General features: G+C 43.2%; 3 protein-coding genes across 3 annotated transcripts; all 3 read right to left on the reverse strand.

The window, feature by feature from the left end:
* Positions 1 to 2,405: 2,405 nt before the first annotated feature.
* Positions 2,406 to 13,598, reverse strand: LOC308143324 (calmodulin-1). The gene is made up of 6 exons (XM_080514064.1): positions 13,465 to 13,598; positions 8,996 to 9,026; positions 8,116 to 8,259; positions 4,924 to 5,030; positions 4,536 to 4,671; positions 2,406 to 3,887 (listed from the first exon to the last, which is right to left on the reverse strand). Exons 1-6 carry the CDS (start codon positions 13,465 to 13,467, stop codon positions 3,859 to 3,861), a joined length of 450 nt encoding a protein of 149 aa, XP_080370190.1. The 5' UTR covers positions 13,468 to 13,598; the 3' UTR covers positions 2,406 to 3,858.
* A 5,470-nt stretch (positions 13,599 to 19,068) lies between these two features.
* Positions 19,069 to 27,296, reverse strand: LOC308143637 (26S proteasome regulatory subunit 4). The gene is made up of 11 exons (XM_080514514.1): positions 27,275 to 27,296; positions 26,760 to 26,813; positions 26,141 to 26,237; positions 25,644 to 25,768; positions 25,359 to 25,544; positions 25,118 to 25,246; positions 24,922 to 25,018; positions 22,209 to 22,398; positions 20,787 to 20,938; positions 20,396 to 20,550; positions 19,069 to 19,433 (listed from the first exon to the last, which is right to left on the reverse strand). Exons 1-11 carry the CDS (start codon positions 27,275 to 27,277, stop codon positions 19,299 to 19,301), a joined length of 1,323 nt encoding a protein of 440 aa, XP_080370640.1. The 5' UTR covers positions 27,278 to 27,296; the 3' UTR covers positions 19,069 to 19,298.
* A 4,309-nt stretch (positions 27,297 to 31,605) lies between these two features.
* Positions 31,606 to 41,753, reverse strand: kcnk13b (potassium channel, subfamily K, member 13b; the record flags this gene model as incomplete). Its single annotated transcript, XM_080514515.1, has 3 exons — positions 31,606 to 31,761; positions 34,883 to 35,661; positions 41,414 to 41,753. 3 exons carry the CDS (start codon positions 41,751 to 41,753, stop codon positions 31,606 to 31,608), a joined length of 1,275 nt encoding a protein of 424 aa, XP_080370641.1.
* Between the last annotated feature and the right edge of the window lie 30,336 nt (positions 41,754 to 72,089).

Below are 72,089 nucleotides of genomic sequence, written 5' to 3' on the forward strand. Positions count from 1 at the left end.
TAAGGAAGTGGTGGAGCTCCGTGACAACATCAATATGGGGGGAACGCATGGTGACACTTTGGACTAAACACACACACACACACACACACACACACACACACACACACACACTCCTGCTGTAATGTCATGGGCCCGTCTCATGAATGTGCCTGTTCTTTCCAGGGGTGCAGATACGTGATACCCCGGCCCGGTCAATCCTTCTCGCATTACTGCCTCCGCAGTGTGCTGCTTCATTTACACGTGAAATATTGATGTTCTTAATTTAACCCCCAGGGTGCTCAGGTGTCTCCCCCCCCCCCCCCCACCCACACACACACACTCTTTTCCACAGCCCCGCCCCTGTGGCCACACCCTTCCCGCCCTCCGATTGGCCGACAGGACTTGTTTACTTGGTCGGCTTTTACGTGGGGCTTCAGCCCAAACACGCGGTGGTGCCCCCAGTCTGTCCGGTGTTTCTGAAGCCCCCCCCCCCGCTCCACATGCGATGTGTGCATGTGCGGTAGGATAGGAGTACGAGTTGAGCGTTGCAGCAAATATAGACTCGCTAACGGGCGGCGGCGCAGCGGAATGAGCGACGTCGAAAATGTAAATAAACCAAAAAGCTGTGAGTTTTTTCCCCCACGTTCTGTAAATAAAGTAAGTTTCAGAACACAATTTGGAACTTGTTCATTTATGAATGACATTTTATCTGTTCATTCGTTTCGTTTTATTTCGAACATAGTAAATAAAATGTAAATATTGAGTACAATGTCTGAAAAGAGTTTGGATTGCAAACGGGGCCGATGTCACAAACACTATTTTAGTTTACTTTCAAGATTTTCTTTAATAGAAAAACATGTTAAGTTCGTCTTTGTCAAAGTAACACTTACTACTGGAGGGCCGGGATTAATTTACATGTAAAAAGACGAACAACAACATCTGTTTATTACAAAAATGAATGTGTATGAATGAATGTTGGCATCATAATTAAGGATTACAAATAATATTACTTTTATTTTAGAAAACCACAAAAGTTAAACAGGTTTTTAAAGCTGTATTGTTTTGCTTCGCGCATACAGAAAAGCGTTTACCTGATAAAAATAGTGAAATAATAACCTTTAAATTTAAATTTGGAGCAGAGTCTATGTTTACTACCAAAAATGACTACAATCTCAATATAAAACCAATTTTAATGAAACTTTCTGATGCAATATACAGTGACATATCAAAAAAACATGCAGTTATTATACTATAACTGTTGCATTATGCATGTTTTTACAAAGTTACCCTGACAGCATGGCTTTGAGGTCCCCTGACATAAACTACCAGCTTTCATAATAAAGCATTTTACAAGAGGAATTTAAAATAAATAAAAGTATAATTCTTGTGGATCCGAGGTTCAAACCTTTATGGTTAATAAAAAAAGTGATCGACAAATAGAAATGAAAACGCTTCTAATATATATAAAAGCTTTATATATAACGAACACGAGTCTCATAAAACAGACTCACTTAAAAGATTCTTGGTCGTCAGTTGGGTTTTTACACCAGTCACCATGTAGAAGCTCCACCAAGACCTCCAGGATTTATTTTTTTAATTTTAATTTTAAGCTGACAAACGTAGCATCGGAGCTCCAAGTCCTCGCCGTCAACCACCTTTGTACGCCTGCCGCCATTGGCTGCCGTGGAGCTGCAGGGAGGAAGGAGGAAGGCTTTTTTTTTTTTTTTCTTCTTCTCCCTCCTCTCACAAATAAAACACCATAATTACAGGACGGCTGACAGACTTCCTGGTAGCGGGGCAACAACGTGGGGCAGCGTTCCTCATTCCTCCCCCCCCCACCGCCGCCGCCACACCCTTAAAACCCGTTTATCTGATTAAATGTGGGCAAGGCCGGGCCTATAAGCCGAACGCCGTCTAATTTACAGCAGCTGTGCAGAGATAATGGGTGAGAGGAAGCCAGATTGTTGTTTTTTTTCGCCCCCATGAAAGCGATAAAACGCAAAACACTGCGAGGGTCTGAGGTGTCTTTTAGTTAAGCGTTGGGATTCGTGCTGGAGCTTGCCTGCCGTGTGTGTGTGTGTGTGTGTGTGTGTGTGTGTGTGTAGGACGTGGTCAAATTACACACCAAATATAGTAAAAACGGTGCTCTGACTCGACTTTTCACACGTTTCGGTGGCGGAGGCCTTACTAGGACAAACCAGGGCTGAAACAGGAGGGTTTATTCCAACTCCCACTTTGCCTTCAAAAAAAAAAAATAAATGAGAGAAAATCCAACATCCCAGTTACAGCATGCTCCTGTTGCCTAGCAACCGGCCAGGCCTTGAGAGAGAGAGAGGAGAGGCATCATGTATGTACATCATGAGTGCAAACCTGCCCCCCCCCCCCCTCCAACCCCCCCCCCACCCAAAGACACACCGGAGAGGAGGATGATTGTAATCATTTATTGTTGACACATTTGTCTAGTCGGTAAACAACATACAGACTTTGTTATGCTGTCTTTCCATAGATCATTTTCACAATCAAGCATAAGAAAAATGACATAAGACATGATAAAGTTCATGGTCTTTTTTTATTTGAAAAAAAAAAAAAAAAAAAAAAAAAAAATTAAAGACTAGCATGTACAACTTGGAATGAATGTAAACTGAACTCGAGACGGACGGACGGCGAGGGGCCGCCGGCGCCGCCGCCTTGAGCCGAGAAACAGAAGAAGAAGAAGAAGAAGAAGAAGAAGAAGAAGAAGAAAGAGAAAAGTGAAGGCCAGTGATTCTCTCTTGCACGAAAAGAGGACGGACACTCCATCTCAGCGAAAAAGAAAAAAAAAAAAAACAGAAAGCTCACCGTAAGACTCTTTTTTTTTTTTTTTTTGTTTCGTTTTTTTTTTAAAGTCCCCCCCCCTTTTCCTTTTAAGAAAAAAGAAAAGGGGCGGGACGCACAACTACCAAGATGGCCGTCCAAATAACATAACAAAAATAAAACAAAAAAACAAAAAGAACATGCCAAACATTTGAAAATGTAGTTTGTTTGTTTGTTTGTTTTTTTAATATATATATATATTTTTTCCCCCTCTCGTTTTATCTAGCATACAATTAAATCCCATTCCACTTTTTTTTTTTTGAGTTAGAACCTGGTAATATTCTCTCATCTTAACAGTACAGGGATCCTCTCCAAATACAAAAAAAAAAAAAAAAAAGAAAAAGAAATAAACATAACTGTACCAAACCAACAAGAGGACAGCTTATTTAGTGGAATCAGCACGCTCTGGTAGCCCGGAGGAAGGATGGGTGTGAGGAAGAGGAGGAGGAGGAGGTGGTGGGAGAGAGTTAGTGCTCCGGTCTCAAGCTGCATGCATGAAGAAAAGGAAAGAAAAGAAAAGAAAAGAAAAACAATAGAGAGAGAGAGAGAGAAGAGATGGCCAGCCCGGACAGTTACCACTAGCAAATGGACCTGGAGGGATTTCCGCCAGACGCTGGAGTCTGAAGGTAGCAGTTACAAGGGTTCGTTGGTTATTTTAAGTTTTACTCGTTAAGTACTGATGCTAAACTGATCTCCGGGGGGGGGGGGGGGGGAGGGGGGAAGGGGAAGGGGGAGGGGGGGACAGGATCACTAACCATCGTTTTTCATGCAGATATTTTTTTTTTGTATATTTTTCCCGTGTGGACAGAAGGATATTTTATTTCAACATTCAATTATTTTCTATACAGAAACAGTATGAATAAATGAACTTTTTTTTTTTTTTTTTTTTTTTTTTTTCTTTTTCCCAAGAGGTAAGTAAAACATTTTTTTTTTTTTTTTTTTGGAACGTTTTTTTTTCTTTTTTCTTTTCTTCTAAGAGGGTGGGGGGGGGGTGGTGGTGGGGGGGCAGGACGGGGCGGGCAAGCTTCACTTTGCAGTCATCATCTGTACAAACTCTGCAGAGAGAGAGAGAGAGAGAGAGAGAGAGAGAGAGACAATAAGGACTCAGCCTGTTGCCGCTGAGAGCAGTCACCTGCTAAATTGTTAAATGCTTTATTAATTTTTTAATCAACTCGAGCGGGATCGCAACACACGTCCTAATTAGTGTCCCCCTTTTTTTTCCCCGAACGGCTTCCGCGTTCGTCTCATTAAGCCCCGTTTTGATTAAAACGCCCTCGCCGTGCGCTTACAGTTACGACGCCGGCAGGAATTAAGAGCTGAACGGAGAAAACAAACAACAAAAAAAGGAGCCTCTTGTTGTCTGTTTGGTAGCGAAGAGAGGAAGTCGGCCTCTTTTCAGCCAAAGACTTACTGACGCTAGGGTAGGAAGGAGGCGAGAGCCCCCCCCCCCACCCACCCCCGACACTGACGCTAATTCAGAAGGATGGCTTCTTCTCCCCTCTGTGTTTCAGCGGCTCCCGTCTAATGACTAATATAAAGTGTGTGCCTGTGTTGCAGTCACCCTCAGAGAAATACGTAGAAAATGAATCCCCCCCCCATTTAATAAAAGCTTCTCGCCGTGGCCTAGAAACCGAGGCTATTTGTGCACCGTGACGTCTTTTTTTCCCTTCCTTTTTCCCTTCTCTTTCCCAAATCCGCCTCACCTTCGTAGTTGACCTGTCCGTCCCCGTCGATGTCTGCTTCTCTGATCATCTCGTCCACCTCCTCGTCCGTTAGCTTCTCCCCCAGGTTCGTCATGACGTGGCGGAGCTCCGCGGCGCTGATGTAGCCGTTTCCGTCCTGCGGAGGGGGGGAAATAAATAAATAAATAAAAACGAGGAAGCTGAACAAACGACGGGGGATTAAAAAAAACACGATCGATTAAAGAGCGGCCGGGTGGTAAAGGAAGCAGGAAGTCGGGAGGATTGATGATGACCTTCGTTTACGGCTCGACAAATCTCACCTGTGACTCGTCAGGCCTTATTTGAATTTTTTTTTTTTAATCTAACGTTTGGGCAGGAAGAAGCCCTGCTGGTAAGAAGCTCCACTCGCCTTGTCGAATACCCGGAAGGCCTCGCGGATCTCCTCCTCGCTGTCTGTGTCCTTCATTTTTCTGGCCATCATGGTCAGGAACTCCGGGAAGTCGATGGTTCCATTACCTGGAATGAGTGATGATCAATGAGGCACATTTAATCAGCTGGGGAAAATTTTTTTTTTTTAAATCATCGCAATCACTTGAAAAGCAAACTGGGGATAATAGAGGCCCACATTTAGCTGATGAGAATCGGTCAACTGAAAACGTCTATCTCGTGGCTCAGTCCTCTTTCAGGTCCTCCTTTGACAGTGGAGAGAAGCTCTCAGATCACTTTACAGTAAATCTGCCTTCTTATGGCCTGAGAGCAGAGGGACGGTACGTATGTATGTGTGTGTGTGTGTGTGTGTGCTTCCCTTTCTTCCTCAGGGAAGCCCCGAGAAAACGTCGTGTACGCTATGGGAGGGGGAGGGGGGGGGGGGGGGGGGACGACCCGTGGCCGGTCATCCATAATGCAGACATTCAGCTCGGCCTTCCAAGAAGCCGGCGTGAATCAAAGGGCTCCCGTCTCCCGGGGGCCTCGGCAGGAAGGACAAGAAAGGGATCTTCAGCTTCTTCCCTTTTACCCGAAATCCACTCCTCCTGCGTCCTGCAGCCTCTCGCCTCGTTTCGGGGGGTGGGGCTGGGGGGGGTTGAGGTGTTTCCACTGCCGCAGCGACGCACGTCTGTCGGCCTGCACGTGTGCGGCAGGATCAATATCCATGTAGATGGTGTCAAGATGGGATTAGCGCTGGATCAGACCCTCCGCAGAGGGAAGGGATCTATGAAGGGCTCAGCAGCTCGCCCGCTGCACCACCGCAGGAGGGTGGATGAGAGAGAGAGAGAGAGAGAGAGAGAGAGAGAGAGAGAGAGAAGCGGTGGCCGAGCGCTTCCCTCTGAAACGAACATCTGGAAGCGCGTTTTTCGCGTCAACAACGGGCAAAAAGTAAACACACATTTTTTTGAGTGGCGGATTGAAAGCGAAGGTCAGAGACAACCAAGGGCAAAGTACCCATGGGGATTGGGATTAGCCCCCCCGGGGGTGGGGGTAGGTGGGCGGGCGCTGGAGTGTGTACAGATTAACCAATGGCAGGGAGCGTGTGTGTGTGTGTGTGTGTGTGTGTGTGTGCACACACAACAAAAAGGGATGCAGTAATATGATGGGGCAGATGGTGATCTCATAGCCCAGGGTAACAATCTAAGGACCTGTTATCTAACAAACAGAGACAGCCAGCAGCGCCATGGGAACACATGCTGCCACTGGGGGGGGGGGGTTGGGAGGGAGATGTAGAAGGGGGGGGGCAGAAGGTGAAGCGTGAGCCTCGTAGAACCGCGCGGTTAGCCACTACTTCAAGACAACGGGTGCTACCTGCTCAGCTGCAGGCCATGTGGTGGCCGCAGAACGAGGAGGAGGAGGAAGGAGGAGGAAGGGTGGAGGCAAGGAGAGATGAAGATCGGGTGGAAGGCAGATGGGAAGACAGACAGAGAGAGAGAGAGAGAGAGAGAAAATGGTGGGAGGGAGAAAAGAGAGAGAGAAACCACGGAGAGGGAGGGAGCGAGTGGGCGGCGGAGAGGGAGATGGAGATGGAGATGAGGGAGATGTGAAGAGGAGAGAATATAAGGAGTGAACCGAGTGGGAGATGGTGCGATTACACATAAGAGGCGCTGACGCAAACTATAGAAGGCCGAGGCATCTCGGCGCACTTGTGTGTGTGGTCATCCTGTGTGGTTTTTTTTCTTCTTTCTTTTGTCTTTTTTCTTTTCTGCATCATAAAGCCAAATCCCATCCCTTTGAAGTGAAGAAACAAGGGCAGGGTTGTGTAATGCCGATGAGCAATGTGCAGCGGCTGCAGCTCACCCTGTTATTTAATCCACAATTTAACATTTTTACTTCCTCACACAATGCAATTTTTTTTCTTTTTTCTTTTCTTGTTTTATCTGAAGCCGTCAGAGGCTGTCGGCGGGTTCACAGAAGCCGCTGCGTCATTCCGAGCAGGTGTAGTGCCGCTTTCTCTTCTCGTCAAATCCGACAACTGTAGCCCACGCCGCTCATGAATTTGCAGCGAAGCCTTTTACAATGGAGCGGCCAGAAGACTTGTGTTTCTCTCACTTCTGCAGCCTCCCCATTCATTGTAATTCTTTGCCACGGCCTCCTTGTTTTTGGTAAATAAAGCTGATTTTCAATGGGCCGGCTGACATCCCATGGCTGCTGATGTGGGTACTGGATGTGCAGAGCAGCAGAGAGGCCTTATGTAACCACTTTTATTTTCCATTACTAGCTTCATTGCTGTCTGACCTAGATTGCATCAGCCAAGGGAGGCAGAGGCAGAACAAGGGGATGTTAGTGATGGTTGGTGTGTGTGTGTGTGTGTGCGGATGTAACACGGTGGGGGGAGGGGTAGGGAAGGTACGCCGAGGATGGTGGGAGGACGTTTCAATAAAGGCGCTGCCGCCAAAGCCGCGGCGCAATCGATTCCTCCCGATCGATGTGGTCCCATTGGACAAATCCTATAAGCTGACAGAGCGCCACTGGGGTAACGCCCCCCCCCCCCATCCCCCCTTCTCCCGATTCCCCGCCCGTCTTTGCTTGCGTTCTTCCGAACCTGATCGGAGACGATGCAGCTGGCAAATTAAATCGGCCATTGACGGGTCACTAAAAAACTCTACGTACCCCCACGTATGATGGCGCTGCACACACGATAACCGAACTGCTGACCCAGAGGGGGAGACGTCATGTGAAAAAAAAAAAAGCTGGCTGGACGGTTGGCAGCAAGGGGAGGGACGTGGGCAACGACGCCACCGAGTGTGTTTGGCGACTGGTCGGTAATGAACGCTCTCTGTAATCCCGCGGCCATTTGTAATGGAGGTTCCGTCACCAAAAGGCCAAATGTTTCTCGTGGAAACGGGTTTTCATCTCAAGGGACAGTCGTGTGGTTCGGCGTGACAGTCGCAGTTCATCCCGTTGATTAAAACGAGGGCATTAACAGGAAAGGACCACCATTAACCTAAATATTAAAAAGACCTTTCCACTCCGCTCGGGTGAATTTAATGATGTGGAAGCACATCAGCCAGAGGTTGGACACACTCGGCGTGTATCTCGGATCGGAATCGGGTTCCCGCACGCACGATGATTCCGACTCCCACCCCTTGGTGAAGCGCGAGCGACTACTGACCGTCAGCGTCCACCTCGTTGATCATGTCCTGCAGCTCGGCCTCCGTGGGGTTCTGGCCCAGCGACCTCATGACGGTGCCCAGCTCTTTGGTGGTGATGGTGCCGTCACCATCCTTGTCGAATAAGGAGAAAGCCTCCTTGAACTCTGCGGAGAAGAAAACGAGGTTAGTGTGTTGCTGCAGTCATGGAGATGGGGGGGGGGGGTTACAGAAGGAGCGTTTTGGAGTTGCGGGGCCTGGAGGTTAATAAGAGACTGCGGGAAGGAGTTTAAACGCAAAAAAAAAAAAAAGTTATGAGGCTGCTGAGCGCTGACACTTTTGTGTAAAACTAAAAAGAGAGAATGGGAACTTGAACGAAGGCCCAATGGCTGCATCACTTTTTCTGTTTCTGAAAAGCCGGCTTCTTAACTTACAGGGGCCATAAAAAACCCATCCGGGGAAGTGAATCCAGGCAATAGTGAGCGTTAGCCTTTGGGGGGGGGCCTTAGCACAAGCTAATTAGCCACAGAGGGGGTTCAATCGGGAAGGAGCTGTGCAGCTTCCAATTTTAGCACAAAGCCCACGTCGCTTATTTATTATGGATATCAAGGTGCCTCGGCGACCGAAACTACTCGTTAACTCGGCTGGAAAAGTGACGATTCACTGTGGCTGGCCTGACTCATAGCTACTGCGAAACTTCTTCCTCTTATGTCTCTGTTCATTTAAAAAGAGAGAGAAAGACACTAACTAGCTATCGAGGGAGGGCCTGTGGCTGTTCTGTATTTTTACTTCATGTTGCATAGAAGTGACGTAAAAAGCAGCGACTGTGACCGTTTGGAAATGTATTGGTGGGTAAACAATTGATTTAAAAAAAACAACTAATAAGAATAATCCAATGCCTACCTGCAATCTGTTCCTCTGTTAGTTGGTCGGCCTGTGGGTGTGGAGACAGAAACATGGGGGGAAAGTTACTCAACAAGGAAAAGTGTTTGGTCATTGCATTCCTCAGCGCCGTCCCCGCCCAACAAGTGCAACGACAGCTCAACAGTGGCCACTGTGTCGAGGGGTCAGCCGGGCTCAGCCCGTGACAATGTCCCCTTCAGTGCGCTTATCTAAACGCCATTTGTCTTTCTCAGCACAGTTCCGTGGGTTTGAGTTAACCCCCCCTCCAACCCCCCATACAACCCCCCCGTACACATAGGATCCAGTTCTAATGAAGGTTACATTTGTTAGACGACGATTTTGTGCCAGAAGCTCCAAGAAGGTGGCCCCACAAAGCTTCACCTCCACCTCGGGACGGAGGATTTTTTTTTAGGGTACATCAGCGTTTTTCATGCCTGCTTATCACGGTTCAGTTTCCTCCTGCTTTCCTTCCACGTTTAATGGCTGATAGTGACTCACGCGCTTCTAATCGCTTTGTTGAAGCGTCCACCATCAGGCCTTTTACGAAAAAACGACTGTTTGTGGGAAAGAAAATGTTTTAAAAAAAAACCTCTACTGATAGTCAAACATACTCAGTGGAAAAGCACGAATGTGCAGCTACTGGGTGCAAATGTTTTTTAACATCCCTGCTGTGTACTAAACAACTTTGTATTTTATGATTGTTATTGTTAACAGACGGCGCTGACATCACTGCGCCTGGCAACAACGCAGGAACACACAGAGAAAACATGAGCAGACACAGATGTGCAGGGGTAAAGCTCACGCTCCCATTAGCATTTCTTCCTCAACGCCCGATCTTTCCAACCCCGGTGTGTCTTGTGAATTAGTCAGAGTTGCCACTTGTGCTTCGACGCAAATTCCTCCACCCAGCGGTGTGTTTACGTGTTTGTGTGACCGATCCGAGTGTCGCCGCTGGACTCTGGGAGCCTGAACTCAAAAGACTGGGAGGTGAGAGGGTTCTTTGGTTTTTTGATGTACTTGGATGAGATGTAGCCGATCGCCACTTGACATGCAGCACGATGACCTTTTAACTTTTAACTAACAGAAAAAAATGACTTTTTTTCTGACGGCTTGAGCAGCACCAGCATGTTTTGGACCTATTGATCTGATCAGCGAGGGGGGGGGGGGGCTACAGCAGACTCTCATGGGATCACCTGAGCGGATTCGACAGCCTCCTCTACCCACTGCGACGTCGTTTGCTTATTCTTCTCCCACCCCACACCCTCTTCCTGCTACCATTTCCCTCTACGAGCAATGGAAATGTCAAGACACAAAAAACAGCCGGCCTGCTGCTCTTTGCGACCAATAAATTCACCTACAACGTTGTTTTTTTCTTCTTCTCCTTCCTCCTTCCTGTGTTACTTGGTCACTCTCTCGACTGATAAGTGACCTTTCCCCCCCCATCTTCTCTTGACTCACCCTCTTTGTCATGCTGTGTCGCTCTTGCTGCATCTTCATGTCCCCTGCTGTCTCCCTGAGTGTGGGCTTTGGTGACTCACTGCTATGGATCCTCCCCTGGCTCGGGCCCAAGCTGTTGGGGCCTTGTCGGGCACTGCAACAGCACCTCGTGGCCCACCTTGGTCCCTTTGCACTTAGACCATAGCCAACTCCTCCTCTTCCTCTGACCATTTCCCCTTTCTGCTTCTCACTCTAATATGTGACATAAGCTTCCGAGGAATAATCCCTGTGATTCAGCATCCCCACTGTCTTGTGTACAGGGTTGCCTGGTGCCACGATTCCAGTCTTAATAACAGCTTGTTAAAGGACCAGGAGTGTGTGTTAGTGCATTTGGGAAAGGGGGTGGGGGGGGTGGGTGGGGTGGGGGGTGGGGTGCTCTGCTGGCAACGGTTTACTGGCATGAGTGGGTCAGCCACTCCCACTGTTGTCCGGGCAGCCGGCCCTAGCGAAGCACTCCAAGCACGACAGTGGGAGGCAGGAATACCTTTCACACTCGCGTCGACGCTGTTTCACACCAACTTATTAATCTAACACGGGATGCAAAGTGTCGCAAGCAAATTATCTTCTTGCGTAACGTCCAGTTCACGAATGTTCAATGTGCTGTGATCTGCTTGCCGGGTGAGAAACCTTAGCGTAGCATCTCCGCGTCCAGCAAGTGCGCGGCGCAGGACCAGCTGTCGCTGTGACAGATGGGCGTGACACACACACATGTTTACATCCCACTAACACTGGTAGAAACACAAAGAGTCACTGTGACAAAGCCACACACACACACACGCTCCCTTTCAATAGAAGCACTGAGCTCCACAGAGCATTGAACGCCTCTTCTCTTTGGGGGCCGGACAAAAGACAGCGAGGCCTCCGGGCCAAGTTTGCGCCCGGAGGGGCGGGAGGGGAGGCTGGTGTGACCACCGCCTGCACCTCGGCCTCTCGTGACCGGCCTCCACCGTATGGCAGGTGCTCCTCCGTGGCACACAGGCAGGACTTCATCACTCCCAGACACCAGAAACGTGGGACACGGGTAGGTGTTGCCGCTGCCGGGGCCGTATGAATTATTCACGGCGGCGGATCGGATGTCCGTCGAAGTCACTGAACATGCATCGGCAAACAAGAGCGCGACAGGAACAGGATAGGGCCCGGCACGGTCCGACGACCTATTCGATACTTCCACCTCAATGGGGGGAGCCTGTTTCCGCCTCAGCAGGCCCATTGATGCCGACGCAGGGCCCACGGGCCCCCGGATTAAACTCCTCGGGGGCGCTGATACACGGCATGGCTGGCTCCACAAACAATTCCACTTTACACTCCAATTACTGCGTCGTTGCAACGTGAAACTGCATCGCAGCTCGATACCATATATAGGATATTTGATCACAGCAGAGTTGGGGGGGGAAGAGAGGGAGGGAGGGAGGTGCGTGGCTCCTTTACTCCCCGGGGCCATTAATGATCTATCAAGCTTGATAATCAATAGAATAGCTTGAAGCCCTCTTTTCCAGCATGTGGATTGTTTCCTTTCTGTAACGTCCTCTGATGTTGCAAAGCCCCCCCCCCCCCCCCACCCCCCACCCTAAGGTCATTACAGATGTCAGCGTGGCATCAACATCTGGAGAAATTGGTCAAGACTGCTCCACGACATCGTGCAAATCGCTCCAGCTTGGGCGAAACCACGTCCTCCGTGGCGCACCGGACGCCCAACGACAACCTATGCGATGCGCGCGTTTGCTCCAAAAACTCAAAAGTTGCGGGGGCCCCAAACTCAGCAGCTGCGGGGGCCGCTTGGCGAGGGGGAGCCGGCGCCAGGAGTCGCCGTCAGGTGTTTTGCATACAATAGAGAGATTTGCAAAGAGGCAACCAAATCAGCCGACACACACACACGGCGGGCGGCGGTTGGTGGCTTCAGAAAACAGGAGCCCCCGCCGTCTGGAGGCTGCGGGGAAGAAGGCGGAACTGCGCCTCGCAAACGGCCTCGCCAACGCTCCCCGCAAGGGCCGGGTGGGGGGGGGGGTGGGGGGTGCAACGGTCGCCTCGTAACCGTGCAAATTACACAAAATGGTCAGCTTCCGTTGCGGAACACTGACGGGATACAATAGTTGGCAGGAGTCTAAACCCTCCACCACCTCCTCCCCCCTTCCCTCCCACCCCCCCTCCCTTCACTTCCACCATCAAGCAAAGATGGTGCAACCCTTGGAAAAAACGAGGTGGGGGGGTGGGGTGGGGGGGTAGAAAGCAAACGTACCCCCCTCCCCTCTCCTCCCCCTCTTTTATTCAACCCCCCCACTCTCTCCTTCCCTTCCACCGATCCACTCCTCCACCCATACAGAGGAGCGCCATCGGTGGGCAAGGGGACATGACCACATCCCGGGAGGAAGAGGAGCAACCCCCCCACCACCACCACCACCACCCCCCCCCAACAACACGCCTGCGCTCCTGAAGGCGGATCGTAAAAATTGCACCTTTTAATACACGTACGGCTGCAGAATTATGCCGTAATAAACCCATAATAGCCTGGAATAGTCGAGAACAGTGTCAAATAATCTACAATCTACCCACACCAACAGATCTGGTGCTGGAATGGGGGCGGGGGGGGGGGGGGGGGGGGGGGGGGGGGTAGAGGGTGGGGGGGGGTGGTAGAAAAAAAAAAGCTACTGTATGAAATTGCGCAGTTATGAACGCATATGCAGTTTTTTTTTTTTTTTTTTAAAGTTTCCAGTGATAAATCCACGCACACGGCCGGTCCGCTCGCGCCTTCCTGCAACACGGGCGTTTTCTCTCCCGGCCGGAATCAATGAACCAAGCAGGAGACGAACCACATGAAAACACAAACGAGACAAGACGGCCGGTAACGACGCCGACCTGCCCGCACAAGTATAACTTAAATCACCCCCCTCCTCCTCCTCCTCCTCCTCCTCCTCCTCTAAACCCTCCCGGTACCCTTCGTCGTATTCTTGTATAGAATGAATGGCGATACGTACCATGTCGGAAGAGTTGTGTGCTTGCTGGTCCGGAGGCAGACTCGGAGTGTGGTCGTTCCTTAGATGGAGTTCCACTGGCGGGTTAGCGGCGTGTATATTGGCCGTGGCCAGAATGGGGATTGCCTCGTTGTATCCCTCCGCCACGCTAGCGCGGATCACTCACTTCCTTATTTCGATTCGGGGCCGCTGCAGCAGCAGCAGCAGCATGCAGCTCTTTTTCAAAGCCCCCCCTTGCAGCTCCTGCAGGCGTGCAACAGGTGCACGCGTGACCCGGCGAGCCCGCAGAGCATCCCCGCACTGCGATGCACGCGTGGTTTGTGTGCGTTCGCGCACATGTCTGCAGTGTTTTGGCAGAAATTGACAATAATGGTAGTATTTCGGTGTGCGTGGAGGTCAAATGCTTCAGATCACTTGCATCATATGTTGACAGGAAAACACACACACACACACACACACACACACACACACACACACACACACACACACACTTATGTACATGCACGAGAGGGAGAGAACATGCAAACCCTTACAGAAAGGCCCCTGACCTGCATTTGAACCCATGGCATGAGGTAATCATGATGTACAAGGAGCTCAAGGCTTTCATATCACTTTTATTTTCTCCCCATCTGCAGATTGCATGAGATAGAAACACGTGACATGAAGGAATTAATGTCCCTGCAGAAATGCATCCAAATACCACCTTTAATCACGAATGTTTAACTGTCATAAAGGGGTGATAAGCAGGTTTCACTTATATATATATATTCACACGACAACGAAGGCAGCTGACATGCAATGTGCTCAAGGACAGTTTGGGGGAGGGAGATGGGGAATCGTACCTGCAACCTACTGATTGACAGATGACCAGGAAGTATTTTGCAACCTTTGTACTAAGTTGCAGCAAATTCAAAGGAGGTCCAGTTATCAGGGAGTTATGACTTATATATGGACCATAATTAAGTTGGAACAAACTGTCCTGATTTCAGATCTGATCTCACCTAACTTGTTTTGTTGTTGTTTTCCTCTCTGAATGATGCTTTAAACTTGTAAAAACCTGATTTCTCAGTAAATTTCAACCAATTTCAAAACATTTGGTAATCATACTGATAATAAGTTAGATTTTTTTTATCCCGATCGATCAATAAAATACAGATTTTGTAATTTAACTAGTAATTTTAGCCATAACTTTAAACTGCACACAAAAATGTCGACTGTGCCTTTAAATGTGTTATCTATAATTAAAAAAAAGACAACTTCTTATGATGTTTCAAGCAATGGAACTTAAATAAAAACAAACTGTTGCAAGAAACGGGCCTTTACTAACACATATATATTAATTATTAATTATTTTTTTTACTCCAGGAGGAGAGGCGCGCTCTCCTGGCAGGGGACTAGTTTCCAGCAGCGGAAGGATACCTCCGACGTACGGGTCCCGGGTTGACACCGGAGAGTTTTGCCGTGCCGGCTTGTAACGCCGCCTCTGATTGGCTGACGCGGACCTGCAATATTACACCACATGCGTCGGCCTCATCGATTGGCTACACGGGACCTGCATTGCACCAGGCAGTGGCACTTGATGGAGACATAATATGAAGAAAATACGTGAATCTTAAAAAAAAAAAAAATAAATAAAAAAAAAAACCCCGACGCGTCTTTCGGCGCCGCTTTCTTCGCACTCGGCGAGTATTTACGACGCACTTTGACTCGCTCCCGGAAGATCCGTGAAAAACGGCGACACGTTGCGCAATCCACGCGGGCTTTGAATGAATATTTGATGGGCTCGGTTGTAGGGGAAGTGCGCCACATTCAGTCCGCTGGAAGCGGCGCCGCGTGGGGATTATTTCACAGAGTTTAATCCGGCTGAAATGGTGGATTATTTTACGCAACCGCAACCTGTGCAGGTAGAATGACGGTGCATTATTTTGGCGAGGTGGACAAGCAGCACCGCGCGGAGGTCCAGCGACTCGGCCGGTTCGAAGCGCCACCAAGCGGCCAGATAGGGGAAGTCATTGTTTACAACAGTATTTTTTTTTTTTTTTTTTTTTTAAAGACCCAAAATAACCCAATTCTGCCACCAAGGGCCAATTACTACGGTGGCCCTGAAGTGCAAACCACAACAACAAATCACTAAACACAACAACAAATTGAAAAACACAACTGCAAATTCAAAAACACAACAGCAAATGAAAAAACACAACTGCAAATTGAAAAACACAACACAAATTCAAAAACACAACTGCAAATTGAAAAACACAACACAAATGACAAAACACAACAACAAATTGAAAAACACAACACAAATGAAAAAACACAACTGCAAATTGAAAAACACAACACAAATGAAGAAACACAACACAAAAATCCAGATTAATCTGATTATAAGGGGCATTTTATTTCGGTTTGAAGTTAATTTCATGGAATATTTAATCGGATCCTCATGTTAAAGAATAAAAAACAACAACAACTGATGTGAATCAACCAAACAGGAGGTTTTCTGGCTCCAAACGGAAGCGGTGAGCGGAGCGGCTCTGAAACAGAGGGCAGCCGTTCAACTTAATAATTTAAATCATGATTTAATCATAAGGCCCATGAGGTAACGTCTTACATCTGCACAAACGTGAACCTATTAGGCCTCGTGTTTACATGAGAACTTCAAATGGACGCCACGTTGCTATTGTTGTTTTATTAAACGTCCTGATCACAGGTTATTTTTCTTTAAAAAGTACTTTTTGTGACGGCAGTTTTGTGGGATTCGTGAAGTACGACACGGCGGAATAGAAAAGTCTTCATGTCAGGTCGGGGGGGGGGGGGGAATCGGGGGGATCTGGGGGGGGCGACGACTCTTAACCGGAGTTGAGCTGTTTCGTTTGTTAATCTGCTGGAACTAATCGGGACTTTCTTGCTGAGTCTGTTCAGTGTTTTGCCCTGTTTAACCGGAGCCATGGCTCTTACATAAGCACGTGTACCCCCCCCCCCCTCACCCCCCCACACTTTTTCTCTTAATACCGAGTGTTAAGCACACAGACACACACACACACGCCAAACGGCCATAACATTATGACCACTGATGGGTGAAGGGGAACAAGTTTGCAGGTAGGACAGTTAGTTCTGAAAGAGAAATCTGATGATGGGGGGGGGGGCCTTTACGGCTCCTTAATGCCACCGATAGCGCCTCACTCTGGCCAAGTTGATGAGGTCGGTGAGGTTTTCATGGGGGGGAAAGAAGAAGAAAAAGAAAAAACAAGCGTGATCGGCCTGTTCATTGATAGTTTCCTCCGGTAGAGCAACAACAAAATAAATAAACAGAACTTTGACTCAACAATTGACTGAGTAGGTTCTTCATTCTTCCAACAATCATTCTTCCAACAATCATTCTTCCAACAATCACTGTTGCAAATAATCGATTGCCTCAGAAAAGCCTGGATCATTACGCATGTTGTGGCTTATCTCAGTGGGGGGATTTAAAAAAAAGTTTGGTAACTCAATTTTCACCTTGAAGCTGTGAAAAGATATATATTTATATATATATATATATATATTCCACCCAATTAAAAAGCACTGATAGTAAATGATCATAATGCTGTTTTTCTTGACTGTGTGTGTGCGTGTGTTTGCTCTCGCAGCGTGATCTTAAGTAAAGGAGGATGTGGATGTGACATTCCAGCGTGTTCAGTCCTGCAGCATCACTATGTGCTTTAGAAACACCCGACCCAGAGGTTTTATTTGTATTTTATTTTATTTAATGTGCCTCATTAGAGCACACACACACACATGACTTCTCTCTCGCTCTCTCTCTCTCTCGCTCTCTCCTCCCCAACATGCCACGCTTGATTTAAAATGTATTCCCCCCCCCCCCCCTGTATTTGCTGATGTACGAGCTGTGGTCGGGATGCGTGACTGATTGGATAGGTGTCGTGTGCCGCAGCACAAGAAGCTCTTGCTGCCACTCCAGCCGGTCGGACGCCCCCCCCCCCCCACCCCACTTTCTCTTCTTTCTCCCTTCCTTCCTTACGTCTTCTTTTCTTTCTGCTGAGCACCGAGTTCCACGCGGCTCCACATCAAGAGGAATTAAATCAACGCTTGCGCTGCGTGTCGGACTGCAGCAGGGCCCGCTTAGCTGGATTTACTTCACCTTACGGGGCTGATTTGAATAGAAGACAGGCGGAATGGAAAAGGGCTGCAAAAAAAAAAAACATGCATACATCCTTTTATTTATCTTTTTTTTTTTTATTCAACACTTAAAAGTGAAGCATGAGTTCACTGACATTCTGCAGCCGCTGCAGGCAACGGCCGAGTAAAAGGCCATTTTTATCTCATCCCGACCTCCAGATTCAATAAAGAGTGTGGGAGTCCGATTGGAATGAGGAACTTTGAGTCCGAGGAAGAAAACATGACTTTGCATATTAATGGTAGTGTTTGTGACGCGGCGGACAAACGACACGTAGAGCTGAATAAACCGTCTGTGAAGTCGAATTGTTATACGAGCGTGCGTGGTTTCATTACACAAGCAAACAGCACCCACTAGTGGCCTGGCATGCCGACTGCATCGTTTTCAAAAAAAACATTGCAGTGTAGACCAGTGTTTTTCAACCACTGCGCCGCGGCACACTGGTGTTTCCGCGAGATCTAGTCAGGTGTGCTGTGGGAAATGATCACATTTCACATTTTTTCCCTAAAAAACATTCGCCGACAGTGTGTTGCAGAGTAATCATGTATAAATACTCTTCGCCAGCACAGAACTTTGCCGGTGAAATGTAAAGTGACAGACGTCAGTGTGGTTAATCTCCACCTCCTGCTACCATCTTGTATCAAAGTACTGTGTCAGTGACAGTGATGGAGAAGTTTTTGAAAAGGAAGAATGTGAACCAGGATCTCAGCTCTTCATCCATCAGGTCCAGGTTTCACACTGAGGGAGTCACTATTAAAAAAAAAAGAAATTGGGAAACACTTTTTTTCTGTATTTATTTGATTCCTGTTGATAAAACTTTGATGAGAAAGACTTTATATTGTTAATAGAGGCTGCAGAGTTTCACATTTTAATATTTTCGGGTGGTGGTGGTGTGCCTCCAGATTTTTCCAAACAAAAAAGTGTCTTGGCTCAAAAAGGTTGAAACGAGTTCTGGGGGGGCCGGTAGAATAGTTTATTTGTTTACCGTTCAGAGACCAGGTATAGAAGACGTTAAATCTTAAAAAGATTCTTTGCACCAGATATTAAGCCGAGGCTCGTTCCCATCAATATCATCACACATATTACAAAAAACCCTCAAGTTCTCGTCATTTCTTGTGGCGCTTTAGGAAACCACCAGAATTCACTGCAATCCTAACATAAAAGTACATTTTAATTAAACTATCTGATGCAAAACACAAATGAAGTGGCAAAAGTTGCATTGTTTTTTTCTTTTTAAACTTTTAAAACTCACCCCGACAGCAATCGTAGTTTTCAGTCTTTCACGGCAGCGTCAGTCTCAGTCGCTCACTTCTTTAATAAGTTTGATTATAAGAACAGAAACACTCTGCGAGGTGTGTTTTGACACGAGGACCGTATGTTTGACGCCCCCGCTCCCGAGGAATCTTAACGTGGAGGGATGACTAACACGCCGTAGCCGTTATTTTAGTCTTTATTAATAGTTGGAACACATGACGGTAACAGAAAGGAGGGAGGAGAAGGAGGAGGGAGGAGGAGGAGGAGAAGCCAGACACGACGTGCACAAAATATATCAAAACTCTCTGGGGAGACGACGGCTGATTCGTCTCTTTCACACGTTCACTCAGCGATAGATTGAGAGGCGGCGGAGGGCGGGAAGGAGGGAGGGATGGTGGCTTTGAAGTGGAGGTTAGAGGTAAAGCCCCTCCGGCGTGCCCTCCTGCTTCTTGTACAGGACGTTCTCCTTGGACTTCTTGAAGTCCTCGTTGGTGACTTTCATGCGGCGCTCGCGCAGAGCCATGAGGCCGGCTTCTGTGCAGATGGCCTGGAGGACGAAGAAAAAAAAAAACCAGAGGCGTGAGAGTTTGTCACTAAAGAAACTCATAAATAAATAAATAAAAAATGCCATGGTGTTCTGTGGAGAGCAGAAACAATGCTGCTCTCTGTCACCCGGCCCGGCCTCTGTGTGTTTAGCCTCCCCCCCCCCCCGATTAGCCAGCGACTCGTGTGAAAACCCACAAACGACTGAAATGAGCAAACAAGCTTATCAGCGGGATTATCAAAAGTGGCAGGAGGCTGCAGGCCGCTGCTCTCGCCACCAGAGGGCAGCAGAGCCGAGCCGCAGCTCCCAGAGCACAGCTCACTGAATGGAAAAGCCACTGAGGGGTAATTAAGTGTTGACATGAATCACATTTAGAGAATCAGCCCCGGTGGGGGTTCTGTTTTGTTTTTTCTTCCTTTTTCTGTCAAACGGCTTCATCTTGGCTTTTTTCTTTTTCTTTTTCTTTCCTCCTCCTGCTGGAACCACAGTGCGAGCTGGCTCGGCGCCAGGCGATCGATAAGGAGCCGGAGTCACAGAGGCAGGCCGCGGCAAAATGAGGAAAACACCACCGGGGTTGTTTCATTCACTTTCAACCAGTGTAACCTGGAGTCCTGGGAGACTTTCATAAAGCCCCCCCCCCGTTTAATCGACTTTAAAATAGTCGACAACTCGCCCAGTCGCCGAAAAGTCCAAGAAAAGCGACGCGTCAGGAGAGAAAACTACAAGAAAAGCGTGGGAGCTGCACTTCACGCTAAGAAAAAGACACGCGTGTCCAATTGTGGCTCATTATTAAGCATTAATTCAGCTCACTGGGTTGTTAAGAGCTGCGACGGGAGTTCAAATAAAATGCATGTTAATAACTTACATGGGTAAACAAAGGCGGAAAAAAAAAAGACTTAATACTTAATAATGCACAGATTTCAGATTGAGATCAAATAAAAAAACAAAACAAAGCCGCCCCCTACCTTGATGTCGGCCCCCGACAGGTCGTCCTTCGCCAGGATGAGGTCGTCAAGGGTGACGTCGTCCGCCACCGTCATGCGGCTGGTGTGAATCTGGAAGATCCTGCGTTTGGTTTTCTCGTCTGGCAGCGGGAACTCGATCTTGCGGTCGATTCTCCCTGAGGAGGAGGAAGAGGAGGAAGAGGAGGAGGAGGAGGAAGAGGAGAGGTTTTATTAATAAATTTTTTGAAATCGTACTGTAACCGGAAGACACCACGAGACGCGGGCGGATCGATATCGATGGCGCCGGCGTCTGTGTGGCCGCTTCCTTCCTTCCTCGAGTCTTTAAAACATTCAAGAGCACAACGGATCTATTTTTTTTTCTCCCGGCCCGATCACGGACGCCTTTACTGACCGGGTCTGATGAGCGCCGGGTCCAGGGTCTCTATCCGGTTGGTGGCCATGATGACTTTGACGTCTCCCCGCGAGTCGAAGCCGTCCAGCTGGTTGAGCAGCTCCAACATGGTCCTCTGGATTTCACGCTCGCCGCCCGAGTTGGAGTCGTACCTGCGTTTGACACACGACGGGAGAACGTGACTGACGGACGGACGACGCCGTGGAGCTCAAACAGAAAAAAAACCCTTAACTGGACGGCGCCTCGTGTACAAACCAGGGCAGAGATCATGAAATAAAGAGTAAGGCTGCGTCTCAGTTCTCCCCCTCAGCCCTTCATCTTACCCCTACCCCTCTGAAATGTGCGTTCACGAGGGTCTGAGGGGCGCCATAGGACTCACATTTCACATATAGACGCTTCTAAAGTTCTATAAACCTGTTGTGTTTTATTCCAGTAAGAGCGGCATGTATTTGTTTCATAGAGACCGTGTTTATAACATTTTATTATGACACTGTAGAGTTCCAAAGTCTTCTAATAGGGGTGTTTTGAAAACCGGGACCAAACAAGGAAGCTCCTCCGCTTTCGCATGGTGAATGAGGAAATATGTATATATATGTATATATAATATAAGTAATCCACGTCTCCGTCTATTTCTTCACCTTGATGTGGGAAAGGTGGAAAACGAAACGAAGCAGCCAAGCGACTGCAACACGTTGAATTTGGGACGGCGTGACGATGCTCCTGCTGGGAAATCAACAAACATCCGTGGCTCTGCTGATGTAACGGCGCCGTATTATGATGTCATAACTGTGAGACGGAGGGAGAGGAGGCGGGGCCGAGCAGAGGGAGGGGGGGGGGGGGGGGGTGTCCCAAATCTAAGGGCTGAAATGTATCCCTTTGCCTTTGCCCTCGTTTTGGAGGGGAAGGCGGAGGCGGAGGGCTAAGGGGGAGGGCTAAGGGGAAGGCGGAGGGGTACAAAAGAGAATTGGGATTGGGCCTAAAACTCATATTTAAAATGAGCAGCTTTCAAGCATCAACTCTTGTTAAATCAAACTCCTCCACTCTTCTTCTTCTACTCCAAACAATAACGTCCCTTTACAGCCACACGTGCTTCACCGTAGCTTCGTATTTCAGTGTTTCGACTCGTCACCCGTCGTCCAATCACCGAAGCTTTTAAACACAGGGGTGAGACGTTCCTCTCTCCTTTCATCGGTAGCAAAATAATACTATTTATTAACATTTCTCGACAAAACTCCAGCGAGCTCCACCATCAGGCGGTAAAAAAAACTGGCGTTAGCAGGTCCTCCAGCACTCGATAAAAATAAACATGCGAGACACTCAGACAGTTCCGACACCTGGAACCTGCCGCCACCTCCTCCAACACCCCCCCCCCCCCCCCCTCCCCCGCCCTCTCAGGGTGTGAATTCAGAGCCCGGCGCCCACCTTTTAGTGCCGATGGCGTCGATCTCGTCGATGAAGACGATGGAGGGCGCGTGCTCCTCCGCCACCCTGAACAGCTCGCGCACCAGCTTGGGCCCGTCGCCCAGGTACTTCTGGATCAGCTCGGAGCCCACCACGCGCAGGAAGGTGGCCGACGTCTGATTGGCCACCGCCTTGGCCAGCAGCGTCTTGCCTGGCGGGCGACATGAGATGAGATGACATGAGATGAGATGAGGTCTTGATGACGGGGAGTTTAATCGCACTTTTTCCCCCAATAATAATCAACAATTCCGCCTCAGAGATATTTTTTTTCCAGTGAAAAGGTTAAAATTGTAAACATTTCTAACAAAACCTGTTTCTTTTTTAAACAAATTGAAGCTGTATTTTGCTTCAAGTTTCATTAAAAGTGGCTTTATGTTGAGATTGTAGTCGTTTCCAGTGGTTTTGTGGCCAAATGAAAGGTCAAACTTGTTCGGCAGAAACAGTAGAAGTCATCTCACATACCGTATTTTCTGCCCTATAAGGCGCACCGGGTTATAAGGCGCACCTACATTGATTGACATAATTTACAACTTCATTCATATATAAGGCACACCACTCTATAAGGCGCATGGAATACACCAGTGATCAACAACCTTTAAGCTCAAAGCCATTAGGTTACATTTTCCACTGATTCTAACACCCAGAGAGGTGCACACACTTTATTTTGATAGTCCTACCTGCAGCCTATGCCAGGAGGACACTACACACAAAACCTTCTTCACTACTGGTTGACAACTTACAACTACCGGTAATAATAATAATAATAATAAACTAAACTACATGAACTAAGCAACAAAAACACAACACAACACAATTATTACCGACACCACAAACCAAATATAACCCCCAATAATTGCATTTAAAACACCACAAACAGCTGCAATGAATTATGGGAGTTTCTATCGGCTGCACTGAGGAGCTCAGGTTGAATTTGTCGCTGCAAGGCATGATGTCCCATCATGCCTTGCAGCGACAAATTCATGTTTTGTGTTGTTGGAGGTTATTGTGGGTTGTTGTTGGGCTTGGTGTTGTGTTGATTGTGTTTATGTGTTTTTGTTCCCCAGTTTAGGGAGTCATTATTTCATCTAGTTTATTTTGGTTTGTTAGAATGTTGGTGTGCAACCATGAGTGATTAAGGTGTTGTGTGGAGTGTGGTCCGCTCTGAAGATCCGGTTGCGAAGTTAGAGTTGTCAAAATAAAAGCTTCTGGTTGTTCAGCTGTCAAATAGCAGTCTCGAGTAGAACAATCGTCCATATATAAGGCGCACCGGGCTATAAGGCGCACTGGCAGCTTTTCAGAAAATTTGAGGTATTTAGGTGCGCCTTATAGGGCGGAAAATACGGTAATTAACATCCAATCCGTAAAAAATAAATGTGAGTAATTACTTTTTTTTTAAGACTCTAATTAGTAGTAAAACTCTCCGTAAGTTCGCCATCTTGACTGTGAAGTTCTAATTGGATCCAAAAACAAACGGACAAAACATGTAAGTATTACCAACATTAAAAAAAAAAAATTTTTTTAGATTCTCGTTGCTTTCATGTGGGAATTAAACTTTATGCTTCTTTTAATGGCGACGGCCTGTAGCGCCCCATAAAAGCTCCATAAAAGCGGAGCGACGGCACTCGACTTTACGACGGAATCGGAGTGCAGCCGAATCGTCACGACTTCGTCTTGTTCACATTTTTATGTCGCGTTCATAAAGTCACATTTGCCCAAATGTTTCAACTCAGACAATTTCAACGGTCTGCGGATTTATTATTATTATTATTATGCTTTAATTAAAACTCTGCGGATCGCGTGTCTGTGCATCTCTCAGGTTATTGCCCTGACTCGGCACTTTTTCTCCTCGACCTGGACTTCCTCTGATGTTTTGGCTTCTTATTCAAGTGGATTGATCAAACCCTGCCTTTTTTCCCTCGACGTCTTTATAAAGACAGTTTTCAGAACTCCACGTCGTCATTTCGTTCGGCGGTGCTTCTCTGATGTTATTTGCCTGAATGATAAAGGAATGTGAATCTACGAGGAAAGCCCACTATAGCTATATAACTATATCACCTACCTGGACTAAATTACATTGATACTTATATTACATCATATATTTCATCTGGCATATTGCATGTACATATACATATAGTTATACATGTGCAAGTACACTATTACTATTGGTATTATTATTATTATTATTACTGATATATATTTATTGTTATATTATTGCTACCATTAGTAGTACTATACACAAGTATTATACACTATTTCACACTGTTATTATCTGTATTATTGTTGTTATTATTATTATATAATGCCTACTTCTAATGGCTCTGCCACTGGACCTTACTATTTATTTATCTTGCTTTTATCTCCTGCTTATTTCTAAGTGCCCATGTTCCGTTCTGTGCTTTACTTCTATCCATCTATCTATCCATCTATCCATCTATCTATCTATCTATCGAGCTGAATCGGACGATTTGGGTCATTATTTGTTTTTTAAATGAATAAAAAATTGTGTCACTAAGGCCAATTTTTTCATGTCGATGCACCTCATTGTCAGATAATTCTTTGAATGTCGCTTTTAAAAATAAAATTTTATACCAGAATTATTTCCTTCAAACAGGATGAAAACGTAAAGTCGCTCCTTCTTCACGGCAGGAAGAGTTTTACCGCTTCAGGACCTCACCTGTGCCGGGCGGTCCGTATAGAATGACGCCCTTGGGAGGCTTGATGCCCATCTCCTCGTAGTACTCTGGATGTGTGAGGGGCAGCTCCACCGACTCCTGTTAGAAGAAGAAGAAAAAGAAAACATCACAATTTGAGGCACTAGGCGTTTCCCACATTAACACCGGCTTCCAACAAGGTTCTTTGTCGAACTGTACCTTGATCTCCTGGATCTGATTGTCCAGTCCTCCGATGTCGGCGTACGTTTCTTGTGGCGCCTTTTCTACTTTCATCACCGTCACCAGAGGATCGGTGTCGTCCATCAACACCCCGATTACAGCGTGGACCTGTGGTGACGGACGTGTTTTTTGTTTTGTTTTGTTTTCCGTCAGTCAAAGCTCAGAATATCGACGACGACGTCCCGGGGCTCAGCGGAGAGACCGGAGCGGCGAGTCTCACCTTGTGGTTGAGCAGGACGGAGCAGCCCGGCTCCAGCAGGTCTTTGTCCACGAAGGACAAGATGCTGACGTAGTGCTCCGAGCCCACCGAGGTGGACACGATGGCGTGGTTGTCGTCTATGATCTCCTCCAGGGTGCCTACGGACATGGGGGTTCCCCGCAGGTCGTCCACCTTTGACCTCTCCTCCTGTTGCGATAAACCCAACACTATTAATGCAGGTCTTGGAGCTCACGCTCCGGGGGGGGGAGGGGAGGGGGGACTGAATGGATGGAGAGCATGGCTGACCTCCTGCTTCTCCTCCAGGGGCTTCATCTGCTCCTGGTTCCTGATGAACTCCTCCTCCATCAGGAGGTAATCTTTGATACGTTCCTGCTTCAGCAGCTTCAGGCGGCACTGAGTGTGAGGTGTGACTGAAACACAGAGAGTCGTTTACATTAAAAACATCTCGACGCCGTCAAAACTATTCAAAAATGCAGCGCACGACCGGACCATTTAATAAAAGCATTTTGTAATGTTCTTGGCATTCTGTAGGTAGAGGTGTTGAAGCGTGACCCCGGAGGGCCAGGCCTGTATGGTGAATTGTTCATTATGAAGACCAGCAGAAAGCCTAATAATGTCAGAACCAGGTGCTCCGGAGCAGCGAGAAGTCCAAAACATTCAGGACATCTGTGCCGGCAGGTGAGTTATTAACCATCCTGCTACAAGGTTTCTTCAATTAAACAAACACGAAGCCCTAATTACACATGTGAACCACAGGCAGTCGGCTGTGACGTGTCCATTACCCAGGGGTAGTTTGCTCGCAGCATCAGGTCCCTTGGTCTTCTTCTTTTTCTTGCCAACTCTGGTTGGAATTGGAGGTTCATACTTCTTTTTCTTATCCTTTAAAAAAAAAAATTGGCATGAGACACAATAATAGTGACAATCGATCCAGACAGTGGTTCCCGACACAGTCAAGTCTGCGCCAAAGATTCACGGGGGCATCGCAAACCCTTCTTGATTTTAAGGGATATAACATTTTCTATGGCTTAAAAATAGGCGAGTCAGCATTACATTTACATACGTCACTAGTGATGTTGAAGTGTGAGCAGCGGAAGGCTAAGAGAGCACCAATAGGGTTAAATATAATATGACTTCATTGAAACAATGGACAATATTTGAATTAAATGCGTCTTGTGGCAAAACAAATTGAGAATAAGACCTAAAGAGTTTATCCCCAAATGAAAGGAACTCTGACTAGGAATCACTGGTTTAAGAGATAGCAGGTATTTATTGTATTCATAACTCGTTTAAATGACCACATTCAACCACTATGTTTCAGTAAATTATAACAGTTGACGGTGGATGAGATGGCAAATCTGAAGTGTTTCTAGCATTAGCTGGAAGAAGCTGTGTCATCCGTACCTTGTCATCTTTTTTCCCCCCTCCTGGACCGTGTCCTCCACTCTGACTTTGACCCTACAACAACAACAACAACAACATGAAGCTTGTAAATGCAGTTTGAAGAGAATTGCTGGAAAACATCTCCTGTTGCAAACGAAGATACAGCTATTTAGCGAAAAGGTTTATGTTAACGTGACATGCGAGAAGGTCAAGTTCACGCTTGCATCAGACAAAGAAGCAAAGACAAAAGTACAGAGATTAGATGTGACCAATAAATACATTTGAAGAAAAGACAGTTAAGACCTTATGGATGACTTCGCTAACGGGAGCTAACTCATAATAGCTAACGTCATTAGCTTTCGGCTACAAGGTTCGTCACTACATTTAAATCCTGAACTAACACATGATCCACGCAGGAACAACATATAAACACAAACCAAACAGTATCAAACAGAGAAAACGGCGTCATTTTGGCGGATTATGGGCTTAAATTAAATGAAAGAACGAGCCGCGGAGAAAACTGCTTGCTCACTTACCATTGTTGCTCGTCGCTTGGTGGTGACGTCAAAGACTCTACGGCAAGTCTGTGGAGCCAAAACTGCCCCGCGCTGACTCCGCGTCCAGTGACATCATGGTGCGTTCGTGTAACTGGGAATCTTTTATGATATAAAAATAAGTTTACGAGTTTTCATTCATTTTAATCTATTGCTGAATTGTTTAAATTGCTTTTACTTGACAAGCTCGTTTGGAAGTTAATACCTACTTGAATTGCCCGAAGAAATCATGATTAGAGTGTAGTGCATCACGGCAAGGGGGATTTATTTGTATAGCACCCTTCAAACACAATGGTGAGATACAGTGCTTTACAAGAAATAGAAGAAATACAGTAAAACAACGTGATGAAACATCTTCATATGAAGCAGTTAATATTAGGTGATACAATAAAACAAAGTGATTCGGAAAGTATATTAAATTAAGCATTAAAATAAGTTAAATCTATTGTTTATTGGAAAGCTTGAGAAAATAATAGTGTTTTGAGGCCTGATTTAAAAGAAGTGAGTGTGTCAGCATTCCTCAGGCATTCAAGAAGAATATTCAAAACTTTATAGACTACATTTTGAAGTGGATCCTTTCTCACACAGGCTGCCTGTCTGTGTTGGTGACGACTATATATGTGCAGCAGCTGCAGAGACCTATATTACAAAGTTACAAAAATCCAGCCTATAAAAAAATAAATGCATGGAAAAGTTTCTCAGACTCTTGTTCAGTCAGACATCCATTAATTCTTGCAATACATTTCAGCTGGTCATGAGCTGATTTTGTTATTGTCTCAATGTGGTGGTTGGATTTCAGGTCAGAGGTCCATAATTGCACCCTTGAAATCTTTGAGTGTCATGCAGCCAAGACGAGCGCCGACCTTTAGCCTTTCCATGCCTCAGGTGATGAACACGGATCCTGGAAGGCTCATCTTGCATCTGAATGCGTTGAATGACGTGGCCCAACAAACCAAAAAACTAAAACTAAAACACATGTTGTATAGAAAATCAAAATACCTGAACAAGAAATAGCTCTATCTCTTCAGTGCTTACTCTACCGTTGATGGACAGGCAGAAAATGGGCAGATTTTCACAAGTGAATGCACAAGATTGAGATGCATTTGAATAGGTGAAGAGGACAGAATGATGCTGCAAAATCAATATGGCCTTGTTGTTCTTTAGCCCGTGAAGAGTGGAGTCTGCACACGGGCCCTGGATCTCACTGTGTCTCTCCACCACGCGCAGGGAAATATGGATAATTATGACAGTGTGTCTGCTCCAGCTTAATGACATTATCAACGTAATTAGCTAATTGTGAGCACTCATCAGTCCCCGTGTCGTGATGAGCATTACCGCCACCGACATACGATGTGAATAACTTGTTACGAGAGAGGCATGTCAAGAGGTGGCGCGTATTATTCATCCATTACCCATAATAATATAATCACCTGTCAGATATTGTAGCACTGTGGTTGATGTCGTTTCCTCATAGTGAAAAAATTATGCTTCACCCGTGTGCTGGGGTATTTCTGTGTTTAGGTACTTCACCTTCATACTACAATCTGTGCTGCAATCAGTAACCGGAGGTGTATCAGCGATGTGCAGTATACCACTGAAACAAATATCTTAAGAGTAACAGACACACAATAATACACAATAATCAGAGCCAGTAAAAAATTCAACTTTTTTCTTTTTTAAAAGGCTCCCAAGGTGTGACTATTTGAAAAATGCTTCAAGTTTGTCTCCATGGAAACGGGGATAAAACACAACTTTACGAAAAACACTTTTTGTCTCGGTGGAGATGACGTAAACGTTGCTACTGCACATTAGCCCTACAAAGATAGTAAAGATGTAATTCTTCTGGATATGTACGTGACTAATTCTAAGATTCTGATTAGATTAATAAAAAAAAAAATGTTATATTTAAATATATGTATGACGACTATCCACTTGGCTCAATGAATATGAAAAATGTTGAAATAGGGAAAAGATGTTGGATATAAAACAAACAATGTAAGAAAGCATAAATAGGTAAATAAAACTATAGTATATAAGAAGGTGTGTGAAGGGGAGAATATGTAGTTTGTGTGATATGCAAATGTACAATACTGCAGTATCCATGGGCACGTGTCTATTTATTGGTAGAAATGGTAGTTTTATAATTGACAGTTACCAGGAATTGGTCATTTGTCCATACAGATATCCATGTACTTCCATTATTCACGTTCATAGGTATTGTTTTCTGCGTCTGTGTGGCTTTATTACAGCGATAAACAACAGCGCCCACTAGTGGCCCAACATGAAAACTGTATTTCTGCTGTTGCATGTGAAAACGGACATCGTTTTCAAAAACGTTGCCGTGCAAACATGACGCTTCTCGGAAACATGAAACGGTCGCATTTTCATCTTGGAGTGTTGCTTTCAAATCACAGGCGATCGTTTGAGGTTACATTAATTCACATAAAAACAACATGTCGACGCTCGGCGGCTCTCACCCCGAGACTTTTCTCGCTCTCCGGTAACATGAAAGTGACCTCGGCCGCACAATGTGATCAGACATATTGTCGGACCCCACATGACTGATCCATTAGAACATCTTTCATCTCCTATCGAGTGCAAGTAATGGCACTGTCAGTAACTCTGTGAGACAAGAAAAAAAAAAAGAAAAGCTTTCACAAAGAGTCTTTGTGCATGTACATCAAATCAGAGTCTTGTTATCCACACAGCTTTCTTTGAGATATTCTCTATTATACTGCTGTGTGTATCAGTGTGTCAGACTGTGAGTGTTTGCCTGTGACACAGAGTTTAAAACCAGACGTGTTTGGCAGCTGGGTCATTTTCATTTTCCACCTGAAATTTTAATTTAATTTAGTTTGAAATTAAACTCATTGTATGCGAATCATTGTCTTTGTGTGCTTTAACGCTAAGAGGTACAGGAGTTGTTGCCTTTGGATCACCAAGCACGATCACCAAATCTTTTTCCTTCACCTTGTTAGGGAATAACTAATTTTATGTTTATTTTAGTATTGTATTGTAGAACAGAGCTCATTTACACTGAAGTATACCTATTTTTTTAAATGACAATATTCTACTGGGAGTCCGTCCATATGAGTGTCTGCAGTTGTGCGTCTTTTATCACAAAAACAAACAGCGCCCACCAGTGGCCATTTCATAAACTACGGTACATTATTTTCAGCGTTTATGCAATTTCCGACGTCGTTTTTAAAACGTCGTCGTGTATGCCGATGGCCAGCACACGCGAAACTGCATTTCTGGCACCGAGAACACGTTACGGCTGCCGGTGAGATACCTGTTAGATTTTCACGTCTGTATAATTGAGACGCCGCAAAAATACCGTTCACCCACGTCTGGGCACGAAGCCTCGCACACCGTTGAGTCTGTCTGTCGTTTCCCTCTCTGTGAAGACGACAGGAAACGAGACGGACTCCCGGTTCTCGTCCTCCGGAGATCTGACGCTCTTAATGCACACGTGACAAAGCCCAGATTCTCGCGTCAAAAGGACGGCGGAGTCTGGAGGATTCCTGTCGCCAAATTCAATGTCATCTTCTGCGTGCGGAATGAGAATAACGGCACCACGACCAAAGGAACGGGGAACAGGAAGTAGTTGTCTCGCCGAATTAGTGTCAGTCCAGAGCACCTGGACGTGTCCTCAAGCCTGCCGCCATCACGTGCAGTAGCATAGAGCGTAACCCCCCCCCACGCAAACATCCCCGTTCTGTTGGAGACGCTCATCATAATGAGCCTCTTTTGAACGGGAAGGTTTTTTTTTTCAATTTGGTCGGTAGTAATGGAGTGGAAGCGGCGGCGCCGAAGACGGAGGCCCTCCCGAGTGGCGCGGAAGACGTCCGGCTTCATCTTCGTTCGCTTTAATGACTTACAGACACAAAACCGGTGAAGCGGCCACTTTATTAAAAGATACTTTTCTCTCGTATACATCCATTACAGTGACAGATACAGCGGGTAGAGTCATGGTGAGTCTTATGATTTACTGTAGATGAGAGGAAGAAGTAGTGCATCAGGGTTTTTTGCTGAGACACAAAGCCTCCAGGCAGTTTTTTTTTTTCTTGATCACCATGGAAACTGGATTCCTCACAAGGGGGGGGGGGGGGGGTAGATTTCAGTACTATGATGTTCCATCCAGATGTGAGACTCCAGCAAAGTATCATGCATCTTTTACGCAGCCACGTTCTTGACGGAAGCTGTCAGGGATGAGCCTTCGTCCGCCATTCCTCATTGTTTGTTTGACTCCTTCCTGAGAGAGTCTACCCCCCGCCCCCCCCACCCCACCCCCACACCCCCCACACCCACCACTATCTGTCCACGCTGGTCTCTGCCAGTCGGTTATTCATGATGCCGAGGGCGCCCACCCCTCCCGAGAAGCCGTTCTGACGGGAGCTGGAGCTGGACTGGCGCGGATGGCCGATGGCCATCTCGGAAAGCTGCTTCTGCATAATGGCCAAGTTCACCTGCAGGAAGACACATGTAAAGAGCAAATGTAAAAAAAAAACATAAGAAGGAAGCCGCCTGGGTTCGTGCCGTTTTTGCAAAACAAGGATTACCGCAACGTGTTTGGCCGCCCGAACGCCGAGCAGATGGTACTTTCCCTCTTCGCTTTGTCAATTTTAGACAAAAAAATGAAGCAAATTTGACTGAAAAGAAGCTGATTTATCTTCTTTTATCAGGGGAAAGTTGCTCTCTCAGCGTCTACAGCGTCCCCACTGACGTGGAACGTTGTGGAACGTGTGCCAGACGGTGTTAAATTCAGGAGGGCGTCCCCACGGGGCCCGCTCGGCTTAGTTTGGAGGACATCTGACATTTACGTGTCCGTGGGTTGTCCTGATTAATAATGGCGTAATTGCCGTGGTATTTGCGACGTCCTTTTTTCGAGATCTGTTCATCATTGGCCGCTCCACATCCAATTACCCTCACATGTTTCATCCAGGGATGCCAGTGGATTTATATGAATCTTAATTTACTGTGACACACAGGCTAAGTGCAGCTTGTCAGACAAACCCAATAGATTATTACATTCACATTAAAGTCGGTATTTCATTCCAGATCATCAAGAGTTCTAAGGAAAAAGCAGACAAAAAAACAATCACATTTAAAATTTTTGAGTGAAAAATTAAAACTACTCCAACTCCGTCTCCGTGGAATTGGAATTCCGGCCGTATAGCCTCTTCTGTTCACGTCTTTTAGTGTTTATGCTGTTTCTGCGTAAATGGACAACATGATCAAAACATTGCTGCGTAAACTCGAAACCTTTCTGAAAATAAAACACAAAAACGCTCGAAAAACATCTTCAGATGATCATTCTTTAACTTTACGTTCGGCTCTTTCAATGTCTCCCACCTGCACCCGTCTCTTTTTTTACTGTCCCCCTCATCTCTCCTTAAGAATACAAAATGGACAAAGGGCTTTTTTTTTTTTTTTTTAATCCCTAAGGGTGAATGTCAAGATAGAGCGGTTAAAATCACCGTCACTCAAAGACTAAAAAAAGCTCCAAAGGTTTTTTTATTGTCAGCCTCTGATGCTGAATGAAACATCAAACTGCGAGCATGAAATTAAAGCCTTAAAAGTACTGAAATAATCTCGATATCAGCCAGTCAAACTAGATTTATTGTTCTGTGGTTTGTTTAACTGTAGTGAGCTGAAATATTATTCAAACTTTATCCTAATTGGAGGCTTCACGTTGACTAAAAGGCCCAGATTACATTTCAAGTGAAAACAAGGTTTTTTTTTTTGGTTTCAGAAAAGTTTTGCGTTCACGCCGCAACATTTTGAAAACGATGTCCATTTTTACCATTTTTAATTTTTTTTCTTCACACATTTAAACAATGGCACGGTTAATTTATGGGTAAACATTTAAATTATTAGTATTTTTAAAAATTTTAACAACTAAATTGATGCCCTAAGGGCAATTTTGATGGAATATAGCAGCTCCGGGGGTAGCTGGTGGGGACCGAGGGTCAGGGACATGTTTTTTTGGGGGACTGTGGGAGGAAACCCTTTAAGTTACGAGATCCGTGCCGCCAATACGTGGGTGATGCGTTCAGGTGCATCACGTAACTCCGACACGCTCCATGGCTGCTCTCTTTGCTGTAATCCTCCCCCCCCCCCCCTATCTCTCTCTCTGCTCCACACCAGAAACATGTTTTTTTTCTTAATAAAACATATCAAAACAACAAAAAACACAATACCTCAGTGGAATTCATGTCCGGTTTGCAGACGAATGCCGTCATATATGTAAAAAAAAAAAAAAAGTTTTTACTTTCTAAATTTGGTGGGTATATATTCAGGTCCGCCCCAATATAAATTACATTAAATTACGAAAACTGGCAAATTACTGTTGTTATGACTCAACGAGGTTTAAAGCCCCAGGCCAGCAACTTTATCCACAAAGCAGCAGGAGCTAATGAGGCTTCCTGGACCTTCTGTCCTCATTTTGTTTGGTACCACAGCCAAAAAAAAGTGCCATAGTTATATGTTCAGCATAGACTTCCGAGTGTTTAATTAAACTTAGAACTTTACTTTGCACCTTCCCCAGGATTCCATGCTGACGTTTAGCTCCAATGTTTTCTAATTGTATTACCTTTCGTCAGCAAACACGCTGCCAATTTGCTTTTACTAATCAGCATCAGGCTGAAGCTGCAGTCACGGCCAACATTATGATATTTGCGGAAGAATCAATCGGTGTTGAGACCTTTCGGTTTCTATTATGGCGCTGTAAGTACGAGCGCGGGGAACACGTACTGTGGCATGACAACAAGTCATTGGTATTCATCGCTTGGGGGGAACCTGGAGTCGTTTCCCTCAGTCTGAGTACAGAATGTCAACGTAAAGATATTCCGCTGAAGACGTCGACACAGACGCCCAGCAAGGAACAGGGCGGGTTTTATTGCATCGCCTCGCGATTCCTTTCAGTTCTAACGTCTAATTCAGCCTAATATGCGGTGTCTGTTTCCCCGACATTGTTTTCAGGCGGTCGTCATTCAGCCTGACGCGTCTCGTCTGAACCGTCGAATGGCGGATATGGAAATGTACGGACGCCTCGCGCGAGTATGGTCAAAGGACCTGTTGACTGGGAAATAGGAGAGAAATAATGATATTCAGAGAAATTCTACACATAATGGGTGTGTGTGTGTGTGTGTGTGTGTGTGTGTGTGTGTGTGTGTGTGTGTGTGTGTGTGTGTGTGTAGCCTTGGAAACAGCAGCGAAATGCTGCCTGTTCAGATGTGAGGCTTGTAGGAAAATGTGAATCATCGCCTGAAGACTGAGTCGGCTTTTTTTTCTTTCTTACCCCCCCCCCAAACCTACTACTTCGAAGCATTCTAAGTATTTTATTACATATCAATCCTAAATGCCACTGCATAGCTGATCGTAGTGATTGCCAGGCCTACGGGCAAGATTAAAAAATTAATAAGTTCCGAAAGAACCGCTTCTGGGAAACAAGGCTATTGACTAAATGTTGTTTGTGCTCCTCCTGTGAACAAGAAAATCTAATTACTTGGGGGGGGGGGGGGGGGGGGGGAATCAATGCGCGATTGCGTAAGAGGGGGCTGCGATGCGAAGGTGGGGGGGTCTCACCTTGTTGGCGGCCAAAAAGTCCCTCATGGAGATCATCTCTCCGGACATCCTGCGGCCGGCGTCGGTCTCGCTCTCGTTGACGGCGTCCGTCTCGATGGACGGGTCCCTGCGGGTGCGGAGGTGGCCCGGGGCCACCACGTTGCGCCGGGGGTGCCGGTGGTGCCCCCGTCTGGGGGGGCAGCAGCGGCACGGCGCCTCCAGCCTCCTCAGCAGCCAGTTGAGCACCTGCTTGATGACGATGGAGATGATGTTGAAGAGGGAGTAGATGCAGCAGACGCCCGTCAGGATGAAGACGAAGTTCCCCAGCCGGTAGGCGGCGGTGGCGGGGCCCTCGTAGAACGCCCGCTGGCTGCTCACCATGTCCCCGAACCCGATGGTGCTGAACGCCACGAAGCAGAAGTAGAGCGAGTCCAGGAAGCTCCAGCCCTCCGCCGCCGAGTACATGAGGGACGCGCAGCACGACACCGAGACGGCGGCCGCGCCGAGGATGAGCATGACGCAGTAGACCGAGGGCTTCCAGCCGGCGAGGTCGTCCCCCCCCGCCGCCGCCGCCCCGCCGCCAGTCCTGTTTCCCTCGGACGCCGGTTGACGTCCGTTCTTCGGCAGCACGGCCTTCTTGCGGCGCCGCTCGTGACAGGACTTGAGGACGAAGGCGATGACGGTGATGACGCGCTCCAGGAAGAGGTTGAAGAAGAGGATGGTGGCGGCGCAGCCCAGCAGGCCGTAGAACATCAGGAAGACTTTTCCTCCGACGGTGGCGGGCGTGGTCATCCCGAACCCTGAGGACGAGAAGACAGGTCTAACCGAGGGTCTACCGAGACGAGACAGACTGGCAGCAGGGGGAGCTATAGGACATTTCTTTTTGGTTTGTTTTTCTACCTTTTCATCCTTTCAAGACGATTTTCGAGAGAAAAACCCAACAATTCCAAGACTTTCTGGCGTTCTGGTTGGTGTCAGTGGAAAGACGGAGCGAAAAGGATTATGGAGAGAGACTCAAACCCGGGTTCAGGCAGCCATTTTGAATCAATTTCCTTACTTTAGACTGTGACATTTTTCGTACACACCGGGTTATTGTCTTACTAGACCAAAATTTTAAATATCACCGAGGTGGATATTTGTTAACTTGATAGGACTCGTCACTTTCCATACATTCAGACGTCACCATTTCATGTCCAAAACCTTGTTTTCTCGCCGTCCCTTCCTACAGGAGGCTCCTAATCTTATCTGACTTGTGCGAATTATCTTCAACTTATACATATATGTATTTTTTATTTATTTATTTTTCACTTGATAGTTACGTGCCATGACATGACTGAAGCTTCACAAAGCCAATGAGTTGAGTTGAAGCCGGAACAACGACGTCTCGGTGACCCCCTCCCTCTCTACGCCTCGGTTTTTTTTGAGGACGGACCAATTTAATTGAACTCCGGGGAATGTTCTGTGATCTCGGTAATTTCACGGTGTCCATCCCCTGACTTCTACTTTTCAATATAACCTTTTCACAAAGTTGCTAGAAGAGTTCTTTTTGCTCTACCAGAAGATAGAAATACCGATTAAACACCGACTGATTTTTCATTGTGATTATTTTCTTTGAAGAATTTAAGAAGTTTTTTCCAGCGTCTCTTTTAACTCTTTGAAGGGGTTCGAGTCGGCGCCGTGTTTGGCGTCGTCCTCATTTCTCCGCCTTTCTTCCAAACTAACATTTAATACGTGTTTAATTAAGATTGGCAGGGTTTAGAGAATTAATCAACACGACGACTTTGAACTTCGTGCTTTGAACTTTTTCTTTTCTTTGATATTGTAGTTTTTTTTTTTTATATTATAAAAAAGTTCACTGCTACTACAAAATATTTGCTTGCATGCACTATTGAATCCATCCGTCCATCCAGAGGCCACATGCAGTGCCATAATAACATTTATAGACTTTCTTTGTTGTGGCACAGTGGACAAGTCACGAAAATGTTTTTTCAAAGACATTTCACACTCATTACTCGGGGAAAATGACAACAAACATAAAGTCAATTTCGATGAAGCTTACTGGTGCAAAATAGCATGAAATGTTAAAAAACAAAAGTTCTCCTATCGTTATTACAAAGTCACCCTGACAACGTGGCTCTGAGGCTGGTTTACTATCTTTCACGGCGAAAAGTAAACAGCTTCTAGGCTTTTTTTTTTTTTTTTTTTTTAATGGCTTGGTTATTTTCTGGGTTAGATTTATGTTTGACGATTTATATTTCAAGGCCCCGGCCAGTATTTGAACCCACGCTGCCATTCAGTATGGTCAATAAAGCAAATTCCTATTTATTGCAATTCTATTTGTAGAAGCAGTGAAAACGTCCAGGGGTGTGCGTACTTTCTATAGGCTGGGTTGTCGTTGGTGGCAATCTCTCTCTCTCTCTCTCTCTCTCTCTCTCTCTCTCTGTCTCTCTCTCTCTCTCTCTCTCTCTGTCTCTCTCTCTCTCTCTCTGTCTCTCTCTCTCTCTCTGTCTGTCACTAACATCCAGTTGAAGAGGTGAACGTTCATCGCGGCAATTATCTCTCGCGTGTCGGTTTGAGTGATATTTCACTGTATTTTCACAACCTACCTGACAACTGAAACACCCATGTGACACCCACATCTCTATTTTATCATATGGCTGAATGCCCCCCCCCCCCCACTCCTTAAGAGGGTTGAAGCAGTTCCACCCTGAAGATAAGCTGCGATGCCATCTCCCTGCGTGACACTTCTTTTCTGTCTCTTATGAAACGGCACATCAACGAAATGGGGAGTGTGTGTGTGTGTGTGTGTGGGAGGGGGGTCGAAATGAGAGATCGTTCATTCACTCGCACCAACCTCAGTGATGTCTCTCTCTTTTCATCCCTCATTAAACAGCCGAAGCTCAATGAAGTCACTGTGTTTTCCAAATGTTCCCCTTATCTTGTGTAATGTAAGAATATAAATAAATAAATAAATCAACCGTTACTGTTTCGTGTCGTGGAAAAGACAAAAACGCAGGGTGTCTGATTGCCCCCCCCCCCCCCCACCGAGCCAGAGGATTCTTGGGGAGGGGTTGATTGCCTTCAACACTCATCCTGCTTCTCCAGGTGCTAATTGACTTGGAGTTTTCTTCCGAGCGCAGTGACGAAGCCAAATGGGCTGAATCATATGGATAGACCTTTTTTTTTTTTTTTTTTTTTTTTTTTTCATTCTTCAGCTTCACCCTCGTTGAATTTGACGCCATTTACTAAGTTCCAGCCAAAGCTTTCAACACAATCACGTTCACGTTTGATTCCCGTTCACAAGTTTGAATGATAAAATTAAGCGTTCTTGCTTCTGTTTTAAATTCAGTTTAAATTAAATTTTAATTAATTAGTTCTAAGTGACTATTGTTTCAAAGGAGAACTCCCCGCAGCAACTAATATTGTCATAATGACCAATAATAATAGATGCTAATAATGTAATCATTTGACACTTTTTCAATGTAATACAGCTCATAATGTAATGACTTTCAAATAAGATATTCGATCCATTATAATAGTATTTTGTTCATTATGTAATAAGTTATTATAAGTTTGAAGTATACGTGATTAAGAAAATCCTTTCAAAACGTAATAATACATCAACTGGACTGCATTTCTTATAAATAAACACATTTTTTTACAGGTTTTTTTCACAGTTTTGCTGAAATGAAAGGGACATTGGAAGACACAGTTGTCATTCATTCACTGAGGATACAGACTCAGCGGAAAGTCACAGTTATGGTTGTGAAATAATTTTGCCAAATCTTTACACGATCAACTTTAGAACATTCAGACAGGATGTTGAAAATCATCTTGTGATTTGCTCGTGTCGTATTCAAGATCAACAAACCTGATACTGAAAAAAAAAAAGATTTTTAAGTGTCAAGAGTCAAGATCAAGGCCTTGAAAATGGTTTTGAGACCAAATCCAATCTCCAGTATGACACCAGGTCATTATTATTGTTACCGTTGTACAATTGTACAATGCAAATCTACTATTTGTAATATAAATACCAAGATAATAAAGTGAACCCTTGTAGATTCTTAACATCAATTCTGTCTGCCAACACCTGCAAAATCTCCTCATCGAGCTCAGGATTGTTCCAGAAGTGTAAAAAAACTGTGTTGTTGTGTTTCGGCAGAGCTGATAAGCTATTTTTAGCTCTTCATGCTAAGCTAGCCAGAAACCACATTTGTTTTCTTCTCACAAATCACGATTTATTTATTTTTCTCCCGCCCGCTCGTTTCTTTGTCCCGAGGACATTCACAAGACATGTTGCGGAAAAAGCAACACTCTCACTTCCCAAGAGAGCATTATTTATTCATTAAATTTTTTTCACACATTAGTCGAGCACGTTGTGCAAAACAGACGTCACGTCCAAACACCGACAGCGTTCCTGCTAATTGCTTAAAATTCCCGCCGCCTCGGATACTTAAGTAGGAAAATACATGATAAATGCATGCAAGTGTTGGTTAACCAAGCATTTGCACGGGGCTGTGAAGTCCACACACACTTTTTTTTTTTGAATCGCATAGATTGAAATGCGTGTTATTTGCAACTTTATCGACAAGATATCTGCGGGAATGAGGGACGTTTTCGTCTGACCGATCTGGGAAGTTTGAGAAGTGACTGGCTGTACATCGCATAGATATAATTACTAGTTCCTGTTATAGATGCACACGTTTGCTCATTTAAAGTTTAGTTTATTCACTTCAATACACGACGTTCGCTCACCTGCAAATTAATTTGCGCGGCGTCTCCTTCTTAAAGCGGAGGATTTAAAAATTATTCCGGTTGACCTTCTGCAGCTAAAACAGCTTCAGCTCTTCCAGGAAGACTTTCCATGAGGTTCAGGAGGGTGTTTATTGGAAATTTCAGACTATTAGTGAGGTCAGACGCTGAGCTGGGAGCACGAAATGTGAATAAAACACAAATAGCGACTACAAAGTACGGCTAATTAAGATTACAGACGGCAACGGGGCACAAAGTGCAAAACCAGCTTGTCAAATGCATTTGGGACACAGTTGTCATTATTAATGCTGCAAAACTGACTGAGGAAAAACAAGTTAATGAATCCACACTGCATGTTCTTTTTCACTTGTATTCATCCGGCGTATACGAGAATATGATTAGCAGTGTCAATATTACTATATGTGTGAATTAATCATATTGATTTTGACAGTATCTTGCTTATTATGTAGAATATACAGTGTGTTACGATGCACGGTTTATTTGTAACATGCATATATGTATTTTTCTATTTAACTTTCAGGCATATAGTTCTTCTATTTTTTTCCTTTCAATTACTCTCCGATGCTTTGCTGCTCCTGTGACATGCAAATTTCCCCTTTGTGGGATTCGTCCTATGCTCTCTTCACTTGGGGATTGTAGCCGGCGGCGGCGTTTTCTCTCCTCTGAACAATTATTTTGTTTTAATCCACTCGTATAGACACATTCTAATTGAAGCCATCCACGTCCACAACAAGAGTGCTAATTGTGTCAAGAGTTTCAACCTCTAAAAATGATGTAATGAAGCAGTATATTCCCAAAGATGTCAATGAATCAATGGACAATGGCCATGTAAAAATCTCGCATTTGCATATATGAAGGCTTGCATGTGATGCCCAGTGGCTCACAGCAGTAAGCTCTTTGGAAGCAGCTTCCTATAAGAGCCTGTCCTCCTGATTATGCAGTTTCCTCACGGCAACCGCGCTTTCTGGTATTCCAACATGTATTTATCTCACATTGTATTCTCTGCAAAGTAATTCTGTGTCTCGCCAAGGTTGCTTTTTTTTTTTTTTTTTTTTTAAATATACATTCTTCACAAAGCGATCGAACGATTTGTGAGATTAGTTTTTGCTTCATCCAATGATTCCACCACTTTCATTCGTCATATGGACGATCGCTCATCGGGTTCATGTGTGTTTGAACCGTCAAGCGCTGACACACACTGATGTTTCTCCTCTCAAACGTCGACGTGAGCGATTAAAATGTCGTTTTGCTGCAATCGTGAGCTTGTGATTGCCCTCCTGTCTCTGCCACGAGCGTGAAAAACTTCGAACTGAATGATGTGAAGTTATTCGTGACCTCTGGAGACCTCATGCATGACCCCCCCCCCTCCTCCACCATGTCTGTCAGGTGCAGCTTACATCTAATCAGGGTGTTGATTAACCACCATGTGAGGGGAGAGAGAGAGAGTGTGTGTGTGTGTGAGAGAGAGTGTGTGTGAGCAAATGAAAGAAGAGGCTCTGACAACAAGAGATCAATAGCATCGTTTCTGAGTGAGTGTGATGATATTTCTCTGAGGGGGGGGGGGGGGGGCGCTTCTGAAGCAGGTGAAGAGAAAGAAATGATCATGGACGGAATAAAAGAATTGTCCCTGGAGGTGCTGTGTAAAAAATAAAAAAGTTGGATTCAAACTACGTGGGGGGTGTTAGGCTGTTATAATTGTCAAATTAAAGTGGGAGAAATTCTTTTTTTTTTTAGACATAAGTGGCTGTTTTTTCTCCCCTGTTTGTTGCTGCGTCTCACCGATGGTTGACACCACAGTTCCCACGAAGTAAAAAGCGCCCGTGAAGTCCCACCGGGGTCGGATCGCGTCCACCCGGATCCCGGCCACGTTCGCCTCCTCGTAGCTGCGCAGGAAGTTGTCGAGCTCCCTCTTGGTCAGGTTGTGCTTCTGGCCGAACTGCTCGAACCTCTGCGCCCAGCGCTCCTTGGCCTCCCGCTCCTTGGGCTGCTCCAGGGCGGAGAAGACGGCGGCGCCGCACAGCAGGTACACCACGATGAAGAGCGCCAGCAGCAGGAACCGCGCGTTGTCCTCGTTCGTCGGACCGGAGCCGCCGCAGCAGCAGCCGCCCCTGCAGCCCATTATGTCGCCGCCGTCACCGCGAAGCAGCCGCAGAAAGGGACCCGTGGCATGGTGGTCGCGCATAAAAATGTAAAAAATATATAAAATAAAATAAAATAAAAAACGAATAGTCCTATGCAGAAAATCAAAATGTTCTGTTCCGTGTATTTTGGGACATTTCCACCACCCCACCCTCCCCTCACGCGCCTTCAACCCAAGTCCCGACCGCTCGAGCCAAGCGCGTTCGGCTTTACAAGTCCACAGTCCGCGGGGGCTGTGTCGTCCTGCTGACGGTGGTCCGAGTATCCAAGATGGACAAAAGGAGAAGAGACGCGAAAGCAGCAACCTGTGGAGTCACTGCCGCTGCTGCCGCTGCTGCTGCTGCTGCTGCCGCTGCGCGCAGCCTCTCCAAAAAGCTCTCCACCCCAGAGCGCACGCTTTTACGCACAGCGGACTGACCGAGCGCTGATCTCTGTCCACTCAGCAGCGAGCAAAGACGCCTGCTGAAGCAAACCCGAGGAAGAATCTGCAGAGAGAGAGCGAGGGAGAGAATAAAGAGATTCACAGTTTTGTTAATGAGCCCCCCCCCCCCCCCCGAACGACCCGTCGTGTTCGACAAGATTCCACCAAACTTTGGGAAGGTTTGATTCTGACAATATGAAGCGTGTTTGCATTTCGAAGATCAATATCACTTGACCTTTCGGAGCCCAGACGAGGGATTCGTGCTCCCCGCTTTGTGTTTTACCCCGGGGGTCGTGAGAGCAAATGCCAGAACGCCACGATAAATAATTCAGGATCGCGGGGACAACAGAGGAGCTATTTCTGTAAAAAAAAAAAAAAAAAATTGGGCACATTGGAAGCAGGTTTCACCTTGAATGGGGGGAAAGTTTTCGTTCCCAACTTTTGTAAACAACTCAGCTCACTGTTTCCTAATAGGTCGCAAAAAAAACAAATGAGGAAAAACTTCCCATGCAAAGCGGACGGGAGCGGTACCTCGTGGAGGAGATCAGCCCCGTTGCCATAGAGACGCAGGGATCAAAGGCGGTGGGTGATTTTCTCGCGCATTAGTCGCACAGCCACCAAATTGATCAGCGTCAAATGACAAGACTGGGCAAAAGATCCCAGGCAAATAAAATCATCAGTTTATTTGTTCGCAAGATTTTGTGGAAATGTTCATCACACAGATATTCAGAAGATTCAAGCTTTGACTTTGAAAGTGTCTGATTGCTCTTGTTATTAATTAATATTATTATTTTTCTGCGAGTAACTCATCCTGCACAGTTGGGAGCACCAACACAAAAAAAACCCCCACATCAAAACATGCTGAACTTTCAGGATTATGACTTTTGTTAATGATTCGGCGAAGTATTTCTAAATTAACCCCCCAAAACTGCTTTAAATAAAAGGTCCCATGCAAAGTGGATGGGAGAGGCACCTCATGGAGGAGATCAACGGAGAGGCAGACACACAACGTCTCCTCGGGGATCTTCTCGTTAGTTGAATTTAGGTTTAACTTCAATACACATTAAGAAGTTTCTGAGTTGAAGGTAACTGGTGAATATCATGAAGAACTTTAAAAAAAATAAAATAAAAAAGCATTGATAACCAAATGGAAAATGGAAAATGGGCACAAATAAGCAAAACAAATCTGCAAAAAAAGACAGTAGAGCAGCGAGAGGCATTTTTCAAACTGAGCACATCTTTAATACAAAGCTACCAGCCGCCCACTGCAGAACCTATTTTTATTTTCATTAGGAGGTCTCTGTTTCAGGAGACGGATTTAAATACTCTCCATTGCTTCAGCGCGTTGTTTTCATGTATTCATAAGTATTATGGTTGTATAATAAAAAAACAAAAAGAGTTCATGTCATTTTGAGCAGAATCCATATCACACAGTGGATTATTGATATTTTGCAGGGAATTATTTAGACGTTAGTTGTTGTTGTACAACTGTTTATCAACACTGATAAAAAAAATATCAGTAGTGAGATTATTACTTTAATAAGCTCCTCAGAATATTACTCTATACTTTACATAGTGCACTTCTGATCTACTATACTATACTATACTATGGTCATGTAGATCACCAGTATAGTATAATGAAATATAGTGTAGTAATGTATCTCAGCAGTACTGTACTATGCTCAAAGATATTGCTGAGCTACAATGCTATGCTGTACTACAAACCCATACTATACTGATAAGATACTTTAATATAGTATAGTATGGTTGTCGATCACTAGTACAGTATAATGCAGTATGATGTTGTAATGTACATCAGCAGTGCTTTACTATACTCAAGTATATTGCTGAGGTACTATGCTATGCTATGCTATGCTATAGTAAACTACCACAAAGCCATACTATACAGATGAGCTACTTTAGTACAGTATAGTATATACAGTATATATCACCAGTATAGTATTACGGAGTATAACTTAGTAATCATGAGCAGTGCTGTACTATACTGAAGTAAATTGCTGAGCTATTACACAAAGGGATGCTATGCTATGCTATGCTATGCTATGCTATGCTATGCTATGCTATGCTATGCTATGCTATGCTATGCTATATTTCACTTGTTGAACACAATAATAAATCATCCATTCCCTGGTTATCAGAACAGAAACTGTCCTTCTACATGCAAAATTCTATTAATTAGTCAATTGAGAGAAACAAACACCACATTTGTCACGATTAAAAAATACAACAACATTCCTCCCAAGACAGATGGAAATTTATTCCACACATAAAACACACATACAAGCATGTATTGAAGATTTAAAAAAAAAAATTTCTCCTGTTATTCGCACTCCTTTCAACTTTGTGTTAAAACTCCAGCGGCGTGTGGACCGGCGCGACGACAAATGGCCAACAACTCCTCATTATTCACACAAATTATTTCAGGAATGAAATATGCATGAATTCCAAAGCGGAGCGCCGCTTTCAACCTCCTTTTTAAGTGTATTACATTGAGACGAAAAATGAAAAATATTCAGAATACCACCATTTGAGGTTGGAGTAAAATTTCATTAATGGCGTTTTAAGAAGAAGTAATGGGTTTATATTATTAATTTAACTTAATTACGATGTTTGTATTTATATTACAAATGGCGGATGCTTTATCTCCTGTACATCTACTAACTAACATACACATTCATGACATTTTTGGCCCTGGAAGCTGGAATATTAAAATTTCCCTCATGTCTGTCACTCTTGTTTTACACGGATCAATTAGGAGCAAAACTTGGATTTTTTTAAAAAAAGAAAAAGAAGAAAAGGTGGAAAAAGAGTTGGAGAAGTTGGATGAAACTTGACGTATTAAATTCTGCACTGCTTTGTTGAAATACGCCTCCGTTTTAATCCCTTTTGCTGAAAGTTTGTCTTTCTTTCTATATATTTCTCGTCATTTCGGTTTTACCTCCTTTGTTGCCAAGCAATACTAATGGTGCTCTGGATCGCGCACAAAAACCCCCCCCAAAAAACCCCACATTAATTCATCGGTTTAGTCGTTTTTGTTCTTATGAGGCAAGTGGGACTGCGGTTGTTATATTAATATTATAAATCAAAGACGGGTGTTTTGGTCGGCCCTGATTCCATCTGAAGAGCTTTCTTTCATTTCGCGGCGTCGAGCGCCGGTCTTCTTCTTCGGAGGCCAAATTGCTCGGGGAAAAAAAAAAAAAATCTTAAGCAAATTGTCAATTTCTAAACATCGACATGGCCGACGGGGTTTTGCATACTCGTGTTTGTGCATCTACGGCCTCAATTATCAGATATCATCTGAGTCTGGCGGTCGGCGCACAGCTTTTACTGATTTATACAAAAACACAGCGACACATCTCGTGTGCGAATGTCTGATTTGCGCGACATGCGATCCCGACACAACGTGTCCGCAGTGGCCCTCTCTTGGAATTCCTTTCTCCTACTTCTAAAAAAGATTACATTTCTTTACCCGTGGAGGCGCCATGTTGGATTGCAGCCAGTGTGAGCGGCTAATGCTAATTCGCTTTGATGTTGACAATGAGGTTCATGCCAACAGGTGGCACTGTTGCAGCATGTTTAAGTTTGAAGTATTAATGTATTTCTTATTCCTTGTATGTTATTTGCAAATGACATTACTTTGTTTTGTTCACAAAAGTAGTTTGTCTGATTAAGAATCCGCTGGATATTTTGGTTTTGGTGTAATGTGGGCCTGGCCACTCGTCATCGTATTTGTATTTCCGAGTTGCCGATGAATGAAAGCGGATGAAAGAAGAATCAAATCCCAACTTTTGTCATAAGCAGGCCAAAGTGGTACGTTTTAAGTTTTTCCTTTGTTTATGAATTTATGGAATGTTTCTGACAACTGGTTGCTCCTTGTTTGTCATATTTTGTGTTTGTTTTTTTATTAGTTCTACGGTGTTTCGGTGTTTTGGAATTTGGATTGTTGGCTGCAGCAGTAGTGTGTCTTTATTCATCTATATAAGTGTGTCAAATGTAGAATATTCAGGTTTGGCCAAGCTACTTCCTAAATCGAATGTACTGAATATTATTAGTTGCGGCCATTTCAAAGTAATTTGTTTCTTTTAGTGCTGTCAAAAATACCACATTAATTTAAATAATTGATTTGAAATGTTTATTTTGTGAAAAAATCTTTACATAATTAATGACTTTGTTTACTTCCGGTTTTCCGCATCATTTGCCTACGAAGTTATGAGCAGCTTCTTGATATATATATATATAATTTTCTTAGGTATTTGGGCCTATTAGGCTAATTGGAAGTGCACTCAAAGCAAGGCAAGGCAAGGCAAGGCAAATGTATTCATAGAGCACTATTCAAACACAAGGGAATTCACAGTGCTTCATAAAGAAATGAAAGAAATGCAGAATAAAGGAAACACATTAAAGCTTTGAAATGAAGGAAATGCATGAAGACAAGTAGAAAAAATATAGTAAGAGATTTAATAAGATAAGTCGAATAAAGTAAGTAAAATACATTTAAAAAAAATTCAAAAGCCTGTGCAAATAAGAATGTTTTAAGTGCCGATTTAAAATCATGTCTTCAGTTTGTTCCAGAGGTGAGGAGGTCGTTCCATTAAACACACATGTAAGAAAGAAAAAAACCCCCAGAAAAGCTAAACAGGAAGCTAAAACAACAACAAATGGGCAAACAAAAGCGCTAAAACAGTTTATAAAATATGTTTTAAAAAGCCTAAAATGACTAGAATTTCTGAACGGAAGAAAAAAGAGGATTAAAAATGCTGGTAAAAAAGAGGGTGAAACTTTTTAACCTAAAAGAAATTTGGTGTGAAAACAGTTGAAAACATTATGAAATGTTTGCTTACCATCTTAAATTGTGATTAAAACCTCATAAATGCAACATAAGACAGTTTATTTTCACATATCAAAACTACATATGAAACCTTAAGAGCCTCATTTTAAGCAGATTTTTGGCAGAAAGTTACTAAAATCGTGCCGGAAAGGTTGCAGACCTCTTTTCTAACTGAATCAGTTTTAGTATCAAACTCACTCATGTTCATTATTAACATATTATTATGTTTATTCATAGTTTTTTTCATGGAATTTCACAGTTTGGCGTCAACAAAAGAGCAGTGCAACTCTTCAGTTTGGATGCTAAAAAGTTCACCGAGTGTTTTTATAAGCCGCTGAAAAGTCAGAATGTTTCATAATAAACAGTGACTGTGTGCTCAGGTACCTGCTGTATTTTTGTTTATGCAACCTGTTGTAAATGTTTCAACTCAAATGAGAAAGCATTTTAAAAAAAGAAGCTTATTTATGACTCTATAATACAGTTAAGTGAATAGTATTTTCATTAAAATGTATATTTCATGACTATATTTATGCATTCTTATTGATTAATGCAGTAAATTATCCTGAAAGAAGGAGAACAGCCTTGTGGGATGTATTTATAAATGTATAATCAAGAAGCTTGTAATGATTTTATGTGATTTATTGGGTTTTTATTTTTTTGTACTGGCAGGCATCTGTTTCCATGGATATTGGGATTATTCAATATGGTTATTAATGAGCTGAGGTTTGAGACACTTTGGATCCGCCGTATCCTGCAGAAGCCTCCTTGTTTCACCGTACAACCTCTGTATGGCGGCTTCTGGGCGGCGCCGCCGCCACCGCTTCCCGTCCGGCAAGGTCACAGCCATTTGTCGGCGGGCCGCCGCCGCCGTCCCTGAGTGGCCACTTTGCTTAATTCTGCCCCGGTTATAGAAGCGGCGTCATTAAGCCGGCCGCTCTAATCACCTCCAGTCGTGTACCGCCTTCCTGACGCACGGGTGATTCAAACTCCTGGGTACACATACGACCGAATCTTTCCAAGCGGCTGATCGTGACCTTTGACCTCCCTGTGGAGTGTGTGTGTGTGTGTGCAGAGAGACAAAGGCTTGTTACCAGAGTCAGGTCAATAGGCCGGCAGGAGCCGATATAATCAGCGATGAGCGCCAATTATCCAGAGAGACGCTGCTTTTTTTCCCTCCTCCTCACCTCGCGTACCTCGCTTCTTTACAACAACTGAGATTGTGACGGCCGTCAGGACCGAAGACGACGCTGCTGAGCCGCCGTGTGACACGGATCAGCTGCAGCTTATTCCCAGTTCGAGATTTTCGCACTCATAGTTTTCTTTCCTCCTTGTGAGGGTCAGAGCATCGACAGTACAGAGGCCACTGCTGGAACTGTGGCGATTATTATGTTATTATATTATTATATTATTATATATATGACATATATGATATATTATTGTTATTATATTATTATTATTATTATCATTGTTGTTGTTGTTGTTGTTGTTATTGCATTTATAAATAGATAGATAGATAGATAGATAGATAGATAGATAGATAGATAGATAGATACATTTATTAGAATCTATTATGAATAGGTTCCGTTGCTATAATAATCATAATAATGATGATGATGATGATGATGATTATATAATAATTATATATTATATATAATAATTATTTTATTATTATTAAATATGTTGGGACCATTATGTCCTCATATGGATCACTATTTATGTTTTGGTTGGCTATCGATAATGATTAATAATTATCAAAGATAGTTATTAATAATGTTGAAATTTAATCTGATCTGCATCAGATACCTCGGAGCACCACCTGTCTTGACAGGAAATGATAGCCAATTCAGTTCTATCAGTCTCATAAGATATACTAAACAGTTAATCAGGAATTTGAATTAATAGTGAAATTAATTACAATTACCAGAATTAACAGTAAAGCTTGAAGGATTTTGGAGTTCTTAACACAGAAGAGGTCGACATTTCATTCACCTTTGTGCACATTAATAAAACAGCAAGTATGATTCCAAAAATATATTTATTAACAATGAAAACAAATAAAACACAGATTCTAACTACCTATATACAGCTGGGTGTGTGTAGGTGCATGTGTGTGTGTGTGTGGAGAGAGAAAGAGAGAGAGAGAGTTGGAGGGAGTGTGTGTGTGTGACGTGTGATGGAACTACAAAACAAGATGGCGGATCACAAGAAACTACATTCCAAATGGAGGTTGTCAGAGAACAGGAAGTCTGTCCTTTACAGCTCGGCCATGTGCTGATAGCAAAAGAACAATAGAAGCTAGCCACAGCATCTGCTTCTGTGTGTCTCTGCTAAGGGACCATTTCTAGAATGAGTTTATGTGACTGCGATTTATCTTGTAAAACGTCAGGAGTCATCAGATGGTGTTCGGTTACGGTGTGATGTTGTCTTTGATGTGATATGTGTAGGGTTGCGAGTTAACAAGTTAGTAAAGCAGATTAGCATGCAGACCCTGTGTCTGTGGCAGAGCTAACAGTGGTTTACAGGTTGATAACGGTACCTAATATCATAATCAACAGAACGCGATCACTGTAACAGAATCAACACATCTTCATAAAGTTAAACAGTTCTATGCATAGCATCAAGTTTAACTAATCTCAAGTAATGCCCAGTTGTTACCACTTCCTTGGAAGAGTTCAGTTGTCGTGCTGGAGGGAAGCTGGTGCCTTCTCCTGTAGTTAGCACCTCCTGCTAACTGTGGTTGCTGGTTCTGCAGGCTGAGAAGAAGAAGGTGGAGTTGGTGTTTCAGGAGTCCTTCTTTGCAGCGCCTGGCTGTCCCTTTGTTCAGACTGAGGAGCTGATCGCTCAGGCCTGTGATGGCTTTCCTGCTTGTTCAGGAAAAACACAAAGAAGTTCTGTGAGGGTCCCTGGTCCCGTCCTGGAGGAACCGGTTGGTTTCCCTGGAGAGCAGACTCTGGGTGCTGGTCTCTGGATCAGGGGAAGGTCTGACCCTCGTGGTGGGTCAGCAGATGAGTTGAGGAGTGGAGGCCTCTGGTTGCCGGCCTCTCGTGTTAGCTGTGTGCTAACACTGGATGAGCTGCTCTCCAGCAACCCACCTCGTTGGAGTTTGCTTTTCAAGAGTCCCTCAGCGAGAATGGAGGCTGGGTGAAAGCCTTTTGTCCACGTGTGACTTCAGAGGTGTCGAAGCCTGAGAGCTTCAACCAATCAGTGACTGGCTGATTGCATGGGGGGAGAGTCTTGTGAGCAGAAAGGGGGGGTGGAGGTCCTGGAGAATGTCCCCCCTTCCCCACTCTAGGTGTGAAAGGCCATCACATTCCTGGGTCAGAATTCATGTCATGACTGCATCTCATGACAAATGAATATTGTCTCTCCCCAGAAATGAACAAACTTTCTGTGGTCCTACAGATCCCAACAAATATAATAATTATTTTATTATTATTATTATTATTATTATTATTTATAATACGACTTATATTTTTATTTACAATGTACAGCACTTTGTTTAAGCTGCGGCTGCTTAAAAGCGCTTTATAAATAAAGTTGATTGATTGATTGATTATTAAATATAATAATTATTATATATAATAATAATAATTATTATTATTATTATTATTATTGTTGTTATTATTATTATTATTATTATTATTGTTATTATTATTAACTTTCTCGTCAGGTCCAGTGACAAATTTGATAATTTGTGGGAGTTATACGCGTGACCTGCAAAATGGCTCAATGGCGCCACCTGGGAAGTTGGACAAATTTGCAATTTTTTGGAAATACATATTGATTTTCCGTGCACGTCGAGGCCTTTAGGGCAGGTTGTCGTGGCGTTTTGGACGTCCGTCTACAAGACAACGGTGTTCAGGGGCCACTGAAAACATACATTTTTGAAAACGACTCCCCCAAAAAAAACCTCAGACTTGTGAGGACGAGAAGGATGAGGCCGCGCGGCAGACCGATCGAACCTCGTCTACTTTATCGCTGACACTTAGCAGTGAAACTCGTTTTTTTTCCACAACAGACACATTTAACACAACCCGACACGTGACGGCGAGAAGGACAAGCCGCTGAGCGCCGATGGTCTGAGTAACGGAGTGCAGCCTTGCATCAGGGTTGTGTGACTGAAAGACTCCAAGGTTAGTAATTAATTACATCCAAAACAAGCAGCGAGTTGAATAAATTATTTATTAATTTTTTTGTGCTGGAACTACTTTCTGATGGTCACTTTTGCGGCGGAATAACACACGTCGCTCCACTCACGCGGCGCTGTCCGTGGTGCTGAAATAAAAAACAAAATCCTCTGACATCAATAAAGTGAGTTTTCCAATATATTTTAAAGTGGATTATTGTTCTACTGATGACAGGTTTGGTAGTTAATCAACCATATCTTGTACTGTTTTGTTTTGGATTTTTTAAAACCCGCAAAAGTTTGAGCTTTCCTGGATAACTTGATCTATTCCAGTTAAAGTCCCAGTGAAATGTAAAACACTACTTTGCAAAAAACGATAGTTGGGGTTCTACTTCTAAGGTTCCTCCGACTCTGCCCCACCACTGTTGTCGCATAACAAAGTTATTTGAATTTTGAATCTCCAGCCGACGAAGTCGGGGGAATCCTTCTTCTTCGTGAGCGTGACGTCACGAGTTGTGCAGATCTCCATCTGTTGTGTTTATATCGGCTTGTTTCCTCTTAAATATCCAAGTTTTTACAGTATTTTGAAGTTATAGTCGGCGTTTTATGAGCCTTGATGAAAGATTGAGCCTGGAAGAGACCGAGAGAGGAGAAAAGGAGCACAGGCGGCTAGCTCCCACGGCTAGCGGCTAGCGGGAGCCGCTAGCTTGCGCGGCTAGCGGCTAGCGGGAGCCACTAGCTCGCTCTGCTAGTAGACGATCAAGTAATACCTGGACTCATCTTCGGTGATTCCGCAGTCAGAAAAGCGCTTCGACGTGTTGGATCCAGGAAGCCGGTCGTTCTGCCAAAAGTCAGGAGCCTCAAAGGTGAAAACTGGCGGCTGCTGAGGCGAGGAGACGAGGACGAATGGAGGACGAAGCGTCTTCTGCTTCCTCAAACATGTTCCAGACGGGGTCACCGATGGCAGAACCACCTTCTGTGTCTTCTTCATCAATCACTGGGTTTGAAATGATGATGATGATGAAATATGGTTAAATTCAGCCTCTTCGTGGTCAAAACTCTGATCCTCCATAATGTAAACACAACTTGGGCGTGTGCACAACTCGTGATGTCACTCTATTATTGTCAGAAGCTCCGCCCAGCAGAGGAAATAGCGCCGTTTATCGGCTATTTTCTCGCAGATTGCCGTGTTTTAACATTTCACCCCTGAGGCCAGTTAGCATAAAAAAATGTCCCTAGAAGCGACAGCCAGAGTGTTTTGGAGGTCGAGTTTTCATTTCACTCGGACTTTAACTAATTCAGGCCTGAGGACAGGAGGAGACGGATTTCTTTTCTCGGTTCCACACAGTTTTTCCTGCTTTATTTATCATAACATGTCTTTAAAGTGTTGCTTCAGGCCACAGCAGGTCAGAGGGTCAGTGGATATTCATGTCTCAGCCTGGGATTCATTCATTCATTCAGTTTGTGGTCGTGGTCACTCATTCATACGTTACCTCCTACATGCATGGAGTCATTTGTTCACGTTCTATCCCCACTTACGTCTTTTTCACTACTGTTGTGGCGGGATCACGTACGCGAGCCTCGCCGTTCACTGGATTTCCAACCAATTTAACCGACTCTTGTTCGAGCTTTGATTCTAATAATGTGATCAGATTTAATCCCCGTGCCGAGCCGCGTTCCTGCTGCGGAATAATTTGTGCTTCGATTTCATTTCAAAACCGCCACAGAAACTAAAAAAAATCCCCCCCACCCCATTTCAGCAGAATCGTCACATTTAATTGCATTTTGTCGAACACAGTCACAGCGCCCGCCGCTCCCTCCGTCTGATAGCGAGACTCACATCCACCGGGCATTGGGTAACCATGGTAACTGGAAACTGGGTTATAAAGTACTGTACATAAACAACTGTAAAGTGCGCGAGAGCATACAGTGTGCTATCTCAGAGAGGTCGATTTTCCATCAGCAGAGGGTGTGTGTGTGTGTGTGTGTGTGTGTGTGTGTGTGGGACGGGAGAAGACGAGTGCTCATCGTGGTTTTTTTGCATCGTTTTCACACTAACTAGGTTGTGTTGAAGTGTAATGACACACACTTCTCTTCTCAGTTATATATATACACACACACACACACACACACACACACACACACACACACACACACACACACACACACACACACACACACACACACACACACACACACACACATATATATATATATATACACACACACACTTATATATGTGTATATATGTATATGTATATGTATATATGTATATGTATATATGTATATATGCATATGTATATATGTATATGTATATACATATATACTTATATATATATATATATATATATACTACATATAGTTATATATATATAAGTTTTTTCTTCTCATTTTGAGGCAAATTTGTGATAAAAGAAGTAAGCAATGATAATTATTTCACGAAGGCCTCGTTCACGCGACAAAAATGCATTTTTAAAAAGTTCCACCTTGGAAGCCATTTTCAAAAAGTTGTGTTTTCAGCACCACTGACATGTAAACGGTCACACGATGAAAGTTTTCCATTTTCGCTGGAAAACTTTATCATATTTAGTGTTTAAAAGTTCAACGGTTTTAACAGTTGCAGGCGACAGGAAAGGACTTTCTAGATAATTAAAACACTTAGGCTTTTTATCGGATCCCCAGAGCAGTCACTAATTTACATTAATCTAAAACCAAAGCTGAATTTAATTCACATTTTTTCGACTCGATTCAACAACATTATCTTCAGCCCCCCAAAAAATTTAAATATCAGGATTTACATCCTCATTAGAGAGAAAGCAGAAAACGCTTTTAATCTCTTTATCTTTGTCTTTATCCATCGCGAAGCAGGATATTGTGTTCAGCCTCAGATCTTCCACAAACATTTCCTCAGTAATGAGTAGAGGTTATAATCCAGGACGAAAACAAACAACAATTTACGTTTCATGCAGGTTAAAGTGACGAGCAACATCATTCTCACGCGTTTCAAACGTTGTTAATCAACACATCCAGTAGGGGGCAGTGCACTTTGTTGATTTCATGTATTTCTCTTCCAAACATTGATGGAGCGATTTCAAAACTGCTAAAAAAAAAAAAAAAAAATAGGGATTTATGTCCCTCGTAGTGTTTAAAACTTGACCTGGATGGATAATTCCTTTCTTTTTGAAAATGTTCGTAAACTGTTCACGCGTCTCATCTGAAGCCTTGATGACTTTCTTGTATCCACACACATTCACACATTGTCTTACAAATTGTCTTCTACACTCCCTTGTGAGCTATAATACCATACTGCTCAACACTGCCCCCCCCCCCCCCCCCCCCGCCCACAGGTCATTAGAGGTGTTACTCCACATAGAAAGGTGGAAGTTATGGCGTAAATGTGAATTTTTTTGTTCTTTTTTACATAAACAGTGCATTTTTTTCTACTGCTGTCGTGGAGACGGACCCACAAAACACAACAAAAGTTTTCCGTTTTCACTTGAAAGTGTGTATTAAAGCCTCGTCGCCACCAGTTTGTGTCTCACCTCACGTTTCCAATTATCCAATCGGCTTCTTCTTCCCCTCCTCGGCACTCATGTGCAGCACCTGTGGGCTCCCCGGCCTTTCCTCTGTATTTAAACCCCTCGTTAGTGTCGGCTCACCTTGTTCTTCCTGATCCCCTGTGTTTTCTTTGTGTCCTCTGGACTCTTGCTTTTTGCATTTTGTGCTCTGATTTTGAACATTTGTGGGGAATTACCCATTGGGATTCCTTTTGCTTTAAATAACTTTGAGTCTGTTGTCACATTTACACGTACCTGGGTTTTTACAAAAATATATTTTTCCCTATGCGTTTACAAAAAAAATATATCTTCATAGCATTTTCACCTGGTTCAGAGCCGCCATGCCAAACCTGTAGGGGGCAGTGTAACGCGAAGCATGAAGCAACGATAGCCAATCAGAATCCTCGGAGGGGAAAAACACAACCTCATGAATTGTGATGTAAATCTCCGCCTCGCCAGCTTTAGATGCAAATTAGTTTTTCGAAATCTCCACTGTAGCCGGAGTTTTCAGGACTTAATCGTTTGTGGCGAGTCGTAGCTGCGTGAGAAATATCAGTTTAAAAAAAAAAACCCAGGTTTACACGTACCAAGGTTTTTAAAAAAAAAACATAGTTCCCTCTCTACGTTAAAAAAAAACCAAAAATCTTTATTTACACTGACCTACATATCCAGCTGGTTCAGAGCTGCTATAAGCATGCCACACCTGTAGGGGGCAGTGTAGCAAGAAGCAATGATAGCCAATCAGAATCCTCGGGTGGGGAAAAACACAACCTCATGAATTCTGATGTAAATCTCCGCCTCGCCAGCTTTAGACGCAAATGAATTTTTCTAAATCTCCACTGTAGCCGGAGATTTCAGGAATTAATCGTTTGTGGTGAAGCGTAGCTGCGTTTGTGTGTAAATGTGAGAAATATCACAGTTTTTTGTTTTATTTTAAACAACCCGGGTTTACACATACCAAGGTTTAAAGAAAACAAACAGATTTCCCTCTCTAAGTTTAAAAACAAAAAAAATCTTTATTTACACTGACCTACTTGTCCAGCTGGTTCAGAGCTGCTATGAGCATGCCACACCTGTAGGGGGCAGTGTAGCATGAAGCATGAAGCTACGATAGCCCATCAGAATCCTGGAAAACACAAAATATCTTGCACTCGATCACTGTGAAGGAAACTCCTGTAATTAAGCCCAGCAATCCCCCCCGCAGGGAATATAATCTCACAATAAGTAGCTAATTTGAGTTGACGGGAAAAGAAACTCTTTGACGTCCCGGCCTGGTCTCACGCGACTCTTCTTCTAAACTCTGGTAACAAACCAATCAGGTGTCGGGGACAGAAAGGAAACCAGCAGCGCCTCTTAAATCTCTCAATCTCATCTTCTCTGAAATGGGATTGCAAATTGCCTCCGGCTGCCGCGTCGCTTCACCGTCGGCCGCTGGGATTTTTAAAAATGTTTTTTTTTTTTTTTAAGTCGCCGCAGCGGCGGCACGTGTTCGACAAGCCGCAAGCCCCGTTGACACGCTCATCCTTCACCATACGGGCAAAGTGGCGCCGCTTATTACGAGCCGACGAGCCCATAATGAAGCAATTTACACGCTCACGCTTGATTTGCGCGCGGCGGTTTTGCTGCAAAGTGGCGGGAAACCTGTTCGGGAGCTCGCGGGAAGGAGTCCTCCCGACAAGAGACAAACTTTTCACATTCGATTAAAACCTTGTGCCTCAACATGGAACACCTGGGAGGAAACTTGTCCAAAGTCTACTTCTGGTCTTGACAGAATGTCTTAATCAGAATGTCTTAATGTCAACATTAATTGTAATGTTCATTTATATGGTGCATTATGTGGAAATACGGGGGAAATATATATAAAACTAACTTGGATCCAATAATCAAATTGCAGAAAAAGACTTATTAGAATTGTAAATAGAGCAACTTTTCATCCACATTAAAATTTCTGGATATTATATATTTAAAAACAGCAAAAAAAAAAAAAAAGAAAATCATGTTCCGTGTGATGAATTCCAGACGGTTTTCAAATTTTTTTTTTTCAAGGAAAAGGCAATTTTTAACTTAAGGGAGGTCAAATCAGAACTCAGTTTGGGGACTGAGTTTATAGAATGGACTTATGATGAATTTAACGGTGGAATTCTCTGTTTTCTAAAAGAGTTTAAGATGTAAAATAGATAAAAAATCTTGCTGTGAATTGTTGGTTTGATATTTCAGTCATTCAGATTTGTATTTGATTACTGATCTTTGCTGGACGGTTGAATTTTTTTGTGTAAAAACCTTCTTGTTGGCTGTTTTGTATGAATGCTACCAAAATAAAACTATTTCTACTTCACTCAAGTTTTTCCTGATTACAAAAAAAAATTCCCAGAAATGTTCTACCCAGTTACAAAACGTTCCCAGGCTTTGCTAAACCGTGTCACTGGTTTTAAAGAATTGTGATCATACTGGGTTCTCCAATCTCAAGTGATTTTGTTAATAATTACAAAAAAAATTTTAAACAAGATTTCCTGGCAATTTTCAAATTGCCACAGTCGAAGCCTTTTGTTGCTCAGGAGACGAGGAATACAGGAACGTGACCTTGTTAAGCCTTTGTTCCACAGCCTCAGATGAATGAATGAATGAGCTTTTCCTATGAATAAGTGATGTTGGAATAATCGTGCACAGAAGTTACGCCGAAAACACAGAAAAATAGACATCAAACGTGTCCTGCACTCAGGCCAACGAGTTTTTTTGTTTTTTTAAGTCAAAAATAATGAAATAGTTATGTATTCATTAAGCCTGTACGTCAGATACATATCAAGCATTTCTATTATTCATAGTGCAAATAAAATTAATCTAAATAAACCACTTAAATAAACCCCAAAATTAAAAATGGCTGTCCCAATGGGAGCTCCAGCACTCAATCCCCTCTGGCGCCCCCTACAGGCCACATACATCCCTGTTTCATCTTGGGTGGGCTGGAATTGTCATCATTCTTTTATATTTTATATTTTTTTATATTTTTTGGGGGATAAAACAGCACTTTAAAGAGGACTGCAGCTTACAATGACAATAAAGACACTCTATTCTATTGTAGTGCGATAATGAACAAATGAATGAAACTTTAGTTCGAATATACAAATATAAGGGGGAAATAAAACGAAGGAAAAGGGGAAACATTTAAAGTTTAAGTTATTTAAAACAAAACAAATTCCACATCAAGTTTTCAAAACATCAAGTTTTAAAAACACCTAACTGCTCCTTATTGGTCGACCATTGGGGTGTTTTATTTTAGTGGTAATGTGGCGGGTGACTTTTTCCTATTTTATTAGATTAATTTTTTTATTAGCCAAATTCTGTTTCCTTTAAAAAAAAAAAATTAATTCCTGAATTTGTGTGTTTATGTCGTGTTCTTTATTACACCTATAGCTTTACGGTTTTAACATACAGGCTGAGCTTTGTGTTGGTTTTCATGGAGGTGTGTGGTGTTTTTACATAACATCTGGCAAACAAACTATTAATTCAATCAACTTCACACAGGATCTTAGTAAATCAGGCGCGTGTGAGGGAATCGATAACATTCTGCTGCAGAAGCCTCGACGAGCTTCGAGGCCGAAAGCGAGGCGTTCGTGTTCCACGCCACTCGCTGGAAGGTCGGCACGCGTCGTGCAGAAGGAAGCGGGAACACGTTGCATCGGTTCTGCATGAGCTTCACAGTCAAACAAAGAGCGGCAGCCGGAATCGTGATCTCAACGGCGACAGAAAGGATTCAATCTGTGTCGAAGGCTCCGGCACAAAAGAGGCATGTTTGTATTGTACGGTATGTGGAAAAACAAATGTGGAATGAAAGGTTTTCTGTCCAAATAAACTTGTTGTTGCTTTTGTTTTCAGTAGGTTTTAGTCCTGTGATGGTGTTTTTTATGCAAAAAAATAAATAAATAAAAAGAGAGAAAGCGAATAAATGAATCAGGCAGCTTCAGCCGATCCACAGAGTTTTACAAACACAGAGGAAAACACATGAAAGTCAAGGTCAATGGGACTTTATTGATATGAAGGTAGATTCTCTCTGCATTAGCAGCAATTCACACGGGTTTATTTAAAAAAAAAAAGTGATTTTAAACATAACAGGACAATAAATAGGTTGGATTACCAATCAATAATAAGATGTACAGCCATACGCACATTCTATAATTAACCCATCTTTTAAAAAGTGCTCTGACACATTATAGCTGTAAGGAATAAAAAGCAAGGCCATACTGAGCCATACTTTTTCACCTGTTAACTCCGACGGTCTGAAGCCCCGCCCACCAGATATTTACTCGACGTTTTAAAAATCTCTGGGATAACATTTGACGTCGAATTTTGTTAAAAACAGAAGCAAAATCAACGAGGAAAACGACAATTGATCAATTGTACTGTCTGTGTTTTTCCAAAAATTTCCAATCGAACCAGTTTTTTCAAGGATTTTTCATATAGATGGAAGTCGAAGCCACGACGAGTGTCGTGGGACAATAACTGCGTCTTTCCAGCGAGTCAAACCATTTGAAAAAAAAATTATTTAAGTATTTGCATGACGTGGAGTCAGTAATACCACGTTCTGCTACCGCAGAGGCAATTCTGCAGTTTAGTTTCTTGAATTAAGTAAATTTCTAAGCTTCACTGCTTAGATTTGTGACATTGACATTGACTGTCAGGACAGGAGTGTTTGACGTCTAATGTATATACAACACAGTCAGTCAGAAAACATAATTGTTCACTGCAGCGCGATTTTAATATTCTATTATTAAAATTTTAATATGTATTTATTTTTAAATTTTAATATTGTATTATTAATATTTTAAATTTTAATATTGTATTATTAATATTTTTATATTTTTAACATTCTATTATTAATATTTTAATATTTATTTATTTAATTTTAATATTATATAATTTTTTTTATTTTTTTTTTATATATTGTATTCTGAATGCATTTTTATTACCTTCATTTTTAATTCTTCTTCTATATTTGGGTTTAACGGCAGTTTGCATCCATGAAGTTGCACTACCGCCACCTGCTGGTTCTCCCGAGTCCATACCTTCCATCCTCTTCTTCTGTTTTAACTGTCATTTAGTCTATTAAACGCTCTTTTATTTTCTTAATATTGAGTTTTGTTTCCATGATTTTAATCGAATTGTATCTATATTTTTGTCCTTTTGAAGCCCAGATGAACTCTCCTCGTCTTGAGACGTTGTTATTGCCGTATCGCCGTCGCGCCACCGTACCAGTCACACTTTATTAGCCGAGCAGCAGCGATGGCGGCGTCTTGGCGTCGCCTCCGAAGGCCTCCTGCATGACAAACAGCTAATTAAACACCAACAAATCAATTACGGTGCCGGGCTGTATTATTAACTTTACAACACGCTAACTAACCAACCAAGCAAGCCTCATCATCATCATCATCATCATCATCATCGTCATCGTCATGGCCACTGCCTCCAGCTGGAATTGAAGCAACCCCCCCCCAATATTCCCCCCCCCCCCCCCCCCTGGCCTCAGTGATTGTTCCGTCACTGCAACAGCTGCAAATTAACACTTTTCTCTCCCTCAATCAGTCTCGCAGCAGTTTTCCGACAGCGGCGTCATGATAAATCTCTGGGATCTATGGTGGGGGGGGGGACATGACATCACAAGCTGTGCACTTGTGAGAGTTTGTGTTTCTCACATTATTGCCTCATTACAGCCACCCTGGAATCCGTCGACCTCGTGGCGGGTTTTTTTTTTTTTCCCCACGAGGGATTTTCACTTTCTGCTTTATGTTTGACGTGACGTCCCAGCGAGTTCTCGGTTTGCCCTCTGCGGCCGGCGCTTTAATTGCTTCTGTGTTTGATATGTACACAAACCGTGAAGCATTTTTGTTTGGGAGGAGTAACGCATGTTTTTTTGTTTGTTTTGTTTTTCTTGGGCTTCCTGGAGCCCGGCAATCTGGTAGCCTAGCAACCGGCGGGGACTTTGACTTGTGTACCAATGGAATCAAACAAGATAAATTATAGATAATTGATTTTTTTTTTTAGCTTCGCACGACCCGTTTTTAACCTGCTCTCATCAGATAAGGTGGCTGCAGGTTCACGTCGGGTGGAAGGACACGTCGGTCTCCCATTAGACGTCACAAAACTGACTTTTAATGGCGGAAAGTAAAGTTTAAGGCGTCTTTATCAACCCCGTGAGAAGCGGCAGCCTGCAGTCCGGTGTCGGCGTCGTATCTCGCCAGCGGCATCGAGAACGGCGACTCCCCACGGTGAAACACACTTCCTGACCTTGGTTTTAGTGGAGCGCCGTGCACAGTTGTTGCCGTCCATCTCCATGGCAACACGACACTAGGGGGGGGGGGGGGGGGGGGGGCGCACGTGGGAATGGCAGCTGGTTTTTGCTCCTAATGATCGCCTGGTTAATGAGCTTGGTTTAAAACGGCGAGCGGAAAGCAACCGGGGGTCTCATGATAGCAGAAAGTTTCACTTCAGGCGGAAAACATCGTGATTATAATATTTCCATGATGTAAACAGAAACTGAATCGATGATGATGCAAATTGTGTGTATTCTGTATTTTCGCTGTTTGTCCTTTACTTTATGGGGATTTTGCAGCGAATATTAATGAATTTTTCTACAGGAAGGAGATGAATCAGTGCAGAAGAAACGCATTTTTCATTCTAGTAGATGATTAACTTTTGTTTTAAAAGCGTTTACTGTCAATGTGAGTCTGTCGCCGCCCAGGAGATCCTCATCCTGTCCTCCAGGCAATAAAATCAAACCAAACTACATGCATAATGCATAATGGAACCAAGATGGGAGGAGTTTTTTGGGGGGAGATTTCATTGTATTTTTACACCAGAAGGTTTCATTAAAATTGGCTTTACCTCAAAATTTTTATCGTTTTCATTATTAAGTTTAACTTAAAATATTGACATTTTCTTCACATATACTAACAAACAACATCACAACAAAGAAAAACTTTAGAGTTTAAGTTTAAAGTCTTATTTTACTGGTCTGGCCAACAGTATTAAAAGCTTAATCTCGTCTTCTTCTTCTTCTTCTTCTTCTTCTTGTGTTTAACAGCAGTTTGCATTCATAAATTTGCATTACTGCCATCTGCTGGTTCTAACTGTCGACATCGTTTCCCACTGCTCTCTCTCTCTCTCTCTCTCATCAGTAGTTTTTTCATCCCTGATGACTGTTTCCCTTCTTCTTCTCCACTTTGGATTAACGGCAGTTGCTGTCCGTTAAGTTGCTCTACCGCCATCTGCTGGTCCCAGCCGTTCCATACTACGCCCCCCCACCCCCCTAAAAAAAAGAAAAGGAAAAAAGAAAGCAAAATCTTATGTCACCACCCACTTTTTTTTTAAACGTTAAACATTATTTAACTAAAACATAACAACTAATTTACATGAAAACTAATTTTACAAACAGAAACTTTATGCATTACAATTAAAAATTTACTTATATAGTCACTGATCACACTCGTAGTTGGATTTTTCACCTTTTGTTTGTGTTTTCTTACTTTGTTTTCGTCGCCACCAGCTGGTAAACTACATTTTGTCAACCGTGTTTCTTCGCTGAGTCAGAGAACTTTTTTTTTTTTTTTTATTAACGACTAACTTTTCTTCAAAACACAAAGCTGATCCACACCAAGTCACTTCGCTCGTTAGCTTTTCGTCAAACACGTACAAAGAGAGACATTCTGCGGTCGCGCGTAATTAAAAATCTGGGAACAAAGACGTCAAGTCTGTGTCTCACTGCCGACGGGGACGGCCAGAAGATTTAAAAAGGAGAACGGAAAAACCAGGGTAAAGAGGCTTTTTTTTATCTACATCCACTTCTCCGCTTGTCCAGCGCCGCCCACGCCAGTTCAAGGAGTCGCCGTTTCCCGGCAACCTGGAGGGTCGCGGCGGCGACGGAGGTTGTGAAAGGTTGGCGAGGGTGAAGGTGAAGACGTGTCTCCAGAGAGGAGAGGAAGAGGGTGGTGACGTCGTCAGGAAGTCGAGGGGAGAAAACAGTCCGGCATGGGGAGGAAATATTAAATCCACCATCGACGTCGACTGATCCTGAAACTCACTTATTCAATTAATAAAATGGATAAAAAAAAAAAATGGTAGTACAAGATAATAAGCGATTATAATGAGGAAAATTATTCTTATGGTGGATAAAAACCGGTGTGTGTATGTATATATATGGATTAGTGGTGATTTAAGGAAATCTTTCTTTCTTTCTTTCTTTCTGAGTGGTGGAAATGTTGTGTACCAGCTGGAACCAGCAGATGGCAGTAGTGCAACTTCACAGATGTAAACTGCCGTTGAACCAAAGTGAAGAAGAAGAAAGGAAACAGTCATCAGGGACGTAAAAGCTACTGGTAATAGAGAGAGAGAGGAGGAAACGGTCGCCAGGGCCGACGAGAGCGGTGGGAAACAACGTAGATATATAGAACTAGAACTTTATGGATGCAAACTGCCGTCAAACCGAGAAGAAGAAGAGGTGGAGAGGTGAATTTGGCAGAGTGGCAAATAAAAATGTTGATTTACATTTAAAATTTGGGGAAAAACGTCTCAATAAACGCTTTATAACAAGTCACTGCAGTTCTCAAGTGTTTCAAAAAACGATTGACATTTAGATGATTTAAACAGAAATTCAACACTTCGAGCTCATTGTGGTGTTGCTCCATTCATTTCTGAGTGTTTTCGTTTCGTGGCGGGACTTAATATCTTGCTGGGAAAATAAAAAGGCCAGTATCATTCTGTTTCTCTGTAAAAAAAAAAAAAAAAAAAGAAGGAATAAAATAAACAAAAAAAAAATCAAGTGTTTATGGTTCTCGGCCGGCATCCAGATGGAGAAAATGGTTTTAATCGCGCCTCCTGATGCGAGGATGAAAGAAAATCAGTTTTATTGACTTTAATATGGCGAGGCGGCGTTTGTACGGGTACGACTGTTGTTTCCACGGTCTTCATCCTCCCTGAAGCTCTTGTCCCCGACGAAGTTCAATTGTTGTGAATTCTGACGGCAGCGTTACAGTGCCGCGGCTATTTTTAGGTCACCCAACCTCGGCCTCGGCACTAATGAGCGTCTTCTCCTGATATTGTGAAGGGAAAGACTGTGAGCGTATGATTGGAGGCCAGAGAGCCTTATCAGAGCTTTTAATCTCACTCAAGTAATGAGCGGCGGCTGATTGTATCCCGATTCGTCATCCACTGGCCAGCCATTATGAGGCTCCAGAAGGTTAACCAATTAAAAAAAAAAGATTAAAAAAAGCATATTAAAAGCACAGATACACCATCCGTTCTTTAACACCGTGAAGAAAACAGAAAAATAAACAGCGTCTGGGATGTTCCTCGTCTGCGTGTGACTCGACGAAAATGTCAGAGTCGATCGTGACGCTGAAAAGAAGGTGGGAGAAAATTACGCAGGGATGAACATGGAGGGGGGAAAAAAAAAACCCTCGGAAAGAGATTTGGTAGAGAAAGCATGGGGGAAGGCAGCTTTCTGATGAAAAGGCTGAGTGCATGCACTCTGAAAGCAGAAAAGGGCTCTTGGATATATATATATTAAAAAAAGTGTGTAAAAAATGTCCCAATAATGGACAAAATGTCAAAAAAAGGCTGAAGTAATTCTGCTGCTGTGATAAAACAACCCAAAGTGACGCAGTGTGTAAAAAACAAACAAACATGAAGTAATGGAATATCAAATGCAGTGTAGAGTGAAAAAAAAACAACATATTACACAATGTAATGTGACTACATATAGATTAAAAAAAATAGGCTCAGCCAAATGTTCTCAAAGATTATTCATGTTTATTATATATTCAAAGTACGCCTCCCACAGTATTACTCTAATCAGCATTAGTAATGATCTTCTCATGGCCTCAAAGTTCTCCTCTGTTCTATTCCTGTTAGTTTGTTGTTAGTAGCGTCCATAGCAACACCATAGCAACACCATAGCAACCGTTAAAAAAAAAAAGGATTTGTTGAGAAAGCATGTCAAAATGAAGAAAGTATGGCCCGTGTACATAAACCACACAGATAATATGACAATAAAGTGGATATTTATCGCTAGAAAAGATATCAAAATGAAGCTAAAAACCACAATCTATCTTAAAATATAGGAATTTCCATCTTCCCAAAGACACAAAATAAAATCGGTAGATGAATTGTACCCTTGCTACATTTTGTGAGCTTTTTTTTTTGTATTATACAAATACTGTATTCGTTGGACAAACTTGGGCATTACACAAACCTTCAATTAGCCAAGTGAAGCAGGATGTTTAAACTTTTTTCTAAAACTTGAAAATATTTTGAAAACTTTTCTTTGGATGAGATTTAATCCCAGACAAGCAACTAAACCAGCAGCACATGACTCGCAGGATTTGCAAGTGATTTTATATCTAAAAAAAACAAAAAATAAAACCTAAAGTTGCCTGTAATGAGCAGATTTGAGTGGATTTGACCTCACATCAAATAAATCTTACACTTCATATTAGTATTTTTAATCGTCATCTCTATTTATATATCTGATAACTCTACCAGGCCTTGACTCTGGTTTTTGTATTAAAGAGAGTTTCAAAATATATATATATATGAATATTCTCTACGTTGACCTGCTTCACATTAGTCATACGGTTCTTTGTCAATATGAGAATAACGCAGCACTTTTAGCATTTTAGATTTTCTCCCAGGTGATGCGAGTCACGAAACACAATCAGCCCGAGTCGACAAAACATGACGGTGAGAATCAGGAGCTGCTTTGTGCTCGAGTGTCGTCAGGAATAAATGAAGGGGACCGTCAGAGAACAGGGAACAAAGTGGTCGATGATCCTCCAGATGCTCACATCTGCTTTACAAAAGCTTCTCGTCGCGGTCTGACTCACTCTGGATCATCCTCTGCTGGGTAATGATTTCCACATGCTGACTCATGTTTTAGTTTTCATCAAGCCTCAAGTCCACTTATGAGGCGATGTTTTCAGCGCAAACAGCGGATTAAACTCACAAACGAGTTTCAAGACTATTGAAAAGTTCAGTCACTAAAATCTGCACTCACAACATAGGAAGTCATCAGTTTCTTGGTTGTTGTTTTTTTGTCTTTTTAAATGTATTTATGTATTTATAATAAGGGAAACAATAGGGAAACATCTGTTTATTGTAAATATTTTCCATACTGTATTTTTTTATAAATGATATGCTAAAATGATAGAGAATTAAACAAAAAAATACAATTTTGATATCATATATATATATATATATATTTATAGAAATTGACATTTTGCCAATTAAATGCCATAAAAGAGACATTTTTCATCGTATTATAATTTTGGTATAAGAAGGTGCTTCTATATGTGGTAAGTTGAGGTATCACATCATAGCAAATAATTCTGTTGTGGTTAAGACCAACAACAACAAGACCAAGACAATACATTGATGAATAAATACATAAATAAATAAACAAATAAATGCAAATCAAGCAATTTCCCTTTGGAGATGTTGGAAACTCAAACAAGTCAATAAAATAGTTAAGAAACCCAGCTCCAGTCATATTTCTCCCAGTCGTGAGAGGGAATGCAGTGTGCAGGAGGCTGCCATCCCCTACTGGACAAACCGGCACATTACACCCTCACTGAATTACTGCATTTTGAAATGATTTCCAATTAAATGTTATTTTTAAACCGATTGGTGAAAATGGCACGGAAACCCAAAGAATCCATGGAGCAGATTTTCAGGTTTAACGGCGTCAAACAGTTTTTTTTTTTTTTGTTTTGTTTTTTGGGGGGGGGGGGGTCGATCCTGGTTCGATATAAATTACAAAAAAAAAAAAAAATTCCAAATTGTTTCTTATAAAGAATAAAATGCATGAATGGATGGTTTGCTGCTCTGCCTTCTTTTTGACTCGCTGGTGATTCCATCTGCGTTCCTCACAAGATTACTATAGTTACTTCAAAAGTATGTAGAATCCTGGCAGTACCAGGTTTGTCCATTAGGTGACAGTATTGAGTCACTAGTAACCAGTTTGTCTTCAGCTTCGTTGGATTTATGGCCGACTTTTTTTTTTGTGTGATTCCAGAGCTCGATTGCACATTTTTCAATGAGATGGTATTATTATATTTAATTAATGAACTAATTTAAATGTTTTACGCTAAAGGATGTTGCGTACTTTATCTATTTAAAAAATGTGAATTGAAAATTACTTATATTAACTGTTAAAGAAAGGTTTTTTTTGTTCAAATCAATAACTTGTGGTCCTTAAGCAAAACAAATGATAAAAAATAACTTCTTTCGGGAATTTTGAAATAAATAAAGAAAATTTTCATGAATGTGTCCAGTAATTTTATAAATTCTTTTTTTTTCTGTTTGATGCCACTTTTGGATGTTTGAGGAAGATCTTAAAAAGTATGTGTGGATATTTACTTTGTCGTTTGGAATCCCTCTAGGGGTTCCCCCTTTAAAAAACAAACAAACAAACAAACATATAACAATACATTGAATTATAACTAACATCTGATCAGAATCAAAGAAAGAAAGAAGACAAAAGAAGAATAAAAATGAGTAAAGGAAATGATAAAAGAACAAGGGGAACAAAGAATTTACAGGAAAAAGTAAGAAAGAAGGGAAGAAAAGAAAGAGAAAGCAATTAAAGAAAAGAGAAATAAGAAAAGGAGAAAAAATATAATAAGGTTAAATAAAGGGATAAAAAACAAGAATGAACAATTCAGAGTCGGCCTCCAGCTGCCGCTGTTCTTTTTATTATTATTATTATTATTATTATTATTATTATTATTATTATTATTATTATTATTATTATTATTATTATTATTATTAACACTTTCTTGTTGATACACTTAAAAATAATCACACTTGTGCTGCCTTGAGGGGGAAAAAAGCAAAAAACAAGAGAAAAGTGCACTTTTCCCCCCCAGATTTTCCAGTAAATCTGATTTAATGGATTTAAACGTTTAATCTGATTTCAACGTGACGTTGCACTGATGGTCTGCGTGTCAGTGTGTTGCCATGACGACGCTCAACCTGCCGCCGCCACGTGTCGACGCCTTCAGACTCCGGCCTCCGTGACCTCTGACCTCTGGCATGCGGCCTCAACGCACTCAATCAAGCTTGAGTTTTTTGTTGTTTTTTTTTTCTCCCACGCGCCGCTGCTGCGCCTTCCCTGACCACGAGGGGGCGCTAAGATCCTCTCCAATCATCTGCGAACCACCTCTGTCTCCTTTTTCCCTCCTTTTTTTTCTTTTCTTTTTTTTCTTCTTCTTCTTCTCTCTAACTTAATCTCGTGCTTCCACCTTTCTCAGCACGCATGTGCCACATTTTGCACACTGGCTTTTTCTTGCTTGCTCACTTAAGCAGCGCAAAATGTGTGTGTGTGTGTGTGTGTGTGTGTGTGTGTGTGTGTGTGTGTGTGTGTGTGTGTGTGTGTGTGTGTGTGTGTGTGTGTGTGTGTGTGTGTGTGTGTGTGTGCACGTGCCTGTTCCGCTCTCTGTTGTGGAACAAATTACACAGCGGCTGGGGAGCCAAATGACTAATCAGTGGTACACAGATTAAAATCCAATTGCTGCAATTTGAAGCCACACAGGAGTAGTATGGGAAATTAACTACTACAGTGTCTGTGCTGCCGTCTGCGCTGGCGTACCTGTTAGACGTTGATCTTTTAATTAGTGCGTTTTTATTATTATTATTATTACAATTATTACATATCAATCAAAACCCTTATAGTTAGGCTTCAATTTAGTTAAAAAAAAAAAAAGAACCAAAGAAAATGGGAAAATCATGTGTTTTTTTGATCTGATTGATGGAATTCGACTGACTTTTTAAATATTTTTTAATTTAAATGGCTGACAAAGTTCGAGCAAGCGGCTAAATTAGCTCCGATCCACCACGAGGGCCAAGAATGGACACTGGCGGGGACGACGGCCCCCCGGCTCAGGAGGAGATTAAAACTCAAATTACAATTCTGCTTTATAAAAAAAAAAAAAAAGACTCATTTTATCATCTTTTTTTATTTTTTTATTTTTTTATTTTAAATCCCCCGCCTCCCCCTCCCTCCTCTTACTGGAACGTGCCACATGCTCTCAAGCACACAGCTGAGACGCCACATTGAGTGTTTCGCCTGGAATAATCTGTCAATGGCCAAAAAAAAAAAGAAAAATATATATGTATAATCTCATTTTGTCTGGGAGTGTAAAAAATCCTGTTTGCATGGTTGTGTTGTGGCGGTCGGGAGACGTGAGCGCAGGCGGCCCGCTGCAACCACAACAATCCGCTCTGGAACACTTCCAAGAGGGGCCCCCCCCCCCCCCCCCACACACACATAAGACAAGCTTGCATTTATTTATTTATTTTTCTAGATTCGGCGTGGAGAAACACCTGGCACGTGGCGTCGGCGTTCCCTCTGGACCCTCAGACACTCCAGACCAGCAGTTTTTAGCTTCAGGCGCTTGAATTTTTTACTTTTTCCTCAGTTTTTTTGTTGTTTTTTTGTTGTTGTTGTTTTTTGTTTTTTCTGCAGCTTCAGACCCGAGTCCATTTCCAGCTCCAGGTTCGTTGGTGACTGTCTGGATCATTATATTCGTCTTTTCTCCACTTTTTGTCGTTGTTCGTACGTCGTCACGCGGGTAGAACTTGAAATATTTGATCAATACAAGATGTAGAACTGCTAAAAGTGCTGTGCGAAGTAACGGAAGACGGGGAGTAACTTTCTCAGCATTGTCGATTTGAAGGATTTCATAGTTTATTTGACACATTTAGAAGGATTATTAAGTATATTATATTATATTGACACAATAATATAACATATATTTCACTTTGAAGCAGTTTTTAGGTTTAAAATTGAGCAATTCTTAAGAGAAACCAAACCACATGATACTATATGAAATATATATATGGATATATACTAGATATATGAAAAAATATATAAAACCTTTCTTCTATCATAGTTTACATTTTAGTTTTACAGAGACTGTGGACTCTCTGTAGCAACCGACAATAAAATAACCCACAATAATGTGATGAAATCTTTGAATTGTTACAGAAATAATACTTTGCAAATGATTTGGTAGGTTCTGACATAATCGACTTGCTTTTACAGGATTGAAGTTGCAGAAAAAAGTAATTAAAAAAAATGCAGGAAGTGTTGAGAAGATGTCTGTCGTTTGTAGATTTTGTATTCGGAGTGGAAACGAATCTTTATATATATTCAAAGGAATTTAAGAAAATATATTAACTTTGGCCAAAACTGTCAAATTGCATAACTGTGACTGGATTTTTCTGAAATAATGACAAAACATGAGACACCATCATATCTTAAGGTCTTATGGTGGCGTCGCGTTTCACTCAGGATTATAACCGCCTGCAGCAGTTTGTTGTTGTTGTTATTTTTGTTTTTTTTAACTGCCTTTCAAGCTCTTCACCGTCCAGAGGACTCCTCCAAACCCTCTTCCTCCTCTTCGCCCTCCTGGCTTCCCTCTTTTCACTGTATTTCTAAATTTAGCCGTCCATTAGCTGGAGAAGAAGAAGAAGAAGAAGAAGAAGAAGAAGAAGAAGAGTTGTCGGCGCTTTTAACAAGACGACTTCTTTTCCTCTCCGGCGTCGACGCCTGGCTGAGCTTCAACACAGGCCTTCTTCTTCTGTGTCTTTATTACGGCGGGAAGCTGAGAGTGTGCGTGTGTGCGTGCGCGCGCGTGCGTGTGTTTGTTTCTATTTTTACGTGTGTTTGCTTGTCCGCATGTATCTGTGTCTGTGTGTATTTTTATGTTTCTATATTTGTGTGTTTGTGTGTATTTTTGTGTGTGTGTTTGTTTATGTTTCTATATTTGTGTGTGTGTGTATGTTTCCATATTTTTGTGTTTGTGTGTGTTTTATGTGTGTGTGTGTGTGCGTGGGCTTGTGTGTGTTTGTTTATGTTTCTATATTTGTGTGTTTGTGTGTATTTTTGTGTGTGTGTTTGTTTATGTTTCTATATTTGTGTGTTTGTGTGTATTTTTGTGTGTGTGTTTGTTTATGTTTCTATATTTGTGTGTGTGTGTATGTTTCCATATTTTTGTGTTTGTGTGTGTTTTATGTGTGTGTGTGTGTGTGCGTGGGCTTGTGTGTGTTTGTTTATGTTTCTATATTTGTGTGTTTGTGTGTATTTTTGTGTGTGTGTTTGTTTATGTTTCTATATTTGTGTGTGTGTGTGTATGTTTCCATATTTTTGTGTTTGTGTGTGTTTTATGTGTGTGTGTGTGTGCGTGGGCTTGTGTGTGTTTGTTTATGTTTCTATATTTGTGTGTTTGTGTGTGTTTTTATGTTTGTGTGTGTGCGTGCCTATGTGTGTGTGTGTGTGTGTTTGTTTGTTTCTATATTTGTGTGTGTGTGTGTGTGTGTTTATCTTTCCATATTTTTGTATGTTTGTGTGTGTGTTTCATGTCTGTGGTGTGTGTGTGTGTGTGTGTCTTTTTATGTTTCTATATTTGTGTGTGTGTGTGTGTGTGTGTGTGTGTGTGTGTGTGTGTGTCAGTTATCAACCACAGATAATTGATGTGGACAAGCTCCACTGAAATCCCAGTGACAGCTATAGACGCCTGCTGTTGATGGATGCCCACGTCAATCGTTCTGACCCACACACACACACACACACACACACACACACACACACACACACACACACACTGGTGTTACCAGTCTTTTCCAGCTGCAGCAGAGTCGTTCTGCAGGACGGGGGAGTCAGAGAGAGGGGGGGTGGAGGGGGGGGTGGGTGGAGAGGGAAGAAAAGTCTGGGAATGGAGGGAGGAAGGGAGTGCAGGAGGACTGGGGATTGATGGAGGAGGTATATATATATAAAAGTTGTTGAGGTGAGGAGGCGAAGCAGCGAAGACAAGCTTGAGCCTCTTCAAGTTTTGGGAATCTGTTTAACATTCTCCCTCACCGAACTGCAACTTTAGAGCTGCGTCAGCAGGGCGGACGTTAAAGTGGCTGCTTAATTTAGGAGGCTATCCTTTTTTTTTTTTGGTCAGCACGTGCACACACACACACACACACTCACACACACATACTTCCGCAGAGCAATGGCCTCTTGAAACCGGAGTTTATCTCCGCGCCGTATCCGGCGGTATCGACGCGACGAAATGAAAACGGCGTTCCGGAAGCTTATCAAAAGGCAAAACTCGGGCCACGGAAAACTAACGTGTGTTTCTCCGTCACGTCGCCGTGTTCCAGCTGAGCTCCCTTCGACCTTTGAACCCGTTCATCCTCGCGTGAAACACACGAATTAATACATGGATGTGAACAGACGGGGAATAACAGATGTGGGTGGAGTTTCGCCAATGACCTGCGGGGGGCAGTGTTCGCCAAACGGGCAACGGCAATATAAGTGGAAAGGAAAC

This window comes from Blennius ocellaris (genome assembly GCF_963422515.1).
Source record: "Blennius ocellaris genome assembly, chromosome: 18".
Classification (NCBI taxonomy): Eukaryota; Metazoa; Chordata; class Actinopteri; order Blenniiformes; family Blenniidae; genus Blennius; species Blennius ocellaris.

Bases quoted from the DNA above. Each gene is read 5' to 3' on its own strand.
- LOC308143637 (XM_080514514.1), bottom strand. The intron at 25,769-26,140 runs GTAATGGACACG...TCTGTGTTTCAG, and splicing joins TGCGAGCAAACTACCCCTGG to TCACACCTCACACTCAGTGC. The intron at 19,434-20,395 runs GTAGGGGGCGGC...TTCGTCCTCCAG, and splicing joins TGTCGGGGGCCGACATCAAG to GCCATCTGCACAGAAGCCGG.
- LOC308143324 (XM_080514064.1), bottom strand. The intron at 8,260-8,995 runs GTAGGCATTGGA...TCTTCTCCGCAG, and splicing joins AACAGAGGAACAGATTGCAG to AGTTCAAGGAGGCTTTCTCC. The intron at 4,672-4,923 runs GCGAGTGGAGCT...CCCCCTCCGCAG, and splicing joins CCTTCCGGGTATTCGACAAG to GACGGAAACGGCTACATCAG.